The sequence below is a fragment of the Triticum urartu genome, chromosome 3A (assembly GCF_056163025.1).
Source record: "Triticum urartu cultivar PI428250 chromosome 3A, HENAU_Tu73, whole genome shotgun sequence".
NCBI classification, from domain to species: Eukaryota; Viridiplantae; Streptophyta; class Magnoliopsida; order Poales; family Poaceae; genus Triticum; species Triticum urartu.
In genome coordinates, this window is record NC_141875.1 from 548,040,438 (window position 1) to 548,112,526 (window position 72,089).

The window sequence follows — 72,089 nt, forward strand, 5'->3', positions numbered from 1 at the left end:
CCTCCAATCCAGACTAACTCCTTTATGGTGTTACAATGGAGAAGATGACGCGTCCCGTTACAGACGACAGGGTCCGGATACCCCAGCCGAACTGGCCTCTACTTTGGTCGATCTGTATATGGGCGAAAAAGAAGATTTTCATCGTTTAAACTGTCGGGAGGCCTATTCCATGTACACTCCTATTGAATGGGTAAGATCTCGAGGACCCACTTTAGTCATGGAAGAGGATGATCGAGGACATCCACTGTCCTGCTCCTTAGCCGAAGGATCAGAATCGCGATAAGGATCCTGGCTTTTGTGAGGATCTGGATATATATATATATATATGGAATTTGATGATGGGGTATTCTATCAGGCGAGCCTTGAAGGTTTGGAAGTGGCCATTATCGCCGACTACCCTCGCCTTTACCCATTCTGCATCGTGAGTACCTAGAGGCTTCCTGAGAAGAGATCCTCATTTGTATCCTTTCCTGCTGTACTAATCCGGATTCCATCAGGATCGGCGTTCCAAGGACCGTAACTCTTCGAGGGCGTCCCCCGCTCAAGGCTGTCGTTCAAAACCAAAAAGAGTCGAGAGTACTGCGGAGGCTTCACAGTCTTCCAAGAGGTATTTGTACTTAATGCATGCTTAGGCATGCGTCTGGATTGTTTAAGGGTCTCCCCTTCTTTATCTTCTTACATTTTAGGAGGAGTACACGGAAAACAGTGGGAAAGCGCCCAATTATCCAAATGCACACTAATCCGGTGTCGAACTCGCCAATTAGGACGGGACCAAATGCCGCGCCCGTTCCTCCTCCTCAAGAAGATTCGGATGACGTGTCGGTCACAAATTCCGAAGTGGAGAGTGTGATGAATCACCGTCACTTGAAGGAAGCCATATGTACGCCGGCCTTGTCCGAACAAGAATTCACCGCACTGAATTCGACGGATGCCTATATCCGGGCCACTCGAGATGGCCTTGATGGAATTGTTCAGTTGTTCTCAAAGAAAATACAGGTGAAATTTGACACAATTTAACATGTTCATATGCCCGTAGCCCCCAAGACTTGAAGCAGTTGGCCCAACTGATTGAAGGATTGTTATATCGTCAGGTACTCACGGAGAATAATAACACATTGTCCAAGGAGCTTCAAGGGTGTCGGACCAAGCTAACTGTTGTTACCGCCGAACTGGAGAGTTTGAAGAATTCTAGAAAGGCATCTGATGGTAAGCACAACAGTTTCTGAGAAATACGATTCTGCGCCAACAATGATTTTAAAATATGCATTGTTTTGTTTTCAGCGGCGGGATCGACAGAGTAGTTGGAGGAAAGGCTAAAGGCTGCTCAGGCGGATAAGGAGCATGCCAAAGGGCAAGAAGCCGTTGGTCAATGTATACTAACGCAGACCAGGGATGAGAAAAACAATCTGCAAGATGCCAACATCAAGCATGCCGAGGAGCTAAAGGACATACAAGCCTAACTTGCGGATACCCTGAAAGAGAACGGAAAGCGGAAAGGCGGCATATTCGGTATGCTTTGTAACCTTACTTCCATACAGTCCCCTAATGGGATGTTTAACAAGTTTATTTCTGTAGGTGTGCTGACTGGGCGGCCCGAAGGAGAGGTGTCTGGATTTCAAGGTGATCTGCTGTAAGAGCTGTCCAAAGTGCATGAGCGAGCCCGGAAGGCAATGAGGAATATTGCTAAAGCTTTATGGCCAGCCGATTCACCTCCAGGAAGTATGGAGGAACTCAAGAATTTATTCAAGGGATCTCGTCGCCGCTTTGGACTATGGAAGATATCGGCATGCCGATAAGACGCACGAGAGGCCTGGACCATGGTGAACACGGTACACCGGACTTGATCCGAATAATAGGGCCCGGGTCGGGCCTCGGGTACAAGATGGATATGAAATTCCTATTAGCTTAGTATATGAGCAAGTAAGGATAGCCGCCAAGTTTTCGCAACAGGATTGTAAGCTAGACAACTCACTAGATGGTCTAGAGGAAGAGGAAGAGGAAGTTTTCGACTCCAAGTAGTAATGTACTTTTATCGACAAACGTATCTCCAGCCGAATTGTAAAACGATTGTCATGGTAGACCTTCCACTTTAACCTCCGAAATCCAAAGTTTGGAGTGTTTCCGAATATTGTACCGGTGGTAAACACCGAAGTATGTTTGGAAACCAGGCAGTCCGGTCATAGTTGCTTGAACAGACAAGTTGTATTCAAGGAGTTATGTTATATTACATTTGATCGTAAGAACATCTTCCAGAGAGAATAGTTCCGTTAAGGGTTCCTCCCCCTGGGCCAGCATGCGTTGTTGTGCATGCTTGAGTTGTGATGCTAAAAATCACAATACGTGTTGTATTTTGGGGGCTTGTATCGCAACGGGGGCAGTTCATCTTTTGTCCGCCGACCTATTATTCCCTTAAGAACGCTAGCTTTCGGCTTCACCCGTCTAAGGTGCACGTCCGGATAACCCAGTTTTCACAATCCTAGAGGTGCTCCATTTATGCCCTAGCCGAACAAGCAGGAACGTAGGGCATAAGCACAGGAGCCAGGCAACCCATCTTGGCAAAAACTTAAGTCATAAAGGTGCATATAATGGCTAAGAAAAGACATATATGAGAATATGACACAAATATACGGTGAACTTGATGCTCGAAAAATAATAATAAGCTTATGTGACTAGAAGCCCCAAGGTATTGGGGGATGTACATTTAAGGATGTATACCTGTTAAGTGTGCAGTTTATCCGAGCATGGGCTATAAGTCATATAAAAACGAAAAGAAGAAAGAGAGAAAAGAGAAAAAGGTAACATACAATATTTTGGACTTAGGCGTAGAATCTTCGGAGTCTGGCAGCGTTCCATGGATTCGGCTCTAGGGGATTGCCCGATGCATTACGAAGGCGATAGGCTCCTCTAGTGAGAACTTCATCGGACCCTCCCATTTGGGCTTGAGGTTGTCCTTTTTCTTCTCTGGTAGGCGTAGTACGAGTTCACCGACATTATAGGTCTTGGCCCGCACTTCTCTACTTTGGTATCTTCAAGCTTGTTGTTGGTAGAATATTGAACAAGCTTTTGCGACATCACGCTCCTCCTCCATGCCATCTAAGTCATCTTGCCAATCAAGCTCGGCCTCTCTCTGTTCGTACATGCGTACTTGAGGTGAGTCGTGAATAATATCGCAGGGCAAGACGGCCTCTGCGCCGTACACCATAAAGAACAGTGTGTATCCGTTCGTGCGATTGGGCGTGGTCCGCAGCCCCCAGAGTATGGAGTCGAGCTCCTCAACCTAGTGTTTATCTAACTCCTTTAAGGATCACACTAGTATGGGTTTAATGCCACTCATTATCAAGCCATTAGCCCGTTTGACTTGACCGTTTGTTTGAGGGTGATAGAAGGAGGCATAATCGAGCTTGATGCCCAGATTAGCACAAACTACAAGAAAAAGACACATCCGTGACATTTTGGGCCGAACAAATTTTTTTCTATCATACTTATGACACTTCTATGACAATAATTGTGACAAAACCCGGTATCATCATAGATGTGGTGGGGTCCTTCTTCTATGACAAAAAATCATGATAGAAAATGGGTTTTTCGTCCTGGGTGGGTCGGAGACGCAGCTGCATGACATTCACTGGGCCATCCATGACGGAAAAAACCATGGTAGAAGCGAGGGCAAGGAAAATATCGGGGAGTTCCCGGTTACGGTAGGTGGTCGGGGGCCGAGCGATGCGCGTTTCTCTCATACGTACGCGCGTGTGTGCGAGGCGTTGGGCTCTAACTGAACCCAAGTGATTGCACTGCAGACTACGCGTTACTAAACCCGAGCGATCGATCGATCCCTTGTTGTTAACTGAACCGGAGTAATTCCTTCGCTACTATTGCTAACTGAAACCGATCGATGCTGCCTCTGGATGAACAGTGAACATTGTGTGTGTGGGGGGGGTTGGATGAACAGTTCTCGGTGGGGGGGTGGATGAACAAGACCCCGCGGTAGTAGAGGTCATTGCCGCTGGGTGAACAGTACCCCGATCGATCGATCCGGTGGACGGGTGGATGAACAGGACCCCGTGGAGGGCTGGATGAATAGGACGACCCCGTGGAGGGCTGGTTGAACAGTAGCTGGTGGAGGGCTGGATGAACAGTAGCCCGTGGAGGGGTGGTTGAAAAGGACCCCGTGGAGAGGGCTGGTTGAACAGTAGCCGGTGGAGGCTGGATGAACAGGAGCCCGTGGATGAACAGTCACAGGTGGAGGCTGGAGGAGGTCGACGCTGGATGAACAGTAGCCCATGGAGGCTGGAGGAGGTCGACGGTGGAGATCAACAATATCCCGTGGAGTCCCGTTTTGCGGTATACCACACCCCTCCAATGAACAGGACCCCCGTTTCAACCGTAGCGCTCCAAGAGAAGTCTGTTTCCTCCGTTTTGCGGTACGCCACACCCCTCCCGGTCAACAGGACCTTGTTTCGACCGTAGGAAGTCCAGCAGAAGTCCGTTTCCTCCGTTTTGCGGTACGCTAGACCCCTCCCGATGAACAGGATCTCGTTTCCACCGTGGCCGGTCGAACACAAGGTCGTTTCCTCCGTTCTGCGGTACGCCAGGCCTCGTTTCCATCGGTTGTTCCGTCCAAGCCGGTTGGCTCCCGATGAACACGATGACGCATTCCGTTCCGACCCAGCTGGTTGGCTCCCCATGAACACGAGACGACGTAGTTTCTTCGTTCCGACCCAGCCACAGCCATGTATATGAGCCCTGGCCGTACGTTTCTTCGTTCCGACCCAGCCACAGCCATGTATATGAGCCCTGGCCGTACGTATGTGCGAGTAGGCGTTCGAGACCCCGCCCATATGTACGTATGTGGCCGTATTTTCTTTCTTGCACCATGGCCGTTGTATGTACATGTACATGCTACATGCGCGCCTCTACTACGACACGTGCCCTTCCTTGCACGACCACGGTTCATCGCTGCAGCCTGCAGACAGACCGATCGTATGTACGTCCACGTTCGCGACTAGAATGACAACGCTACATACGCATCGACCAGGTGGGTCCCGACTATCAGGCACTTCCTTGCGTATGAAGCTGTAGCTAGTGGGTCCCAGAAGTCAGGGGGGAAACGTTTTTTTCGTGAAATGCGATGGCCCGTCAACTTAGTACACCCACAAGTCAGCCTCCCACTATGCTAGGTCCGAGCTAGTAGGGGGACTATTCATTTTTTTGTGCGCAATAAGGAGGCACTTCCTTGCATGCGAAGATATAGCTGGTGGGTCCGAGATGTCAGCGGGGGAACGTATTTTTTGCAAAATACAGAGGCCCTTCCGGTGGGTCCCAGATGTTAGGTGGAGGAATCATTATTTTGCTCGTAATAAGGAGGCATTTCCTTGTGTGCGGCCGTGGACCCAGCTATCAGCCTCTCCACGTACAGTCCACTTCCGATGGATGTCATTCGTTGACCATGTTGACTACGCCGTGTCGGCGTCCTAGGAATGGGGGTCCCCAGAGTTGCCTGTCTGTGGCCCGCGGCATGGCTGAGCCAGCAGGCCGTACGACCCATCTTCACCAACAAGGCACCCAAGACCCTCGCGAGGGGCCAAGCCTCGCGAGGGGGACGACACGAGACCTCCTCTCGAGTGGCCTAGTCAGGCAGGCTCACGAGGAGCGGAGATATCAAGGCGAGGCAAACCTCACGAGGCTCTCGTGACATGAGCCATGACGATTGATACCAGGCGGGCGCCAGCGCGCGCAGCGTCCTTGTTTCCTCTTTGGTGCAAAGGAGGCAAGCGCAGCCGCGGAGTACCGAGGCCTCAGGCAAAGGTTGCCATTTCGGTGCAACAAGACCAAGAACAGAAGGACAGCAAGACGGAGGTCATCGTGGAGCCCAAGACGGCGTCACCACTAGAGCCTTTCCCAGGAGGAGACCACATTTTGTCAGGATGGCTTGCACTAGTTGTCCCCCTTCAAATTTGCCCGCCATTGTTGGCTCCCTTCCCGCTCAATATTTGGGAAGAGGACCAGGGCCTCTATAAGTAGGGCTAGCCACCACCATAGGGGGAGGGAAAAAATAAATAGAGATGAAAAAGGGGATAGGAAATCAGATGGAAGAAGGAGGGGCGAGTAGACGGCATCCTAGATCCCTCTCTCACCCACACAAGCAAGCCGCACACAAGAACACCTCAACCTCAGGAGGCTGTTCTTCCCCTTGTATTGTTCATCATCAGCCCAAGAGGGAATCCACCAGCACCACACTGGAGTAGATTGTTACACCACAACGGTGGCCCGAAACAGTATAAATCTTATGTCTTTCTTTGTCACAAGTTCTTCGAGTTCGTCCGCGAGATCTTAGCGAGCTAGGGCATAGATCAGTAGGAGGGAAAGACTTCGTGCGCACCCCAGTGTTCGAACCTTAAGGGTTTGCCGGAACCCCACATCCAACATTTGGCGCGCCAGGTAGGGGTGCGCCGTAGCTTTCCTTCCGTCAGTTCGTCGCTCCGTCGCTCCATGGCCTCCATGGCGGACGCTCGCCGCGCTCGAGCTGAGCATCGGGCTGCCCTCACCGCCCGCGTTGCTCAGACGGCTCCCATCGGCGTGCCACCTCGTCGTTCTCCTTCTCCCGCCGCCAACGTTGCCCCCAGCCCGGTGGGGAACGAGCAGCAAGTGTCTTCACTACATCATTCGGTACGGTAGGACGGCCGCACCGCTACCCCGTCACTGACCCCGGCCGGTTCCTCGTCTCATGCACGTCGCGCTCCTATGGAGGCGTGGGCCGCACTCCGTGCCACAAACAAACTCCTGCACTACCGCCCGGTCGACGACCTTTACGAGGAGTGGCTCAACCGCGTCGCCGATCTCGTCCGCGCCGCAGGGGGCTCCCCGACACCATCCCACTCTCTGCCTCATCCTCAGCAGGCCACGGGCGACGAGGCCCGTGGTGCGCCTCCACCACCCCATCCCAAAGACGGCGCTTTGGCACCAAGGTGTGCAGTCCGGCGGTGTGATCCGCCATGCCCGATGCCCGCGCGCGAAGAGAGAAGCTGCCAAGAAATCCCACGGCCACGAGAAGCTGCACCCGCGCTTCCCGCGCCGCCTCGCCAAGACCGCGCGCCGCCTGTGGCGGTGCCGCGCGGACCGCATCAAGACCAAGCTCCACCTCCAAGGCGCGCCCCGGTAACCACGGTCGGCTGCCGCGCTTTCACCCCAGGGCTGCGGAGCGTTGCCTGGCCAGGCAACTTCAAGCCGGATCTGCCTCCTCGTTATGACGGCACCGCCAACCCCGCGGAGTTCCTGCAGCTCTACGAGCTGAGCATCGAAGCAGCCAACGGCGATGAGAAGGTCATGGCAAACTGGTTTCCCATGGCTCTCAAGGACGGGGCCCGCTCCTGGCTCCTGAACCTGCAGCACGGCTCGATCTCCTCCTGGGACGAGATGCGCGACCGCTTCATTGCCAACTTCCAGGGCACTCGCGACCATCCACCGGCCGCGGGCGACCTGTGCCGCATCAATCGAGAACCAGGGGATATCCTCCATAAGGACATCCAGTGCTTCAACAGCACCCGCCTCAAGATCCCCAAGATCACGGACGAGGCCATCATCTCCGTGTTCTCTGACGGCGTCCGTCACGTCAAGATGAAGGAAGAGCTCGCTATCCACGAGGAGCTCTGCGCATCTCAGGAGCTGTTCAACCTAGCGACCAAGTGCGCAAGGGCTGAGGAGGGGCGCCTCTCCCTCATTGAGCTGCCAACCATGGGCACAGAGGAGAAGAAAGCCAAGGCCAAGGACGTGAAGCGCAAGGAAGTAGTGGTGCTTGCAGCGGAGCCCGACCCCAAGCGGGGCAGAGATCTGCCCGAGTCATCCAAGGACAACCGACCATTCTGTGCCTTCCAAAACCTGAACACCCACAACACCAGCGACTGTCAAGAGCTCAGAGCCATACGAGAAGGACGCTACGGTCGACGCCCCGAGCGCAGCGACCGGGGCTACAACCGTGGAGGAGGACGCGGAGGTGGAAGCTGGGACGATCGTGGCCCGCACCAGAAATGGCGCGACACGCCTCGTGAGGACCGCTGGCAGGACCATCCTCGCGAGGGGCCCTGGAGGGACCAGCCTCGTGAGGATCACCCCCAAGGCAATGCCGGTCTTCCTCCACTGCTGCCACCAAAAAGGAATGATGACCATCATCAGGACGAGGGGGCTGGGGGCTTCCAGGAGCCGCGTGCAATCGCCTGCATCTTGGGCAGTGCCCAGGCCCCAGCCTCTCAGCGCATCTTCAAACGGTTCGCTCACGAGGTGAACGGGGAGTTCCCCAAGCTTGAGGCCGCGCGCCCGCTCAAGTGGTCCCAGTGCGCCATCACCTTCAGCTCGGCAGATCAGCTCAAGTGGGCGGCCACCGCCGGCATCCTCCCGATGCTGTGTTCTCCAGTCATCAACAACGTGCAGGTCACCAAGACCCTCATCGACGGTGATGCAGGGCTCAACTCCTATCCGTTGACACTTTCGACAACCTCCAAGTGCCATACGAGCAGCTCCATCCTACCAAACCTTTCTCAGGAGTGACCGACGGCTCCACCACACTGATAGGGCAGGTCCGCCTGCCTGTCACCTTCGGCACACGCGACAACTACCGCACTGAGCTCATCGACTTCAACGTCGCGCACATCCGCGTTCCGTACAACGCCATCCTTAGGTATCTGGCCCTGGCGAAGTTCATGGCGGTCACCCACCACGGCTACAACATCCTAAAGATGTCTGGAAGTGGTGGGGTCATCACTGTCCCGTGTGAAGAAAGGGATGTGGTGTGCTCCCTCGAGCGCGCCTTCCAAGCTGCAGCAATCGACAGCCCCGACAGCAGGAGTGAGGGTCCTCTGGAGGCCATCCCCAAGAAGAAGCAGATGCGTCGCGCAGGACCTCAGGAGGATGGTGTCGCGGCAGGAGCCTCGTCAGGATCAGCGCCCATCCCAGGGGCGCCTCCCTCCATCGCATAGGAAGGAGCGCCCGACGGCCTCCTCGGGCAGGGCTCGGGGGCTCTCTTCTGGAGGGCCTCGGACCTTGCCAACCTCACGAGGGAGGTGCTTGGCCACCACTTGGAGGCGTGCTACGCTGCATGTTTTCCTCTGGAGAACACAAGGCAAGGGGTGCCCACCACTCAGGAGTTCATCACCGAGACCACACAGGAGCTGCAAGACGCGAGAACCATGCGTGGCGATAGACGCTCACAGAGCGCGACTCACCATCCGGGCGAGGGTGCTGAGCTGCGTGTCTGCATCGACATCCCAGGGCTCAATAGGGCCGCATCTCAGGAGCGCTTCTGGCCTTCGCGTGTGGGCCGTTCCAAGGGCCTGCCGCACAGCTACGTTCGCATGCCCTTCGGCCTGCCGAGCGTGGCATCAGCCTACCAGCACAACATGCGGCGGGACTTGGCGGCTCAGGAGGCCAGGTACCGCGTCGTTCTGGAGGAAATGGAGACAGTCTTCAGGGAGCCTCCTGAGCCCCAGAGCCTTCCGAGGCTCAGGGCTCCGGTGGCTCACGAGGAATCGATTCTTCGACGCGCGCCTATAGCTGCACCAACTCTGCTTCGTCTACAGAACCAGGTGACATCTTTGAAGCTCGTTAAGCTGGGAGCGCCCCTTGGGCTGCATTATTCCCATGCCGTGTGGGTCCGTCCCTACGGCATGTATCCCATTTGCTTATGTCTTTAGCTTACCTTGCTGGGGGCGCCCCTCGGGCTGCATCATCCCCAAGCTGCTCAGGCCGGACCCAGTGGCGTGTATCTTCCTGCATTTACCCGAGCTTATTTGCCTTCCCTGCTTAACCAGCCTATGGTTATCACCTGATCGATTTCCGCCCGCCACGGGCACATTCACCCCGTGCAATCCACTTGCACGTTAAAAGGGGGGCTCCTGAGCATCGCGACTCAGGACCTCTTACTGGCTCTCCAGCCCTCACCCACTGGCCTTGACCACGACATTGCGACCTGGCATACCAGTGGCGGCTGAGCTCGCTCGAGGGCCGGGACCTGAGGACGTAGAGTGCTTGCACCTAACCGCCTTGCAGGAACACACAGTCACCAAGACTCAAGACCAGGCGCAACCCGCCTTGAGGTAGGGCCTCGTGAGTCCCGCGCTGGCTCACGAGTGCCCAGATACACCTCGCAGACCTTCCGTGCAAGCCACGTGTTAGGGCGGGTCTGTACACGCCCCGGGGGCTCCTCCCGGAGGGGGGCCCCATCCCACGCACAAGTGGAAGGACCATGCTCCGCGCTGGATGTCGACACTGCCGAGGAGCGGCTATGCCTGTGCACAAGCAGAAGCACTATGCTCTGCGCTGGTGATAAACAACTGAGGGCGGCTGACGGTGTCCTGGACTAGGGGGTACTCACCACGTCGTCTCCCGATCTATTAGATTTGGCCGAGGACCCCCGTGGCCGTATACTCATGGGCCAGTTCTGACGGCTACCGCATACAAGGAAGATTCCACAAGACTTGGCGATCAAGACAAGGACTTCTCCCCACCTGCGTATTCGGCTAGGACTCTTGTTATCCTAGGCCTCCGGTGCATTATATAAACCGAGGCCAGGCTAGTCGATACAACATACAACATATACGTACAATCATACCATAGGCTAGCTTCTAGGGTTTAGCCTCCTTGATCTCGTGGTAGATCTACTCTTGTACTACCCATATCATCAATATTAATCAAGCAGGAGTAGGGTTTTACCTCCATCGAGAGAGCCCGAACCTGGGTAAAAACATCGTGTCCCCTACCTCCTGTTACCATCGATCCTAGACGCACAGTTCGGGACCCCCTACCCGAGATCCGCCGGTTTTGACACCGACATTGGTGCTTTCATTGAGAGTTCCGATGTGTGATCGACAAAAGGATCGATGGCTCGCCTGCACATCAACTACGACTTCGGCATCTTCGTCACCAGCTCGACTGGTCACCTTGGTTCGATCAAGAATTGCGCCCCGTGTTCGGATCACCATGTCCGGACGAGGGCCTTCATCAAACATCAACTCCGATCTCTATCAAGATCACGGAGGAATCATCTATGGAGCTCGGGGGCTCAACGTCAACATTGCCCTCAAGCGGCCGGGCTGTTTTTTCGGACAGCGAACGCATATCCGCCGCCACCGCCTCCTCGAGCGTCACTTTAACGATCGCTTTGGTGGAATTGTGCGGAATCGATTCTACAACAACCCTGGAAAATTTCGTCGAGTTCCGATCAAGGAATCTCTGGCAATCTATGATATACCAGAGCCCTGTCAAATTTGGACGGGAATCTGGATGAGTTTAGGGCGTGGTGTCCAGCTTCTAGCTCGGACGTCTTTTGGAAGATCCAACCGTTCATCGGCTGCGGAATTCCTATATCTACCACCTCTCAAAATTTCAGCTCGATCCGACCGTCCAAACTCCGGGAACCTTCCGATTAGTGCATCACTTTTCGGATCTGTTTTCTGCGCGAAACCGAATCCGACCCGAGTTCATCTTTTTTATGAACGGGATTTCGGACATCCCTTTTGAAGGAAGTTTTGTATGGGGTATTGTGTTTTGTTCCCGAACACATCCCACTAGCTGTAAGATCTTTTGAACATGATCTTCAACATCATGCTGGTGTCAAACCAGTCCGGCAATATTACTTCACGGCTGCCGACCTGCGATAGACACGGCGTCACTTTGTTGAGCCGAGCTCAACTTCTTCGGATCATCATCTCGGCAAGCCGAACAAGAGCCCGGCATCGCGAAGGATAAATCATTACCAACATCGCCGCCCCACGGATTACACGGAGCGGGCATACCGGCATCGCCGCACGGTCGCTTCATCAAGCCGGCATCGACCACGTCACGACCTGCATCGACAGGGCCGCACTATTGCTTCTTCAAGCTGGTGTCCATCACGCCGACCTACTTCAACTCATCGGCTGACATCGAGGCTTCGACTTCTCGGCTGGACCGGGGGCTTCGCCATCTCTTCATCAACCTACTCCGGACACTTCGGCGTCACTAGCCGACCAGCTCCGTCACATTAGCTGGGCCGAGGGCTTTGCCTCGGCGAGTCAACCTTTACCAGCATTGCCATTCCGTCGTTTTATCGCCCATCAGGCAATGGGTGTGCGGAGCGAGTCCCAATTTTGGGAATCACCTTCCTTCGGATTGCTACAACAAATAAACCAGGTGCTATTAATCCCAGTATTTTTTGCTTGTTTGGGTTCATTTTTCCCAAGGAATTATTACTCTGCTTTGTCCATGATATGTACACAGGTCTATCAAATGGTGACCGCATTAATGACGGTCGCGTGGTGGTTCAATCAGTTTCCGTACATAGTCCGGCGAACGCCGCATCCGAAGCTCGGACCGACCTGCGAATTCAGGCTTTGCCACACCTTTACCGCATCACACCGACGCCCTGCATCGACTTGACTTCGGCGCCAGGCCATATTTCTTTTATTACTCACTTTGCATAAATTGTTTATTATGCAACGATTTTTTTAATTATCATTATTACTAATATCTCCGGTTTGCACTATTTTTTGTGCACAGGAAAATGATCCGGGGACTTCGGCGTCACTCTGCCGGTCTGCATTGATCGTGCTATGTCACCACTTCGGCGTGTCAAGCTCTCCGCTCCGCCACCTCGGGACCGGCTTGAGGGATGGAACCTTGCCCCGCATCAAGCTCGGACCGCGTCATCAATACCGAACACATTAACCAGCTAAGTCTCTTTCATGCTCAAAGCTTTAATTTCTAACTTGCGTTCGGTTCGACCAAGCATTATACTTTTTTGGAAAAAAGTTGGTTTTAAAAAAAATTTCCCTGTCCAAACTTTGTTTGTGGCACACAAATTCAAGGACCCAATTCACTTGGGGGCTTCCTTTATGAAGCTTTTTCCTCTTGCATATGATTATACTTGTACGGCTTCGTTCCTTGTTCGTGTATTATGCCAGAATATGCACCATATTGACTTAAGCGATTTGCAAGCTGGGTTGCCTCGCTCCTGTGTTTACCCCTACGTTCCTGATTGTTCGGCTAGGGAGTAAAGGGAGCACCTCTGCGATTGTCACGATCGGGTCACCCGAGCCGGACCTCAGACTGGGTGAAGCCGAAAGCTAGCGCTCTTATAGTTATTCAATGATGGTCGGCACACAACGGAACTCATGAGTACAAAAAATCTATTGCACAAGTCTCATAATAACAATGAGCACCGAAGAAAGGTATCGGTGGGGGTACTATTTTCTTCGAAGATGCTTCTTACTCTTCGCAGTAATATAGCATAAGTTCCCTGAGCGCGCTTTGTCTGTTACAGCCTTATGGCCTGATTGCCTGGTTATTGGAAACACCGTCGATATTCTCGACCGATGGAGTACATAACACTTTTCGGTCCTTAACCGAAGAGGGAGAAGCCGACGGTCGGTTAAGACGCGTTTAAAGTTCGGTTGAACATAGATATGATATAAGTACTTCGGTACATGCAATCATTCTTCTACCCAAGTCACTTGGGGGCTCTTAAGTTTATTTGAGCCGTTTTATAATAAGTGTTCTTCTTCTCAGTCGTTGCAAAGTTCTATTATTATTATTTATCACTCCTTTTTTCGACGCGAGTGTGCGGTCACTAGCCGGGGAGCCTAATTTCTCTCTCTCTCTCAAAGCCGCTAGAGTTTAGTTTGCTAAACTGGCCTAATGAGAAGTACTCCGCCCTTGGGATAGGAGGTTGAAGCCGTAGGCTGACCCGCTCGAAGTCTTGAGATAGGATGTGTCATGTTAAAGGACGACAGAAGCACTTCTTTTTTCTAAGACCAATTTTCGGATTGGCACTGAACACTTGATCTTGTTCGGACGTCATGTTTTTACTGACGTTTCTTGGTTTTCCAAGCTTTTTGGCACTTTTAAACTATTTGTGCTTTTCCAGCATTAGTCTCGCAGTGCAACGCCGGACACCTTTAGGGATTCGGCAAAAACATTCTCAGATATTGCTATATATGCATCGGTTTCGAATTGTGTCTTCAGTCAATAGTTGGGTTGCCCGGCTCCTGCACTTGCTTCCTACGTTCCATTTTGTTTGGCTAGGCGTGCAAAGGGAGAACCACTGCGATTGTGCTTCCAGCTCACATGGTTAAGCACCTTAGTGGAGAAAGCCGAAAACTGACTCTCACAATAAGCGTAAACTGGTCAGCGATCCGATGACTATGACGGGCCATTCATAACATTGGCCGAAGTGTTTACGGCTTGACCTCGACTGTCGTCGAACACTACCGGGGGCTATTAACTGGCCTCCCAAACTAAATCCTCGATATTTTGCTCTTACATTCGAGCTGAGGTTTAATGATCATGCTTAGCATGACAACCCAAAGAAAGGAACCGATAGCGGGACTATTTTCTTTGGAACACATTTCTTCTGTTAAACAGTAATATAACATATCTCTCTGCATACCTTTGTTTATAAAACCATGTGGCCAGATTGCCTTGTTTGTCGTAAATCTTTGCCCTCATAAAGGCTTTATAAAGTAGGACAAACACTCCTCGGCTACTGGCCAAGGAGGTGGAAGCCGATGGTCGGTCAACAAAGTTTTGTACAATGCGGATCCGAGCATTAATGACGTAAAGTACTTGGATACATAGAGTCATTACACATAATTTGTGATTTTACTATGGTTATTGATCCTTAATTCGGCCACCCATGCCCGCATTAAGGCTCGGGGCTACTGGGCTTCGGGCTTATTATTTACAAATATTGAAGGGGCACATCAATCCCCTGATCTGGTGTTGCCACCCGACCAGTGTCTCGGGGGCTACTGCATTGCTTGTCCAATGCGGAAAATTTTATGTGCAATATAGTTTCCGAGGAGAGTTTGATCCTCAGGTTGGTCGGCCGCACCCAACCTGAGTCTTGAGGACTGAGCACGCCGCTTTTGTGTCCCAAAGTATTCTGCCGAGCTAGGACTTGATCCTCAGGCCGATTTTGCAAATCAACCTGACTCTCAGCAGCTACTGGGATCAGCGGTCTTATGTCATCCTTCATGTGCATCTCGGGTTTTAGACCGATACACACCTTGAGGGCTACTGGCTATATATCTCGGCAGAGAATAAATTGCACCAATAAAAAATATTGACAAAAAATCAGCCCATAGTCGGGGTGGTGCACCACCTCGGAAGCAGTCCGGCATAAAGCTCGGGCGCTTCTGGCTGGCTACATAGAGGGCATTTCCGGCATTAAGCTTGGCTAAACTCCTTCAACTTTTTTGAACCAAGGTGATATGACACCTCGGATATAGTCCGGCATTGGAGCCTGGACACAGTCCGGCGTTGGATCTCGGATATATTTCGACGTTGGAGCTCGGATATATAGTCCGGCGTTGGAGCTCGGATACATAGTCTGGCGTTGGAGCTCGGATACATTCCGGCGCTAGAGCTGGGAAGTGGCCTGGCGTTGGTGCTCGGCTGCAAAAGATACCTCGAATGCAGTCCGGCGTTGGAGCTCGGACGCAAGAGGACCCTGCCTCCCGGGAACAACTTCAAACCCGAGGTGTGGCATAAAAATAAACAAGGCATTGATAAAGGCCGGAAACTTAAAGGGGCTCCTCGGATACCCGACGTGTAAACTCGTCGAATGCATTTCGGCGACCCTCAAGATCGAAGATAAAGAAGATTTGTTGAACCAGTTTTCAAGACCGGCAACCGAAGATGAAGAACAGTTCGGAAGAATCGAGGAGCGTCCCTAACTTGAAGACCGGTTCAGGGGGCTACTGACGGTGTCCTGGACTAGGGGGTACTCACCACGTCGTCTCCCGATCTATTAGATTGGGCCGAGGACCCCCGTGGCCATATACTCATGGGCCAGTTCTGACGGCTACCGCATACAAGGAAGATTCCACAAGACTTGGCGATCAAGACAAGGACTTCTCCCCACCTGCGTATTCGGCTAGGACTCTTGTTATCCTAGGCCTCCGGTGCATTATATAAACCAAGGCTAGGCTAGTCGATACAACATACAACATATACATACAATCATACCATAGGCTAGCTTCTAGGGTTTAGCCTCCTTGATCTCGTGGTAGATCTACTCTTGTACTACCCATATCATCAATATTAATCAAGCAGGAGTAGGGTTTTACCTCCATCGAGAGGGCCCGAACCTGGGTAAAAACATCGTGTCCCCTTCCTCCTGTTACCATCGATCCTAGACGCACAGTTCTGGACCCCCTACCCGAGATCCGCAGGTTTTGACACCGACAGCGGCCCCACGGTCGTACCAACCTCGGGGAACCCAGAGCTCAACGTCCAGCCCCACCGCAACACCTCCCCTCGGGAGAGCCATGCGAGGGAGCTGGGCACCGCCACACCCAAACGCACGCCACCCAATCAGGTCTCCCAGACTTGGGCATCGCCCGCCCCTCCCGAGGCCTCGGCGAGGGCAGGTATGGAAATTGTTTGCGCGTCAAGGGGGACTCCTGAGCATCGCGACTCAGGAGCCTAACTGGTCATGTAGCCCCTCACTCCTTGGTCCGTCCTGGTCTCCAGTCAGTCCAATGGCGGTTGAGGTATGCGCAGGGTCGGGCCCTGCCGACGTAGAACATCAGTCTATCCTCGCGAACGCTCCCTATAAGCTGTTTGCGCGTCAAGGGGGACTACTGAGCACCGCGACTCAGGAGCCTAACTGGTCACGTAGCCCCTCACTCCTTGGTCCGTCCTAGTTTCCGGTCGGCCCAATGGCGGTTGAGGTATGCGCAGGGCCGGGCTCTGCCGACGCGGAACGCAAAGAAAATAGGAAGAAAATCGCAAAATCTTGAAGCAAATATTACAAACATATTGTCCTCACACTTCAAATGAAAAGTCTAAACGCCTCCCCGAGGCCTAATGCATGTTGCAGGAATGAAACAGGAGAATAGCTGCAGGTCACCCTTGGACGCCGCCATCACCTGCGGAAGGCGCTACCTCGTGAGCAACGTTGTCTTCGCCTTCACCACCAGCTGCAAGATCGGCGACATCGCCAGACAGAGGAGCGGAGAAAAAGCCGCGGAACTTCTCCAACAAGGCCTCCACCTGACCTTGCACAGCTGTGGTGGCGGCTTCGTATTGCTCTTTAGCCACAGGCTCCAGCAGCTTGTCAAGGCGAGCAGTTGCCGAGGCAGCATGGGGAAGCGGAGACGCCCACGTCCAATGAACCGCCACGCGTCAACCGAGGCCGCAGGATTTTGGGGCCCGCGGCGCTCCATGCTTGGCCCTTGGCTCTGCCGTGAAGCCAAGACCGAGCGCATCTTGGGCCCGGGGGCTACTATCGGCGTCCTGGGAACGGGGGTCCCCAGACTTTCCTGCATGCGGCTCGTGGCGTGGCTGAGCCAGCAGGCCGTACGGCCCATCTTCACCAACAAGGCACCCAAGACCCTCGCGAGGGGCCAAGCCTTGCGAGGGGGATGACATGAGACCTCCTCTCGAGTGGCCTAGTCAGGCAGGCTCACGAGGAGCGGACATATCAAGGCGAGGCGAACCTCACGAGGCTCTCATGATGTGAGCCATGACGATCGATACCGGGCGGGCGCCAGCGCGCGCAGCGTCCTTGTTTCCTCTTTGCTGCAAAGGAGGCAAGCGCAGTTGCGGAGTACCGAGGCCTCAGGCAAAGGTTGCCATTTCGGTGCAACAAGACCAAGACCAGAAGGAAGACAAGACAGAGGTCATCGTGGAGCCCAAGACGGCGTCACCACCAGAGCCTTTCCCAGACGGAGACCACCTTTTGTTAGGATGGCTTGTACTAGTTGTCCCCCTTCAAATTTGCCCGCCATTGTTGGCTCCCTTCCCGCTCAATATTTGGGAAGAGGACCAGGTCCTCTATAAGTAGGGCTATCCACCACCATAGGGGGGAGGGGAAAAGAAAGAGAGAGGAAAAAGGGGATCGGAAATCAGACGGAAGAAGGAGGGGTGAGGAGACGGCATCCTAGATCCCTCTCTCACCCACACAAGCAAGCCGCGCACAAGAACACCTCAACCTCAGGAGGCTATTCTTCCCCTTGTATTGTTCATCATCGGCCCAAGAGTAAATCCACCACCACCACACTGGAGTAGGGTGTTACACCACAACGGTGGCCTGAACCAGTATAAATCTTGTGTCTTTCTATGTCGCGAGTTCATTGAGTTCGTCCGCGAGATCTTAGCGAGCTAGGGCTTAGATCGGTAGGAGGGAAAGACTTCGCGTGCACCCCAGTGTTCGAACCTTAAGGGTTTGCCGGAACCCCACATCTGACACGCCGTGCCGAGAGCACCTGGGCGGTGCACGACGGCGAGGCCCACGAAGGGAACGACACGGAGTTTTGGAAGACACGGCAGTGGCTGCCCACGCGGTGGGGAGTACAAGGGTTGACTGGTTCGGCTGTCGTCGCCGGAGAATAACAACATGTGTGGGTGAGTAGATGGATGGCTAGGCCAGCGATGGGAGTACCGTGGGGCAGTGAGGCCTGTGCGGCAGCACAGTTGGCTGCGGGAGGAGGGAGCAGGTAGTCCCGCCGGCGTTTGTTTGAGTGGCTGGAGCAGGAAGAGTAGAGATTGAAGAAGCACAACGACCGTTGGATGGACATCCAACAGTCACTGCTTGTGCGTCATCCTTTTTTTAGGAAAGCCTCAAATCTATGGGAAACAGCATACAGCCCATCTGCCATTATTTCTAACAATTTACAGCCCATTTCCTAATTCTTAAGGTTTTCTTTGGAGCCCATTTTTTTGTTAGCATTACAACCCATATTGTGGCCACGGTTAAAAAATTATATGAAATTTTGCATATTTCGGTGTGGTTCGAACTGTTTTTAATCCCGAAATTCCGAATCACATTCAAATTGATTTTAGAAATAAATGTATATCAATACAAAATCCATCAAATTGTCCACGCATAAAAATCAATGCAATTTAAAATTCAAAATGAAAAATAAATAAATTTGAAACTAATTGTTGGTTTGATGTGTTTTTACAATGTACATCTCATTTCTCATTACTGGTAGGCCATTTTCTCGGCAAGCCGAATGAAGCTCTCCTCGTCTTGAAAGTATGCATCCCAACAGGCCTGACAAAGCAACCTACTTGACAAATCACAAAAAAACTGGGCTTGCCATTTTCAGAAAGAACAAAAAAACTACCGGGCTGGTCTGTGGTAAACATAAAAGAAAGGGCTATCTAGACAGGCCAGAGTGCCCCACATAGCCCAGTTGACACCCTGCTTCCGTCTCAAAAACAAATTAGATAAATGCCACTCCAATTATGGCGATTCATAAAAATGCCACTGCAATTTTTGCAAACTTTGAAAAACGCCACTGCAATTTGCAAACTTTGAAAAGCGCCACTCCAGACTTCGAAAAATGCCACTGGAAATGGCATGAAATGGCATTTTTCGAAGTTTGGAAATTGCAGTGGCATTTCTCGGAATCACCAGATTTGGAGTGGCATTTATCAAATTAATCCAAAACAAAAATAACTGGGCGAGCTGCTGGGTCCCTGGTATCAGCCCCTCGTTGTGCAATTCTCTCGTTTATTGACTACGTTGACAATGGCATGGGACCCAGATGTGAGAAATCCATTAGGAGGAGCCATTTTTTATTGGCTTGAAATAAGGAGGCACTTGCTTGCGTACTGCCATGACCTTGGTGGGTCCCCACTGTCATCCTCTCCACGTACAATCATCTCCTGATTGTGTACGCATCAACCTGGTAGGCCCACAAGTCAGCCTCTAAACCCATGGTGGACAAATACAACCCATTTAAAAAAATAACAGCCCATTCCATACGTTCAAACAGAAAGTTCAACATTCAGAGCAAAGTAACAGGTCTGATCTAGATATAGAGTACTGAACTTCCACGCTGACAACCATCATAGCCAAGTTAACTCTCTACTCCCACTAACACTCTAGTAGTGTACACGTACTAACTTACTCTTAGCTAACTAGACGATGTAGGCCGCCATCTGTGGTACACGCTAAACGCCGGCACCGGCGTCCTCCGCCTTGCCTCGGACTTGCCAGAGGTGCGATAGGGCATGTTGCTCACGCGTGTTGGCCCTTTCCATGCCGGCGTGGTCCACCGAAGCTTCGGCTTCTAATAGGGAAACCCACTTGACGAGCTTGTAGTAAAATTCGGCGTCGCGAATGCGTGCGTGCCCGACAGCCTCCAGGGATATTTGCCGGGCGCCGGCCTCCACGTAGTCGGCCCAGTTGCGGGCGCTCTGCTCGCGACTCAGAGCGTCGGTGCGCTGCTGCTCCATGCCCTGCTGGCGGCGCAGATTGGCAATACGCTGCTCCCCCACCAAGCGGTCGCGCTCCAACAACTCCTCATACTCCGCATTGCCATCTAAAGACCGATAGAATGCCTCCTCCCTCCGTCTGCCTTCCGGTGAAAAACCGAACACTAGTTTTGGCGGTGACCGCCTCCGGCGTCGCCTATCACGGACGGGCGGGGGCATGGCAGACATGGCAAGAGCGAGGATAAGTGGAAGGCGACATCGGGCCGATGGGGGCTTATAAGGATAGGGCGAGTTGGGTGATGGTGCCACCGGAGAAGCCTGGGAAACAGTAATTATAGGCGGAAGGTAGGCAAACTAGCATGTCACGGGAAACGCGACGGTCATCACGGTCATCGGAATTCAATGCATAAGCAGGCATGGCTTAGTGAGATAGCTTGCCATGGAAAACTAGAAAAACTGAAATTATGACTGTGTCATTCCGTCCTGTCAGTGGTGCGTCCCGTCCGTGTTGGGTCGCACGCCGGCATGACGGTCAAACGGGTGCACTCAAATCATCCAGATGAGGTACTCCCTCCTTGTCAATAATGATACCATGGATTTAAATGGCCCGCAACAATTAAAGCGCATCTTTTTCGCATCAGTTAGCTGACTTAATTACGGCCGGCTGCATGCAACCTCTCAGAATCGCTCACGGCCAGTACGCGGAGCAGCATGCAACGAGGCGCAGCCGAGGGCACGCATGCAGCCACTTAAATCACTGGAATTAATTAGGCTTAAACTTCTGCATGTAGTTAATTATTGTCATGCCTTGGTCTTGCTGTTTTGGCTCACGGGACTAATAAACTCGGACAGAGGGAGTACCTTGGTTGGTGAGATTTTTGAATTAAGCCCTGCAAACTGGAAAGGAGGTACTAGTACGTGCGTGATCCGCTACTTATTCATGTAGGATCGAGTAGGTTGCTTCTTGAATTGAGCCTTGCAAACCGGAAAGGAGGTAGTACGAGCGTGATCCGCTATTTATCTGTGTAGGATCGAGTAGTTCGGATAGTGTACGTGTAGGATCGAGTAGGTCGGATGGTGTACGTTTATGATCGCATTAACTGATGAACGTTAGCTGGGAGATAGGGCATTTGCGAACATTTTTGCTGGCAGTTTCTTCAGATTCGCATGGAATTTTCTTCAGAGCAGCTTGTCAATTTCTTCAGGATAGGCATTTTTATTCAAAAAATTGCCACTTCGGATCTTGCGTCGCAACTAAAACTGCCAGGAGCGCATTAGTAGGCTAGCTAGTGATCGATCAGTAACTTGTAAACACTGAGCGAACAGAAATAAGGAATTGTTAGTAACTTGTAAACACTGAGAACACAGAAATAAGGATCATCTTGTGCACCGTAGTAAGAGCCGATCTGTTCGAAATTTTCACACGAGACTCCCATGCCTAGAATTGTAATATGTTCACATTAGTATCCCAAATTCAAAACCAACCAGTACGATTCCCATACATAAGATCAACATGTTAATGCATCTCAATGATTCACAGATCATATACAAATATGTAGCTCCAAAGGCAAAGATCTAGGAAAAAAACATTTGTTCTTCCTACTAATATGGATGCTTCTCTTGGCCAACATTTAGTACAGACTAAAAGAAAAATTTGTTTGTGAAGTCTACAATTCCTCTTGCAAACGTAAGTGGTTTCACCAACAGCTGGAACCATGAGAATGAACCACACATGATGGAGGAACATCCACTTCAATATGATTTGGTCTTCTCTCGATCACACGGCGAGACTATTTTCGGAATACAAACTTTAACTTAGGCAAAATGATGCCCATCGTATAATCAGACCAAAGCAATGGAGCACCTAATGTTGGCCAATAAATAGTACAGTACTACTTTTCTGCAATCCATGAAGTGACTATCCAGTCTTTCTGTGTCTATTTTCAAATGACACTGCATGCAGTGACTATACTATTCTCTTGTGCAGTTCAACCAAAATTGCGGTCACTTTGTTTGTTTGCCAAATAGCAACGGGCAGACATCTCTGTCTGCACACATATCAAGCAGCTAGTAAACATATACCCCACCTTGTATTTTCAGTTTAAACACATCTCTTCCTCTTAGCATCTGTCATGTTTTGCACTGGAAAATTTGATATAGTCATGTTTTGCCCTAGACAATTTCATGTTGAATTGATTTGCTAGTTCAGAGCAGAAATATAGCACCTATTCTTCATCAGACCAAGGATATCCATGTTCACAGACTAAGGCATAGCCTAGTGGTGGGAAGGGGCTGATGCCTTCCCACCCACCTAGGTTCGAGGCATGGTACTTGCAATTTGGGTTTGTTGCACCAATTATACTGTAGGGGGTTCCCTAAAGTCTTTCTGTCAAAAAAAAGAGATGAAATCGATACAACCGAAATTGAGCATCCAATTATTGAATCCTGTCCTGCACTTCCAATGTAGGTCCACCCTGCCAATAAATTCACATGCAAAACAGCTCATAGTGCCATCCATTGGATATAAAGGTTTGGAAGAAAACATGCTCCTAATGTTGAGCCATTTGTACTTTTTGTGCAGTTCCACTAAAATCGAGCATCCCTATTTGCCTAGATATTGAAAGTGTGATTACGATAAAAGTGGCACTAGTTGAAGCATAGACTCACAAATATAAGCATTCCAATTTCTTCAAGACTGTTTCTAACCACCTGTTTGAAGGAATAAATAAGGCAACAATGGCTGGTGTCAGGAAGGCATATATAGTTCTTTATGAAAGAATGGTCAATTCCTGACCTTTCCTCTTCTTTTAAGCATATTTTGTGCAGTTCAACTAAAATAAAATGCCATCACCACCTTGACAATTAGTGAAACTGTACAAAAGGAAATGACTTAACATTACATCATGATGTCAGTTCTGTAGTCGACAGGCATTAGAGACAAACATACAGACCTCCTCAGATAACATAATGAACATTAATTTTAACAAAGGTGTGACTAGCTTTACCGGGATAATTTGAGTGAACTCTACACCCTCTGTTCCTTAATATAAGACGTTTTCGCAGTTTAATTTAAAGTACCCAAACGTCTTGTATTTAGAAAAACAGGTAGTAGTTTTCTTGAGCACATATCTGGGAAAGCTTGCCACACTTTATTTATGTCCATACGCTAATGCAACACCATTCAAATAGTACAAATATACACTAATCCAGTGGCTAGTGCAACAGTAGAGTAGTTATTTCATTACAGGGTACAGTACAATGGTTTTACTGAATAGATTTCAATAAACTCTAGCACTGGAAGATTTCTATAAGAATTAACAATACAAAATGTAAAGGTAACAAGTTTCATCTTTGGTATACTAGTTGTGCATGAGCATTAAACCAAATACAAAAGTCTGAAGGTAACTAGCATTATTAACTAATTACAGTATAAAAAATTGCAAACCATGTACGTTCAAGGTAAATATCATTTCGAACTCGAGGGGATCTAAAAATTGCTATCCCAATCATGATAATCGGTCAAACATAAAAACTTGATTGAATGAATCAAGAGAACAACCGGAGGAGGAGGTGCCCACTCTTAACCTTTCCTCTTGACACTGTACAAAAAAATTGACTTATCTCATGAAAGTGAGGTATGTAATCTATAAGCATTAATAGTGCAAAAATCAGAAGGTAGTAACAACATTCATTATTGGTATATTGGCTGTGCAACAGCATTAGAATGCCTTAGCTGAAAAATCTATAATACATCCACAATCAACAACTAACCCTAAAATAATCCAGTGACATTAAATGGTATTGCTTAAATTTATCGGTGGTATTAGACTGAGTGCGGCATTAGTTAAATGTGGCATCACTTTAGCAGTAGCATTGCTTGACTTGACTATTGGTGTTATACTAACAGCAAAAAGGTGGCAATAAGAGCATCGGAGTCCCATTCAGACAGTGGGCACACCAGTATGATGTACCTCCATGGACGCATAGAGTGGTGAGGGAGGTATGGTTGCCCAGAGCAACAAATATCCAGGCAGCATATGTGGATTACATCCCATTTTTGTTCTCTTTAGCCACCTTTTTCCTATGTGAGAACAACAAACCGATTGACCTGGTCATTCTCTATTGCGTTGTCATGCCTTTCTACCCTTCTTAAACCAAGAGACACGGGACTCGTTCCTTAGCTACTGATTTTTCCCATTTCAACCTAGATGCGGGTTCGATGCCTACTCTCTTGGACAGTACAGTCTCCCTTCCTTTCCTTATTCAACCCAGGCATGGATTAGTCTGCATGAAGTAGGGTTTCCTTTAATAGTGCAAATTAAGGTTTTCGTCTGTGTGACCAGCAGAGCAGAGGATAGCAAATTGGGAAGATGGTGGAGTGGAAAAAGATCCACATGCAGCGACGTGGCAGATGGGGCAATAGAACAAGGGTATGGTTCGAAAAGAGGTAGCATACCTGAGGGTCGGCGGGAAGTGGCTTCGCTCGTGGTCGTCGTCCTCCGCACACACTACGGCAGCGAACTTGGGGACGGAGGCCATCCCGCGCGGGCGCTAGGTCTGAGAGGACGGCCTTGTCGTTAGTGCGTGACCTCGCTTGCCAACGAGGAGTGTGTCAACGCTGCACGTCCTTTTCTTCCCCGGCGGATCTGTGACCACCGATCAGGTGTGAAAGAGAGGCCGTCTTTTTTAGATCTAGAGAGAGGCTGATAGTGTGAGAAGCAAGTGGGCAGCCCTTAGCAGGAAAGCGCTGAAGCTCCAGCCTATATATCTTTTTTATACTACTAGTACTAGAGGTGGAGTAGTGGTAGAATAGTTTAAATTTTCTCTGCATATAGTACCAGTTAGTCGTGCTTCAAAACTGAATGGCACGCCATTAAAAAAATTAAGTCGCGAAATAATGCGACACTTCGGGCCAACGCGGCCGGATCGCATTTTGCACGAGAAATGACACACCATGTTTCGTTGACATGTGGTCCTGTTCCAACATGTCAGTGAGATGATGGTGAGTCCTTTTGTACAATTTTTGAACCGACGTCTATGTTGGCCGGGGCGCCTCTTCGTGTACCGTGGCAACTATCCATCGCCTCTTCGCCTTCCCCTCTCGATTTGGAACTGATGTTGCACACTTTTCCTCCCTCCTCCATTTGCCTTCACCCTTTCCGTCTGCCATTGTTCGATGGTCTTCTCCATGGAGGGAACAAGCCAGAAATGACCCCGTTATTCTTGCCCCGATTTGAAAGATGACGTGGTGGAGGAACTCATTGATCAGTGCGACGTCATCACCTCGGCTAGCATGGCAGGTTCGTTCAAGACCATTCTCAACTCAACTAATAACATCATTACAAGGAACCCAAGGGTCCAGGAGCGGTTTGAACTCCCTTATCTTCTTCGCTATAAGCCCGTTCGCATGGGCGCGGACGACGGAGGCCACACCTTGTGCAAGTTGATGTCGCTTGATAACGATACGTGTGATGTCAAGATGCCATCGCTTAATGGTAAGGCCTGGGCTGGCGCAAATGGAGATTGGGTTGTTTATATTGGGTACAATTGCGAGTGGGAACTTGTGAATGTGTACACTCGTCAGCGGATTCCACTTCCAAAAATCTCAGAGTGCCCTGAGGTTGAGCACACAGATGATCTACGTACGTTCAAATACGATCATGATGGCTATCGTCTACGGAAGATAGCAATTTGTCGAGTTCCCAACCACTCTTGGAATCACGAGAACTATGAAGTTGTTGATATCTTCGACAAGCTTGTTGCCGTCATTACTGATTCCATGGTTTGTCCATGGATATTGATAAAAAATCAGTTTCCGTACACGGATGAGTACTATGATGCAATTGAATATGAGGATCGTGTGTTTGCTGCCAACACTCCTGCCACTGTTTTTGCATGGGATCCTCATAGTTTCGGTACGTTTGTCTTCCACCGTAATTAAAATTGTTTCATCCACATGGATGCGGGTTAGCAAGTTTCCCTTTACTAATTAAGCTATTTGTGTTTCCAAGGTCCTGTGAACATTCCACCACCTATACTTGAAATATTTTATAACCAAGGGGGAGATGACGATGGTGATGATCACGAGTGAGGGAGTCCTGGATTAGGGGGTATCCGGACAGCCGGACTATATCCTTTGGCCGGACTGTTGGACTATGAAGATACAAGATTGAAGACTTCGTCCCGTGTCCGGATGGGACTCTCCTTAGTGTGGAAGGCAAGCTTAGCAATACGGATATGTAGATCTCTTTCCTTGTAACTGACTCTGTGTAACCCTAGGCCCCTCTGGTGTCTATATAAACCGGAGGGTTTTAGTCCGTAGGACAACATACAATCATACCATAGGATAGCTTCTAGGGTTTAACCTCTCTGATCTCGTGGTAGATCTACTCTTGTACTACTCATATTATCAAGAACAATCAAGCAGGACGTAGGGTTTTACCTCTATCAAGAGGGCCCGAACCTGGGTAAAACATCGTGTCCCCTGCCTCCTGTTACCATCTGCCTTAGATGCACAGTTCGGGACCCCCTACCCGAGATCCGCCGGTTTTGACACCGACATTGGTGCTTTCATTGAGAGTTCCTCTGTGTCGTCGCTGTTAGGCTTGATGGCTCCCTCGATCATCGATAGCGATGCAGTCCAGGATGAGACTTTTCTCCCCGGACAGATCTTTGTATTTGGAGGCTTCACACTATAGGCCAACTCGCTTGGCCATCTGGAGCAGATCGAGAGTTACGCCCCTGGCCACCAGGTCAGGTTTGGAATCTTAAACTACATGGCCGACATCCGCGGAGACTTGATCTTCGACGGATTCGAGCCCCTGCCGAGTGTGCCGCACAGTCACGATGAGCATGATTTAGCTCTACCATCGTATAGTGTTCAGGACACCGCACCGGCAACCGCTCTGACCCTCAATTCGGAGCCAATTGTGCCATCCATGGACGGGTGGATAGACCCCGCCACAAAGGCCGCATTCTCAGCAGCGATCGAGCCGAATATTGACCTTACCCTTCACGAGAGCCGTGACGCCAAATTGCTGGATTCTTTCCTGGCCACGGACTCCGAACCGCCTGCGCCCGTGCCTATCGAATCCGACTGGGCACCGATCATGGAGTTTACCTCCGCGGATATCTTTCAGCACTTGCCCTTCGGCGACATACTGAACTCATTAAGGTCTCTCTCCCTGTCAGGAGAGTCCTGGCCGAACTATGTTCGGCAGGATTGGGATGCGGATGATGAAGAAATTCGCCGCCCACCCACCACCCACTTAGTAGCCATTGTCGACAATTTGACCGACATGCTCGACTTCGACTCCGAAGACATTGACGGTATGGACGACGATGCGGGAGACGAAGAGGAACCACTACCCACAGGGCACTAGACAGCCACCTCATCATATGATATATACAGGGTGGACACAACCAAAGAAGGCAATGGCGACGAGACAGCGGAGGATGACCCCTCCAAGAAGCAACCCAAGCGCCGACGTCAGCGGCGCCGCTCTAAGTCTCGCCAAAGCAAAAGCAGTGACACCGGCACATGAGATAATAACACTCCGAACAGTGCCGAAGACGACAACAATCCCCTCCAGCAAGATTTAGAGCAGGAGGATGGAGAAGCCAGCCCTCCCGAGAGAGCGGCAGATGAAGAGGCGGAGGATGACAATTACATGCCTCCCTCCGAAGACGAGGCAAGCCTCGAGGACGACGAATTTGTCGAACCGGAGGATCCCGCCAAGCAAGAGCGCTTCAAGCGCCGGCTTATAGCCACGGCAAATAGCCTTAAGAAAAAGCAGCAGCAGCTTCAAGCTGATCAAGATTTGCTAGCTCATAGATGGACTGAAGTCCTTGCGGCTGAGGAATATGACCTCGAACGCCCCTCCAAGAGTTACCCAAAGCGCAGGTTGCTACCCCGAATGGAGGAGGAAGCATTAAAACCAACATCTCCAGCATATGACGCGGCCGATCGGCCACCTCGTGGTCGTGACAGAGAGGCATTTCAACCAAAAACTCAGCCCGCACCCTGACGCCGCGCAAATACAAATGACAAGGCACGGGGAAACACGCTAGACTTGCGAGACGTATTGGAGGACAAAGCCAAACATGCAAGATCGATCTATGGATCACGAGGGCGCGCCACTACGCGAGACAATAGCCGTCACGCCGGATACAGTAAAAGTAAATTCGGCCGGGCCGAACACAGTGGACGAGACTCATTTGAGCTGCGTCACGACATAGCCCACTACAGAGGCGCCGCACACCCCATATGCTTCACAGACGAAGTAATGGATCACCAAATCCCAAAGGGTTTTAAACCCGTAAATATCGAATCATACGACGGCACAACAGATCCTGCGGTATGGGTCGAGGACTTCCTCCTGCATATCCACATGGCCCGCGGTGACAATCTACACGCCATCAAATACCTCCCACTCAAGCTCAAAGGACCAGCTCGGCATTGGCTCAACAGCCTTCTAGCAGAATCCATTGGCTGTTGGGAAGATCTGGAAGCCGCATTCCTCGACAACTTCCAGGGCACTTATGTGCGACCACCAGATGCCGACGACTTGAGCCACATAATTCAGCAGCCAGAGGAATCGGCCAGGCAATTCTGGACACGGTTCCTAACAAAGAAAAATCAAATCGTCGACTGTCCGGATGCAGAGGCCCTAGTAGCTTTCAAGTACAACATCCGTGACGAGTGGCTCGCCCAGCACCTTGGCCAGGAAAAGCCGAAATCTATGGCAGCCCTCACGACACTCATGACCCGCTTTTGCGCGGGAGAAGACAGCTGGCTGGCTCGCAGCAATAACATATCAAAGAACCATGGTACTTCAGATACCAAGGATAGCAATGGCAGGCCACGTCGCAACAAACATAAGCGTCGCGTCAATAGCGACAATACGGAGGATACGGCAGTCAATGCCAGATTTAGAGGCTCTAAACCCGGTCAGTGAAAAAAGCCGTTCAAAAGAAGCACTCTGGGCCTGTCCAGTTTGGACCGTATACTCGATCGCTCGTGCCAAATACATGGCAGCCCCGACACGCCAGCCAACCACACCAACAGGGAATGTTGGGTGTTCAAGCAGGCCGGCAAGTTAAAAACCGAAAACAAAGACAAGGGGCTACATAGCGATGACGAGGAAGAGCCCCGGCAGCCGAACACTAGAGGACAGAAGAGGTTCCCCCCACAAGTGCGGACAGTGAACATGATATACGCAATCCACATCCCCAAGAGGGAGCGGAAGCATGCGTTAAGGGATGTATACGCGTTGGAGTCAGTCGCCCAAAGTTCAACCCATGGTCCTCCTGTCCGATCACCTTCGATCGCATGGACCACCCCACTAGTATCCATCATGGAGGATTCGCCGCACTGGTCCTAGACCCAATCATCGATGGATTTCACCTCACTCGAGTCCTTAAGGATGGCGGCAGCAGCCTAAACCTGCTTTATCAGGACACAGTGCGCAAAATGGATATAGACCCCTCAAGGATCAAACCCACAAAAACGACCTTTAAAGGCGTCATACCAGGTGTAGAGGCCCATTGTACAGGCTCAGTAGCACTGGAAGTGGTCGTCGGATCCCCGGATAACTTCTGAAGCGAGGAGTTAATCTTCGATATAGTCCCGTTCCACAATGGCTATCATGCACTGCTCGGGCGAACCGCGATTGCGAGATTCAACATGGTACCGCACTATGCATATCTCAAGCTCAAGATGTCAGGACCTCGGGGGGTCATCAGAGTCAATGGAAACACAGAGCGCTCTCTCTGCACGGAGGAGCACACTGTGGCCCTCGCAGCAGAAGCACAAAGCAGCCTCTTAAGGCAATCCACCAGTTCGGCGATTAAGGACCCGGACACCTTCAAGCGCGCCCGGAGTAATCGGGAACAAGACCGCCTGGCACGTTCCGAGCTTGCATAGGAATGCGGCCCCCACCCCAGTACCAGCCAAACAGTGAAATATGTGCCACACGTACATAATTACGCATTGAAAATACCATGGGCACAGGTGGAGAGGGGGGCACGACTACGGCACGCCCCAAGACGCGGCTCAACCGCACTAGGGGCTTCCCGCTTTGTTATTTTTCTCTCTTTCAGGACTTTAATCTCTGGAAACCCCGTCCAGCAGTACGATTGCCGGACACAGATGCAACAACCAAGGAGGCAGAAAGCTATGTCGCACCATGGAACTCCCAGGTGGTCTCTAACAACGAGTGAAATACATGCTTTAAATACCATTCCTCAGCTTGCCCTTGGAAGGGACATGTCAAATAGTCCTACTTTTTTGCTTATCGCACTAACTGTATCATTCTGCTTCGACGCACCTTTTTTGAATAAACAATGCATAGAACTAGTCTATTACAACATTCTCTATTCTTTTATATATATATATATATATGTTCATTCATGACATTCAGCACCCGTACACTCTGGTATGGCCAATACGCCAGGGGCTTAAGCATACCCCATAATATGGCGTGAGAAGTCCGAACACTTTTGACAGTGTGGCACCCCGAACTCATAGCATTATATGCATCGGCTCCGAATCATGTCTTGGGTCAATAGTTGGGTTTGCCCGACTCCCATGTTTTGGTACCTTACGTTCCGCTATATCGGCTAAGGTAGCACTGGGAGAACTACAGTGATTTGTGCCCCGGTTCAGCTGGGCTAAGCACCTCAGTAGGGAAAGCTAAAACTGATTGTCATGATAAGGTGAGAGCTGGTCGCTGTCCGAGACGTCTCGAGTCCTTAAAGACTTATGCCGCTTAGGGTGACGAGTCGGCTTTGCCCGTCTTAGGCGTGTATAGCGCCCTGAATTCGGCCTTCCGAATACTAGGGGCTTCGCCAAAATTTAAAATTGTAGAATTCTATGCCTAAGTGAGAGTGATAAAGCATTATAGTCTGATTGCCTTGTTCGTTGTGTTGAGCACCTCCCTCGAAGGACCCAACAATGGGAAAAAGAGTGCTCAGATTTATCCCGAACACCCCATAACTCGTGGCATGGGGGCAAAAGCCGACGACTGGCCATCTCTCAGATTTGATAAACAGCCGCACAGAAGGTAATATTTTAAATTCAAACAAGCGTTGCATAGCGCACATGAACAAGTTTTCATAATACAGGATCACATGAGCAAGTTTATTCAAAAATTACATCCTTCGCACACTCGTCCGCCACAAGACGGGCACCCTTCAGGACACCATCATAATACATCTCAGGGTGGCAATGCTCCTTGCCCTGCGGCGGCCCCTCTTTTACCAGCTTCTCGGTGTCCATCTTGGCCCAGTGCACCTTCGCACGGGCAAAAGCCCGGCGGGCACCTTCGATGCAGACGGACCGCTTGATGACTTCCAGCCGGGGGCAGGCATCCACAAGCCGCCTCACCAGGCCGAAGTAGCTGTTGGGAAGGGAGTCGCCAGGCCACATCCGGACTATAAAGCCCTTCATGGCCTGTTCGGCCGCCTTGTGCAGCTCGACCAGTTGCTTCAGCTGGTCGCTCATAGGCATCGGGTGTTCGGTCCTAGTATACAGAGACCAGAACAACTTCTCCATCGAGCTTCCCTCCTCGGCTTGGTACTTCGCGGCATCCGACACGCTGCGGGGCAAATCTACGAATGCTCCTAGAGAGCTTCGGACTCGGGTAAGTAACAAGTAATTTACTTTCACATGCTTGCTTTGCATAATGAATGCCTTACCCGCCGCTATCTTCCTCATCGCTTCAATTTCCTGGAGGGCCTTTTGGGCCTCAGCCTTGGCATGCTTTGTGCTCTCAAGGGCCGCGGCAAGCTCGGACTCTCGCGTCCTCGAGTCAAGCTCCAAAGCCTCGTGCTTCGTCACGAGAGCCTGGAGCTCTTGCTGCACCTCGCCCACACGTTCCTCTTGTTTCTCATGCTCGGTGCGCTCCTTGGCCGCTTTGTTTTCGGCCTCGGATAGCGCCTGCTTCAGGGTTGCCACTTCGTTCGTGGCCCCTGGCACATCCATGATGATCCTATCATTTTGCAACCATATCTTTTTTATATATATAGACAAGGTATTACTTACCTTTGTTCTCCTCGAGCTGCCTCTTGGCAAGGCCGAGCTCTTTCTCGGACCGCTCGAAGTTCTGCTTCACAGCGGCGACCTCCGCAGTCAGTGCGGCAGAGGCCAGCAGCGAAGCCTGCATACGCATACAGAAATACTTATTTAGACTCATGCGGTTATTATTTGATCCTCTATTCGGCTTTTCTTTGTGAACACCAAACAGAGCATCAGGGGCTACTATCTATGCGGTAATATTTTCCTATATTTTAAATACTCACCTCAAAGCCTGTTCGAAGGCTGGCACAGGCTTCAGTCAGTCCGCTCCTGGCGGACTGAACCTTCTCGATCACCGCACTCATAATAGTGCGGTGCTCTTCGTCGAAGGAAGCGTCGCGAAGCGCTCCCAGCCAGTTGTCCGGTGCCTCTGGATGAGCAGAGGTCACCGGTACAGATGGCTTGCCCCTCTTGGAAGGGGGCTGCCTGCCCGAGTCCGGAACCACTAAAGATTCCGGCGCGGTGTTCGGCTGAGCGTCAAACTTGGAGTCCCTGGGAGCCTTGCTCCCTTTGCTCCTGGAGTCCGGAAGGTCGCCTTGAGGCACCTCCGGGACTGTGTCCTCCCGGCTCGGTGCCCCTTGAGACAATACCTCAGCATTGCCTGTAGGGCGAGAAGAGGAGGCGGATGGAAGTGGATCGCTATCCATATCCGACGAGTCCAAGGAACCGTCCGACGAGGATACGTCGAGACGGGCTCGGGGCGGACTGCAGGATCATATTGACGTTAGGAGGAGCAGTGTGATAAAAGTTTGCTATGAGTTACTCTGGTATCTGAATACTTATGACTTCGCCAGGGGCTTGGCCCTGAGCAACCACTCATCTTCGCCATCGGCGGCGGTGGTGGAACAGTCCGGAAGGAGAGTCCTTCCCTTCTTGGACCCTTCCGCCTCCCCGGTTGGGGCGGCCTTCCTTTTCTTGTCTCCCCCGGCTAGAGGGGGAGAGTCTTCATCTTCCTCCTCCTCGGTTTCATGGGAGGAGTGTGTCTTGGAGTTATCGGACGATGAGTCCTATACCACCTGGCGCCGGGAACTCTTTCGGGTTCCCTTGGCCTTCTTCTTGATCTTCCCCGGCACCTCATAAGGTGTCGGAGTCTGCATCTTCATCAGGAGAGCGTTCACAGGGTCTTCGGGCAGAGGGGCCGGATAGTTAACCTGCTCCGATGTCTCCATCCAGTCCTGTCAAAGGCATGGGAGCACAGACCCCACACATGGATAAGCTATGGGAAATAAATACCCTACCAGATGTACAGAACTTACCGGATTCGCAGGGCGCTTCGCGCTTAGCCCGCGGTCCTCGGTAAGAGAAGGAGGGACCTCGGCGCCCTTGAACAGCACCTTCTAGACGTCCTTATGCGTTGTGTCGAAGAGCTCGTGTAGCGTCTGGTGCTGGGCCGGGTCGAACTCCCATAAGTTGAAAGACCGTTGTTGACACGGGAGGATCCGGCAAAAGAGCATGACTTGGACTATGTTGACAAGCTTAAGTTTCTTGCTTGTAATGTTCCGGATACATTTCTGGAGTCTGTCCAGCTCCATCGATGAACCCCAGGACAGGCCCTTCTCCTTCCAGGAAGTGAGCCGCATGGGGATTCCGGATCGAAACTCGGGGGCCGCCACCCAGTTGGTGTCGCGCGGCTCGGTGATGTAGAACCACCCCGATTGCCACCCCTTTATGGTCTCCATGAAGGAGCCCTCGAGCCACGTAACATTGGGCATTTTGCCCACCATGGCTCCGCCGCATTCCGCTTGTTGGCCGCCTACTACCTTCGGCTTGATATTAAAGGTCTTTAGCCACAGGCCGAAGTGGGGCCAGATGCGGAGGAAAGCCTCGCACACGACGATAAACGCTGAGATGTTGGGGATGAAATTCGGGGCCAGATCATGAAAGTCCAGCCCATCATAGAACATAAGGTCGCGGACGAATGGATGGAGGGGAAACCCCAGTCCGCGAACGAAGTGGGGGAGGAAAACCACCCTTTCGTGAGGTTCTGGTGTAGGGACGATCTGCCCCACGGCGGGCAGCCGGTGCGTGATATCTGCGGCTAAGTATCCGGCCCCGTGCAACTTTTTGATGTCTCTCTCCGTGATGGAGGAGACCATCCACTTTCCTCCCGCCCCGGACATGTTGGAGAGGGTTGAGGAGAAGGATGTGGACTTGGGCGCTGGAGCTCGAGTGTGCAAGAATGGATGAGCAAGGAGGAAGAAGGCATGGGCAGAAAAAGGTGAAACCTTATCCCTTTATAAGGGTGGACGAAACTATGCGCCCCCACCAGCCTGGTAATACTCGCTTATCCCCCAAAGCACCGTAATGGGTGGCGCGGTTGGGTTACCCACGTCCGTATTGATGGGAATCCCGTAATAAGGGGACACGATCTCTGCTTCGACAAGACGTGCCAAGGAAACCGCCTTGCGAAACACGCTGAGATAGGTTATGAAAAACGATTCGAATAAAGACTTGGTTGTGGTGTGATGCCATGATATGGGGTACGTCAGCAGATCAGATTTGTGAAAACATTATTCTCTCTACGGTGGTATGTGGAACTTGTTTTGCAGATCCGGACACGATCCTCGTGTTCAAAATCTTCTATGAAGTATTCGGAGGAGGAACCCGCCTTGTAATGCCGAAGACAATCTACACACCGGACTCATCGTCATTGAAGCCTGGTTCAGGGGCTACTGAGGGAGTCCTGGATTAGGGGGTATCCGGACAGCCGGACTATATCCTTTGTCCGGATTGTTGGACTATGAAGATACAAGATTGAAGACTTCGTCCCGTGTCCGGATGGGACTCAAGCTTGGCAATACGGATATGTAGATCTCCTTCCTTGTAACCCACTCTGTGCAACCCTAGAGGGTTTTAGTCCGTAGGACAACATACAATCATACCATAGGCTAGCTTCTAGGGTTTAGCCTCTCTGATCTCGTGGTAGATCTACTCTTGTACTACTCATATTATCAAGAACAATCAAGCAGGACGTAGGGTTTTACCTCTATCAAGAGGGCCCGAACCTGGGTAAAACATCGTGTCCCCTGCCTCCTGTTACAATCCGCCTTAGACGCACAGTTCGGGACCCCCTACCCGAGATCCGCCGGTTTTGACACCTACAACGAGCATGAGGACGAGCAGAACTTATATACTCAGTGGCGCCTGGCAACTAATTCCAATGGATCACCTCTTCTTGTCTGTATACAGTGCACTAACATTGTTACTACTGAGGGAGCACATGTTGGCTCCCATGGTCGCCCTCTCCGGACCTATTCCAACACCCGTTGCAGGGTATTCGGGATGGATACTAGTGTGCTAGCGCCAACACCTTCTCCCTGGTACAGTATTGATAGTCTTGGAGAAAATTCGCTCTTCCTTGGACCAAACTATCCAATGATGGTGAAAGGCGATCCAGCTGTTGTTGACACAATGTTACTACCATTTATGAGAAGTAATTGTATCTATACCTTGGACATTGCGGTGGTTCCCTACCCTGGTCCTGATATATGCCGCTTCAGCCTGGATGATCAGTCATGTGTTGCTCTCAATATTGACAATAGCTGGCCCTTCCCAGAGCACCTATGGTTCGAAGCAAGAGTTTCCAACGTTGAGGATTGGTTGAGTTGAAGTTCATTTCATTTCATTGCTTGTTATTTGTTGTGTGATGAAAACTTCATTATTTGCTAGAATGTTTTGTTGGAAATAATCTATAATCCAACATGTATCGTCGTTGTCGTTGTGTGTTGATGACTAGTTGTATGTAATGAATGGTACATTTGCAAATGCATGTCATAGACTCAATTTATGAATTATTTTCGAGTCACTTCTTGGAGTGTGAGTACCGTAGTAGAATAGCCAGCATCCAGTTAGTATATGAAGTTGCCACATCACATAGAGCCAACCTAACATTGGGGTATTCTAGCCCTCCACCAGCGCGCCGCTTCAAATGGCGGACGAAGTGAGAGGTCATGTCACCTTGTGTCCAGATCTGAGATGCAATGTGTACCAGATGAATGACTCCAAGTTCGACCATCGTGATGCTAGGTGCGAGCCGAGGAACACTGTTGGAGAGACCCCCCTCATAATTTTCCTGCATTGGTCGTTTGATTCATAGGATAGAATGCTATAGGATTTTTTTTCCTATGTAATCATGTTTTAATTGGCAATCTAGCATCCACTCCAACTTTTGTTTCACTTCCTTTGTTCCTACAAAGAGAGTACTTTCTCTAAACGATGTGCCGCTGCAAGAGCCGCCTATATTAATTAACCATGCTCTAAAAAGGTGGACCAACTTTGGCTATAGTAGTACTCTACTAGGTTAGTAGGTGACCTTGCGCTTGGCTCTTCTCCTCTTCTGGAATTCGAACAATAATGATGGTAGTACAGTAGTACTTCTAGCAATCTGACACCAAATGAACTGCTGCACGTCCACCACTTGTAAGCAAAAGTTTCACCTCGTGCTGTGAGCCACCGCACACGCGTTGGCGAGGGAGAAGGCGTAGTAACAAAGATTCTCATCGTTCTATGAGTAGACGGGGCACATCAAAGTTATTTATTAGTACTCTCTTCAAAAAGGGCCGACCATGTTCATTGCTACCATCACGTGCTCTGTCATTGAGTACGTGCACTATTCACATGCCATCGAGGAGAAAAAATATTGCATAGTACTAGGTGCCATCGAAGTGCACGACTCACTTACGCACTGCATATCTCCATTTTCTTGCATGACACGCCACCTTGATGCTAGATGTCCCACGTGTCATGGAGGCATATAGTATGATTTTTAAAATGGAGGCATATAGATGTCCCGCATGTCGGCAAAAGAATGAACAAAGCTCATTTCTTAAACGAAAGAGTGGAAGAACATAGATTCCCAACGACCGAGAAGGAGCAAAAAACCTCACGTGGAGCGTCTGCACTCATAATATTTCATATTATTCAGCGATATAAAATCAACCAAATCTCTCCACGTTCCTATACCATTCTATAGTATGAGAATAACTTAGAAAATAAGCCATTGATTCACTCTATCCAATGGTCATAGTTGGAAAATCCAAACAAAACCAAGCATTGGATCAACTCTTTTAGAACTTAGATTGTTGCCGCCTGCCCACCTAGCCCATCTATATATCTGCTCACGTGTGATGACCACAGGAGCTATCCACTCAGATTGTATGTTAATAAAATAAAGGTCGATAACTAATGCGGCCTCTCGGGCCAACATGGCCAGATCGCATTTTGCACGAGAAATTACACACCATGTTTCGTTTACATGTGGTCCCGCTGCAACATGTCAGTGAGACGACGGCGAGTCCTTCTGTACAATTTCCGAACGGACGTGTAGGCCGGGGCACCTCTTTGTGTACCATGGCAAACTGGCAACCGTCCACCGACTCTTCGCCTTTCCTTCTCGATTTGGAACTACTGTCGCACGCTCTTCCTCCCTCCTCCATTTGCCTTCACCCTTACTTCTGCCATTGTTTGATCGTCTTCTCCATGGAGGGAACAGGCCGGAAATGAGCTTGTTATTCTTGCCCCGATCTGAAAGATGATGTGGTGGAGGAAGTCATTGATCGGTGCGACATCATCACATCGGCTAGCATGGCAGGTTCGTTCAAGACCATTCTCGACTCAACTAATAACATCATTACAAGGAACCCAAGGGTCCAAGAGCGGTTTGATCTCCCCTATCTTCTTCGTCGTGACCCTGCTGACTGGCGCGGGGACGAGGGAAGCCTCGCCTTGTGCAAGTTGATGCCGCTTGATAATGATATGTATGATGTTAAGATGCCATCGCTTAAGGGCAAGGCTTGGGCAGGCACAAATGAAGATTGGGTTGTTTATATTGGGCACAACTGCGAGTGGGAACTTGTGAATGTGTACACTCGTCACCGGGTTCCACTTCCAAAAATCTGAGACTGCCCAGAGGTTGAGCACACCAGCATTCTACGCATGTTCAAATATGATCATGGTGACTGTCTTCTACGGAAGATAGCAATTTGTCGAGTTCCCAACCACTCTTGGCATTATAGGAACTATGGAGTTGTTGCTATCTTCGACAAGCTTGTTGCCATCCTTCGTGGTTCGACTGGATGGATATTGCTCAAAAATCAGTTTCGATAAACAGATGTGTACTGTGATGCAATTCAATACGAGGGTCTTGTGTTTGCTGCCACCACTCGTGGCATTGTTTTTACATGGGATCCTCGTAGTTTCGGTACGTTTGTCTTCCACCATAATTATAATTGTTTCATCCACATGCATGCGGGTTAGCAATTTTCCCTTTACTAATTAACCTTCTTCTTGTGTTTCCAAGGTCTTGTGAACATTCCACCACCTATACTTGAAAAAATTTATAACCAAGGGGGAGATGACGATGGTGATGGTCACGAACATGAGGACGAGGAGGGCCCGTATACTCACTGGCGCCTGGCAACTTATTCCGATGGATCACCCCTTCTTGTCTGTATACAGCCCACTACTGATGTTACTACTAAGGAAGCAGGTGTTGTCTCCCATGGTCGCACTCTCCGTACCTATTCCAACACCCGTTGCATGGTATTCGGGATGGATACTGGTGTGCTAGAGCCAACACCTTCTCCCTGGTACAGTATTGATAGTCTTGGAGAAAGCTCGCTCTTCCTTGGACAAAACTATCCAATGATGGTGCAAGGCGATCCAACTGCTGTTGACACAACATTACTACCATTTATGAGAAGTAGTTGTATCTATACCTCGGACATTGTGGTGGTTCCCTACCCTGGTCATGATATAGTAGGCCGCTTCAGCCTGGATGATCAGTCCTGCGTTGGTCTTGAGATTGACAGTAGCTGGCCCTTCCCAGAGAATCACTTGTGGTTCAAAGCAAGCGTTTCCAATGCCGAGGATTGGTTGAGTTGAAGTTCATTTCATTGCTTGATATTTGTTGTGTGACGAAAACTTTAGTATTTATAATGTATCCTCGTTGTCGTTGTGGGTTGATGACCTGTTGTATGTAACAAAATGATATGCATGTGATAAACTTACTAAATTTATGAATGGATTCGAGTCGCTTCTCTGAGTGGGTGCTGCGATGAGGCAAAAAAATATTTTCTGAATACATAATTGTGCGTGCATTGCAATAGGTTATCGGATGAGGACAATCAACAATAGTACACTATCTGTACTAGCTTCACATGTTGCACTATCTCTATGTCTACGTACGTAATACAACAAGTTTTAAACTTGAGACTAGCCACCCACCCTCACAAAGAACACTTTTTAACCTAGCACAAACTCCAGGAAATTTGGCCACAGTGTGAGGTGGGCCATATGTTAATGTGTTCGCTGTACGTAACCATCACCTAGAATGCTCGATACTACTACTATATAGTAGGGTGGCATGGACCAGAACAAGCATTCACGTCTAGGAGTACGGCACAGGCTACCAACACGACTTCCATCTGACACCATATTTCTTGGAGTCCGTGCTACAACTATCTCTTCAACCTCGTCGTTTCTCTAACTCAGCAATCTCGCGGAGGGCGAGGTGGGGGTTTGCCGATAGTCTGATTCCTCAACTGCGGTCCCACTTGTAAGGCCAACTCCAACGCATGACCCTAAACGGACCTCCATTTTGCCCGGATTCTGTCCATTTGGGTAGGGCAATGGGGTCGTGTCCAGGCCATTTCTAGGATGCGGTGGCCGTGCGCCCAACGCGCGGATGCATCCCGGCCGCGTACATTTTTCTTTGCAAACACATATCTTTTTTCATCATTGATTTTTTGTACATGGAAATACATCACTAAAATTTGACTAGAAAAGCAAGACCAAAGAAAACAAGAACCATAAGAATACATTTTAGAAGATATCCAACTTCCATAACTGCTCCTGTAAGTTGGATTAGTGCCTTCTCGATGCATTCATTGTTGATCTGTGGAGGCTCGATCTTGCGTGCTTCTTTATTCTTCGAGTGTAAAGAAGTAGACGTTGCTTCCTCGCATCTAGTCTCATGTCTAGCCTCTATTCTATCAACAAGTACACTAGTCTCATCTCTAGCCTCTATGCTAGCTAAAAGTGCTACAACATCTACTAAATTGCGCTCTATCAATATATCGATGTACTCTTCTTCCCAATACCAAAACTTGCATCCATTCTACACAATTAAATTTTAAGTTAGCACAACAAGTCTAATCTGAGATGCACATACCCCATCGGTTGAGCACTTGATGAACACTCATCCGGGATGTTCCGGCGTTGTAGAAACGTGGTGCATGACCTACTTTGGGTAGTTGTCGCACATAATGAGTGGCTACGGTGGGCCAACGAGCTTTTGGGCCAGCACCGAGCCCGGCCGACCACCATTCATGTATCTGCCGGTGGACCGCCGACGGTGTAGATCCGAGCGGCTAGAGGAGGAGTCAGTACCTGCATGCGGCCTTGCAGCCTTGCCTGGGCCTTCCAGCCCGGTGCCCGGCCAGTCCATGGTGCGACGTGGCCTCCCAAAACTGGGCGAGCTCAAGCCCGACAGGATCCGCTCCAAATCCGGCCGTCGGGTGCGCAAAACACATAGCCATGGTTGGGTAGCTCTGGGGCATCGAGGGAAAGGGGTCTGAGCGAGCGCGCGTCCGAGCTGCACATGCTGGAGTTGGCCTAGCGGTGTGGCGGACGAACCGTGTGGGGGTGTCAAGTGGCTTCGCTCGTGTGGGGGACGGATGCCATCCCGCGCGGGCGCTAGGTCTGACAGGACGGCCTTGTCGTCAATGTGTGATCTCTGTGGCAACCGTCCACTCCCCACTAGCCTCTTCATTGACATGTGGTCTCGTTCCCACATGTCAGTGAGACGATGGCTAGTCCTTTTGTACAATTTCTGAATGGATGTCTATATAGGTCGGGGCACCTCTTCGTGTACCGTGGCAACCGTCCGCCGACTCTTCGGCTTTCCCTCTCGATTTGGAACTGATGTCGCACGCTCCTCCTCCCTCCTCCATTTGCCTTCACCCTTCCTTCTGCCATTGTTCGATCGTCTTCTCCATGGAGGGAACAAACCGGAAACGACCCCATTATTCTTGCCCCAATCTGAATGATGACGTGGTGGAGGAACTCATTGATCAGTGCAATGTCATCACCTCGGCTAGCATGGTAGGTTCGTTCAATACCATTCTCGACTCAACTAATAACATCATTACAACGAACCCAAGGGTCCAGGAGTGGTTTGATCTCTCCTATCTTCTTCACCGTGACCCTGCTCACTGGTGCGCAGATGACGGAGGCCTCGCCTTGTGCAAGTTGGTGCTGCTTGATAATGATATGTGTGATGTTAAGATGCCATCGCTTGAGGGTAAGGCTTGGGCAGGCGCAAATGGAGATTGGGTTTTTTATATTGGGTCCAACTGCGAGTGGGAACTTGTGAATGTGTACACTCATCACCGGGTTCCACTTCCAAAAATCTCAGACTGCCCAGAGGTTGAGCACACCGGTTATGACCGTACTTTCAACTACGGTCATGGTGAGTGTCGTCTACAGAACATAGCAATTTCTCAAGTTCCCGACCGCTCTTGGGATTTAATGGAATATGTAGTTGTTGCTATCTTCGACAAGATTCTTGCCTTCCTTCATAGTTCGGCTAGTTGGATATTGCTCAAAAATCAATTTCTATACAAGGATGAGTACTGTGATGCAATTCAGTACGAGGGTCTTGTGTTTGCTGCCACCACTCGTGGCACTGTTTTTGCATGGAATCCTTATGCTTTTGGTACGTTTGTCTTCCACCATAATTATAATCGTTTCATCCACATGCATGCGGGTTAGCTAGTTTCCCTTTACTAATTAACCTTGTTGTGTTTCCGAGGTCCTATGAACATTCGACCACCTATACTTGAAAATTTTTATAACCAAGGGGGAGATGACGATGGTGATGGTCACAAACATGAGGACGAGGAGGGCCCATATACTCAGTGGCGCCTGGCAACTTATTCCGATGGATCACCTCTTCTTGTTTGTATACAGGGCACCGCTGATGTGACTAAGGAAGCAGGTGTTGTCTCCCATGGTTGCACTCTCCGGACCTATTCCAACATCCGTTGCAGGGTATTCCGGATGGATACTACTGTGCTAGCGCCAACACCTTCTCCCTGGTTTAGTATTGATACTCTTGGAGGAAACTCGCTCTTCCTTGGACATAACTATCCAATCATGGTGAAAGGCGATCCAGCTGTTGTTGATACAACATTACTACCATTTATGAGAAGCAATTGTATCTATACCTCAGACATTGCTATGCTTCCCTACCATGGCTATCTCAATATGGGTCATGAAATAGGCCGCTTCAGCCTAGATGATCCGTCCTGCGTTGGTCTTCAGATTAACAGTAGCTGGCCCTTCCGAGACAAAATCTTCTGGTTCAAAGCAAGCGTTTCCAACGCCAAGGAGTGATTGAGCTGAAGTTTATTTCATTGCTTGTTATTTGTTGTGTGATGAAAACTTTAGTATTTACTAGAATGTTTTGTTGGAACTAGTCTATAATCCAACATGCATCCTCGTTGTCATTGTGTGTTGTTGACTTGTTGTATGTAATGAAAGGTACATTTGAATATGCATGTCATAAACTCAATTTATAAATGGTTTTTGACTCACTTCTTGGAGTGTTAGTGTCGTAGTAGTATACCCAGCATCCATGGTAGTACGAAGTTGCCACATCACATAGATCCAACCAATAGTTAGATGTCGCACGGAGGCCGAGAAATATGGTGATAGCGTGACTGTGTGAGGTGGGCTTGTACGTAGTATGATGTACGTACAGGGCTTGCCGTGTTTCCTACTCCTCCGGTCTGCCTCCTTTTGCCGACACGTGGGACATCCAGCATCTAGGTCGTGTCATGCAAGAAAATGGAGTGCTAGTTGAAGCCACGTGCTGTGCATCTTAGGTTAAACTGTAGATAGAATCTTACTACTCTTGAGTAACTCCAAAAGCGGCCACCGGAGATCTTTATTGGATTTGTTTTTCATCACCACCACGTCAACGTGAAAGATGTGCAGGTTCAGTGGGTCCTCTTACGTTTTCACTGACATGTGGGACCGCATGTGAGAAAACAGATGATAGGCTCAGCGCGTCTGCTGGCTAGCTGAGAAGAGAGATAGAGGAGGGCTTAGTACGAACTCCAGGAAATTTGTTGTACGTAACCAGCACCTCGATATAGGCTCGATATAGTGGGGTGGCATGGGCCATAACTAGCATTCACGTCTAGCAGTACGGCACACGCCACCCACACGAGTCCCATCCGACACCAATTTTCTTGGAGTCCATGCTACAACCATCTCTTCTCCCTCCTGTTTTCTTGCCATCGCGCTCTGGGCGGGGTGGGGGTTTGCCGATAGTCGGTTTACTCAACTGCGGTCCCACTTGTAAGTGAAAATGCAACACAACATGCTTTCCCCCTTGAGCGGCGTGCCGGACCAACCGTGTGGGCAGCGGGGTGCGACGCGAACACGGCAAGCTTTTCCTTTTGAACTTGTAACTTGTAAAATTTGGTTGTGCTCCATGGCACGACCGATAGATAGAAATAATGATTTTCCCTAGAGTAATGAGAAGTTAGGTTCTGGTGCGGTTCATGCATGGAGTACATACAAAAATTATGAAGTTGATGCGAAAGATAAGATAATTACTAGTAGTACCATATACTACTACATGGATTTGAAGGAAAGATAAAGATACATACGGATCCATCAACGACATCCTCACGCCCTAGTGCGCCGGGTCACCAACCGACGTGTGAGGAGCAGCGGCATTGGCGGCGAGCTCAACGTGCTTCTGAACAATGCCGTCCAAGGTTGCCATGCGAGTCAAGAAGGCCAGCGACCTATCGTCCTCCTCTGGCACATAGTAGCCCTTGTGGACGATTTGCGCATGGACGTGGGTGATTATGTCGATGGTGTCTTGATGCGCCAAGCGCTGCACGGTGAGCGCGACCTCGAGGTGGAGATTCTCTGGCGTGACGGCGGGTAGTCGCGGGGCCACCAGTGCGTCGAAGAGGTTGTCACCATAGAGGCCGTTGAGGGTGGCGGGCATCGCAGAGCCTGGGCGCGTGGGCTGGAGGCGTACGTCAAGGTCATCCGCGAGCTTCTTGACGACAGTGAACTTGTCGAGGATGCCGACGAGGACCTTGTCGAACAAGGAGATGAAGCTGTCGTCCAAGCGGCCTCCCACCCTGGCGGCCTCAGCACGACCTGGAGACGTTCCTTGGTGCCGGGCTGCAGGTCGGGTTTGTGGACCATCTGGGTCTAGCTTCTAGTCAACTGATCTTGCGATTGGAGTGATCACCCTTGCCCTAGGTTAGGGTGCGTAGGATTTCGTAGATTGGACTTGCGGGGAGCCTTTATATGAGAAGTGCAGACTGTGTTCAATTCACGTGCGTGTTGGCCATCTACTCCTCGGCCCTCTACTGCACCTGCCTTTGGTTGTATGACAGGCGGGCAGGCCACCTGTTGACCCATGTGTCATACAACCAAAGACAGGTGCAGTAAGTCAACGAAGCTGCGTCCCCCTCCGTGCCGGTGTAGTATAGTCATCTCACCGGACCTCTAGTTGGGGCCAAACGAGAGAACTTTGATGTTTACTAGTTTATTGGTCCCCTTTGCATTTTGCGCCAAGTTTTGACCTTTGATTTAACTAATAAAATGTTAATGCATGTAACCAAAAATGTTGTGTAATCCCAAAACACTTAGGCACGGTACATTAACTCCCTCCTCATTTCTTATTTCGTGACATATCAACCAATGAGAGATGTGGTCCGTGCATGCCTTCAATGACTTGAGACTACCAAACATGACATGCAGTGGTTAGTTCATTGCATGTAATCCTATTAATTAGCAAAAAGACATTAAGTTCTCTCGCCGATAGGAATAAAACAATACATCATGTATTTATTTACAGAGGGAGTAGTACATTTTTTGTGACATGCATTACTAGATATTGCTAGTCAAATACTAAATCTAGATGGACGTGGTAGTACTACTAAATCCAGACGGTGGTACTAGTACTAGTAGCAGTACTACCAATGTACTAGTAGCACTCTACTACCCGTTGGTCAAATTATTACGTGTTGCGCCTCACAGTGAAGTAACAAGACCCTGCGCCGGAGATGACACCTGAGTATAGGCGCCGTGTTCGGCATACCATAATCAGCCTCACAGTCTGCAGTCACTATCATCATGGCTGTAGAACTAGCCTGCTTACAACTAGCCGTGTTCAACATAATTTCCCGTGCATAGATGCCTATGCATTGCACAGAACACCAAGACTGAGGGTAGACGGCGCCGGCAGCGGCCATCGCGCCAGATTTTTCCATGGCCTTCTAGATGTGGTGGGGAGGCGATAAGGCTGGTTGTGAGAGACAAGGATTTGTTTGTAAATAGGGAACAAGTGCGGACATCTTTTTGCAAAATTGGAGAAGTTTGGTTTGTATGCATCAGACCTAGATCCGACGGCTATTGGTGAAAGATGGCAGGCACAACATCATCACCAACTCAGGACCTCTTTGATTCACGGGATTTTGAAAACGCGGGAATAGGACACGGCAATATTACAAGTTTCAAACTGATATTACAAATGTTAGGAGTAATGCTGCACCTACGAAGAGGGAATTACTAGGAAGTTTACGTAAGAACTTTTGTTACATTAGGTGGATGCAACATCATCGTACAAACTAAAATCCACCGCCCTGACAAGTCACTAATGGGCAAATAAATTTTTGAGTCTCTGGCCACTTGATGTTTCAAAAACCGATTCAGCTTCTGCGGAGACTTTGTCATTTAGGCTTAGACGCTTGTGGTGACCAGCACGCCATTCATTGTTGCGCCAGAGAACGCCAAACCTCATTACCTTGAGCACACTGGCCTCCAGAACAAAGAACATGGCCAATTTAACCTCAGATGTGCTACCTCGGTAGTCGATCGAATCAATTTCTGTAAGATGGAGATCAAGGCATTCGATGAGATTGTTATAGTGCAGCACATTTTTCACTTTTGGGTCTCTTTTATCTACAAAAGAAGAGAACATATTAGAGCAGCCGGCTATATAAGATTGCCGTGTCATCAAGAGGTAACAATATCATTCGCTCATACGATAGGGTTGGCTGGCTAGTGATAATTTTTCACTCTCTCTCTCTTTCTCTTTCCTCTCATTTACCTAGGAGCACATGAAGAACTTGGGCATTTGTTGCCTTCCACTATGTGGTCGATGCCATATTTCTCAAAAGTATGCCCCATAATACGCATCGATGTCAAATCAAAAGATTTTCGCACCGCTCTCGCGATGTAAGAGAGTTAGCACCGCTGTGCACACAGACCCACATGTATAAACAAATCAATCAAACCAACTACACCAGCCTATCACTCTCCCAAACAAGTGTTTTTTATTGCCTCAGTCCTCTCTCTCTCCCACGCAAGTGTTTTTTCATTGCGTGAGTTAATTTGGCACCGGAGCAAAGTCGGTGATCCAGATTGAGGCACCAAGTGAGCAATGGAGGGGCATCGATGCCAAATGCATCACAAGTGAATTTGGCACGTGTTTTGGCCTACATAGTAGAGGGACGTTATAGCCCACTTTTGTACTACCTCGTATTTAGTGTAAAATTTCGACCATAGATTTACCTAAGAAAATGCCAATGCATGTCACCAAAAATTATTCCATTTGAAATTATCTTCAAATACGAATCCAACAATATAATTTTTAGTGACATGCATTAACATTTTGTTAGTTAAATCTAAGGTCAAATTTTGATACTACAAAATAGGAAGAATAAACCAGGATGGAGGTAGTAGTTGCTCTTGGGGTAACCATAGAGTTACTAGTCTAAGTTACTTTCCACTATGACTAGCCTAGGCTACTATAGTAGTACAACAAAAAAATGATGCAGGTGATCACGTGAGAAAAAATACAAAAAACATTTCTTTCGGTGCAGTGCGTAGATGCAATTTTGAAAACTACACTTGTCATCGTAATTTGGGAAAATTACTAAAAAAATTGAGCTACGTTGTGATTAGTGTTTACTAATAGGAAAGAAATTTCACCTCGATGGGTAGCTTCTCCGTGCACGTAAAGCATGTAAGGAATCCAACAACTTGATCCAGATTGGGGCCGATAGATTTTATTTCCAAGATCTTCAATGTGCGCATAGACTGGGTCAAGCTTGTGGGAATCATTTTCTGGAAGACGGTCGTAAATACATCAAGAAGAAATTTAAAAATGTGAATTTCAAGAAGACGGGGAAGAAGATGAGTGTTGTACCTGAACGATTACGGATCCAATAGAGTTAGGAGAATTTGGCAGACAAGTACACCAACACTGTCAATTTTGGTGCATCAATGACCCTGATTTTTGTTGGACCTTCTAGATCAGATACAAGCAATCTCTCAAGGAAAGGCGCATTCTCAATGACCATAACGTGGAACAGCTAGAGTGATCTCTTCCCAATTGATGTCTTGTTGCAGGGCTAGCAAGACACAAAAATCCATCGGAGATTTGTCGAGGCGATGTGGAGGCTAATGAACCCGTGGATCTACTCAAGACGAGGGTACTCGAGCGTAGTACAGCTGCGGAGCAGGTGCTCCATATCCTGCTTCGAGATGCCAACGTCGAAGAGGTCGAGCTTCTTGAGTTGAGGGAGAAGAAGGGCGGGTGCGACATTAATCTAGGGAAGATAGCAGGAGCTGAAGCTGGCGCGGCGCAGCGTTGGCGTGAGGCGGAGCACGGACGGCGGCAGAGAGCGACATTGTCCAGCTTCAAAGCTGAGCTCCTCGAGCTGATCTAGGGCGGGGGATAAGAACCACTCGTCGAACTTGGCTTAGACCTTGTAGTTGGTACTGAACATGCGGATGTCAAGGCGTCTAGATGGCCCAGGGTGCGATGAAAGGATCTTGGAGACTGCGGCCATGCGTTTCCAATCCCCGTCGCAGAGGGAACTGTCAACGTTGAGGTAGAGGGGGACGCGGCGCCAGAGGGGGCGCCACCACAGGTAGAGCAGGGCGGTCCGCACGGCAGATTTGGTGGGGAGGAGGCCGATGATGACGAGCAGCATGTTGTCGGGGAGGCAGCTGATGAAGTCCAGGCTCGCCGGATGCGGTTTTGGCTCGAGCCTCCTCCGCTTGTTGGCTGCCTCACCGTCCATCTCAACCGGCGGCGACGCTGGTGTACACGTGTGCTGGTATGTGTTGTGTGCTGGCCTATTGGGTGCGCAAGTGCGCCCTTCTGTGCATGCTGCTGCGTAGTGGTGAATTGTGCGCGAGTGCGTCCTTCACGCGGAAGAAGTGTGTCCTCAATGCACCCTCAATTTACTAGCGTGCAGGGTGCTACCCCGAGTGGTTTCAACTTTGTTTACTTCACCGCGTGTCAGATGGGCCTCTAGTTTACTTATTTTCACCCACTGCCACATGGGCCAGCACATGAAGATAGAGAACACGAGCTCACATGGGAGCATGTGGACTGGTTGACCGGTGAACTAAACAATATACGGAGCTATACGCTGACACAGTGAGCGTATAATCTGTCGGTATAGAGAGTTCGAGTGAGAGGGAAGGCCCATGAGAGATAGCAGAGAGAGATAAAGAGCTACACCCTCCGTTCGATAATGTAGTGCCAACATTTTTTTTAAGTCAAACTTTTGAAACTTTGACCAAGTTTATAAAGAAATTACTTATATCTATAATACCATAGACAAATGATGGTATGAAGTATGTACATGTTGTGATGAATCTAATGATCATTCCAGATGTAAATGTTTTTCTCCACATATACCTAGTCAAACTTTTCTAAGGTTTGACTTTTCAAAACATACATATGCTTATGGACGTGAGAGTCCCTAACTAGAGAGAGAGTGAGAGAGAGAGTGTGTGTGTGTGAAATAGAAAGAGTGAGTGAAAAAAGTGTGTGTGTGTGTGTGTGTGAAAGAGACATGGACAACACATGATAAAAGTAGAGAAAAGGCGTGTGTGTGTGTGTCTTATGCAAACATATCACACATGCATCTTCGACAACGGAAGCAAGGTGAGGAGATAGTGTGTGGTTGTTTGCAACCGAGAGAGAAAGACTCCTAGCACGTGGCCAACAGGGGTCTGACAAGCAAGGGAGAGAGGTCGAGAGAGACGTACGGAGAAAATGCAGACATGGGGAGGAGAGAGTGTATGTTTGTGATAGAGAGATCCCCTGGAGATCGCGATGGGACGACATGGGTGGGAGATCGAGTGACAAGGTGTGTGCGCGATAGAAGATACCCTGAGAGATATCAAGATAGACGTATGGATAGAAGGAGACAATACGTGTGTTCCTGATGGCTAGTGAGAGATAATCATACTTAGGGGGAGTGCATGCGCCTATGATGGAATGAGGGATTATGGTACTTAGGGGGTTTGTGTCACATAGAGAGAAAACAAGGGCGGAGAATGTTGGATGGGTGTATATGTAGCGCGAGCGAGACATGTGTATGTGTGAACCAGGGAGATATAAAGTTTGAGAGAGATAGAGGAGCCCCAATAAGGCTGAGTGGTGTGTCAGATAGCTGAGAGGGGGAAAGAGATATTACATCCGCTCGATAATGCAGTACATGTAAAAAAAATTAGAAGTCGAACTTTGGAAACATTGATCAAGTTTATGAAAATTTTATTTATATCTACAATACCAAATATATATCATATGAAACTACATCTCATGATGAATCTAATGGTATATGTTTGCCGTTCTAGATGTGAATGTTTTTCTCCACGTACATGGTCAAACTTTGTGATGTTTGACTTTTCAATAAATCTATATGCTATGGAACGAAGAGAGTTCCTATGTCGAGAGAGATCAAGTGCGTGTGAAGGAGAATGAGTGAGTGTGCAAAAATAGTATGTGTGTGAAAGAGAAAGGGACAACAAACGATAAATTAGAGAGAGTGTGTGTTTTTTCATTTCTTATGCAAACATATCAAGCATGCATCTCCGAGATAGAAAAGCAAGGTGAGGAGATACACGAAGATAGCTAGTGCGTGATTGTTTGCAACAGAGAGAGAAACCCCTATAGCACATGTCCAATAGAGGTCTGGCCAACAAGGAACAAAGGTCAAGAGGGACACATGGAGAACATGGACGCATGGGGAGGGAGAGAGGTGTGTTTGTGATAGAGAGATCCCCTCGAGATCGTGAGGGGACTTATATGAGTGGGAGATCAAGGGAGGTGTGTGCGAGATAGAAAGATGCCCTGAGAGAAATCAAGATAGACCATGCACATGTGTGTGATGGAGACTAAGATTAGCTAGTCATATACATATAGGGGGGACTGCATGTGCCTACATTTGAGTGAGAGACCATCATACTTGGCTAGGAATGATATTGTGTGTGTGCGTGTGAGATGGAGAGAGAACGAGGGAGAGAGATAAAGTTTTAGATGGGTCTATCAAGTGTGAGTGAGATATTCATGTGTATGTGTGACCCAGGTAGATGGAGAGTTTGAGAGAGAGAGGGAAGAGCTCCGAGACGACAGAGTGGTGCGTGAGAGAGTTACGGGCAACGAGCCAAGGAATTTGTGTGCGTACGATGAGTGCACCCAAGATATTTAGCTTGGACTAGAGAATCATACATAGTGTGCGAGAGAGACCTATAGATGGAGTATATATGAATGCAAACTAGAAAGACCCCCCCCACACACACACACACACAGACAGAGAGAGAGAGGGAGAGGGACCAACAAGGTTTGTGTGTTGGATGCGTATGACAGAATTGAAGATTGTCGATGAGAGAGAGAGAGCAGGAGTCCGGGAGAGGGGGAGGTCGCGTTTTATGCATCAAAGACTGATATAAACCATGTTTCGATATAAACTTGCATTCAAATATTTAAATTGGAGAACATGTTGTCTGCAATCCACACATGAACGGAGATATGCATATATCAAACAAGTTCATTAATTTGACTCTCAACATGTTCATGGAGTACTATAATACTGTACAACATGCTACTCGATTGAGGTGTTTAATTTTGGATTTAGTTCTCTATTTTGACCCGGTGAACGAGCTATTTCATTGAATCGAGATATTTCATTTTGGGTTTGATTCCCGTTTTTGAGTGGGTCAACTATTTGTCATATAGTAAATCTCTAGCAACAAGCATGTAAAAACACATTATTCCGAGCATCATCTCTCCATCTAAAAAAGAAGTGGCAAGCTAATATTTCAAAATTTGATTCGAATCGACTTGGTAAGGTAGACGTGGATGCTCGTTCTCCCAAAATTTGAACGAACCGTTAAACACAATCTGATCAGTGGAATTCGCCCGAGCAACTAAATGGGAGACGCGAAATTACCGGCCTATGTGGGACACGCATCAATTGGCCCGTTGTAGATCGAGGGTAGGTTCGTAACTTCATCCAAGAACGCCTTCTCCTCGGCCGAAATGACATGTGCCGAATAATTCATAAACCATGGTCGGCAGAACACCCTCTCCTCGCCCGAAATAGCTCGCGCCCACTATTTCAAAACACGCTCTCCTCGCCCGAAATTGCTCGTGCCCACTATATTTCAAAACACGCACTCCTCGCCCGAAATTGCTCGCGCCCACTATATTTCAAAACACGCCCTCCTCGCCCGAAATTGCTCGCGCCCACTATATTTCAAAACATGCCCTCCTCGCCTGAAATTGCTCGCGCCCACTATATTTCAAAACACGCCCTCCTCGCCCGAAATCGCTCGCGCCCACTATTTGGGAGAAGCAAAGTTACTCTACTATCCCCGACCCTCAGTACACAGACCCAAGCTGAAAAGCCTAAAGGCAGGGGTAGAACTGTACCCCCCCACACACACACACATTTCTGACAAATGCGTCCGTAAGACATGGTTCCCCCTCCCAATTCCCCATTCATACCTCGTGGGCGCTAAATCACCTTCTCCCGGGAAGCTCCCTTCTCCCGAGTCGCGAAACCTCAGCCCCTCCTCCATGGCGCCCCCACCGCACCAAATTTACAGTCGCCCTCCTCTCTAATCCCGGAGACGTTGTCCATTTGTCGTCATGCACTGGGCCGTGTGCCTCTTACTCCGTGCTGCCGGAGCTGCCTCGACGACGGCCGTGTGAACCGTACCTGAGCCGATTCACCCCGCCATTGTTCACGGCGCCGGAGTGGCTCCAACTTTGGACCCGTCCAGAGCCCCGGCGCTGCTTCCCCGTAGCCATCGATCATCGCGACATCTCTACTTCCCTGCCGCCGGTAGCCACCGCAACCGCGTCGGCCTCACCGACTAGGCAGCTGGAGCTGCCTACTTCACCGGGCCGCCAGATAGGTCGCACCCTCACCTAAAATCACTTTATTTAGGCGTCAGTTGTCTGAATTTTTATTCTGGGCCAATCGATTCCCAATGGGAAGCAGCACCCTCGAGCCGATGGAGCTCCTAGGTGGCCAGTTGGCTGGCGTCTAACGTAAGGGTGCGGGGGGGGGGGGGGCAAGTTGGCCGCGAAAAGCAGCGCTTAGATGGCTATCTTAGAGTTGCGTGGGTTGAAGGTACTGCCGCCGCCGGATCTGGATGACAGCGAATCTTTGTGGATTGGCCCGGGGGCGGCGCAACCATGACAGTGTGGTGGGGTGGGGAGCGGGGTTTTGGTTGGGGCCACGGACGGCAGAGGTAGGCTGCTCTGCCGGTGGTCACTGGCTCTTCGGGGAAGATTCCAAAAAGTGTCAGCCGGGAGGCACAAGACGGCCATCAAGCCATCCGACGTAGATCGGACAATACCAAAATAAAATAAAATCGTGTGACCCAATTTAGTCTTCAGTCAACAGACATGTGACCACTCTCGTATCTTGTTGTTGATCTCTTAGGGTATTTCTTCAGATCAGAGAGATGTGTTGTTCTTAACATTATGTGTTTTCTGCATCTTCAGCCACAGCGTCTTCCGACTCACACAGCTGCTCCAACAAGGGAATCATGGACCAGAAGGGAGCTATAGTCCCCACTCAACAGTTCCCTGCATCGAATGCGCATGCCCGACATGGACAACCACAACAACTGCAGGGCCATATACAAGTCAGCACATGATGCTCACTCCTATGGATGGCAGCCAGATAGGTTGTACCCTCATCTTACTTGTGTGTAACATTTATGGCTTTGTTATTCATCTAAGCATTCAAAATAGATTATCACATTTCACTGTATATTCATGTTGATCTCTTACGGGTCTGGTTCAGGAGTTAACGTTGTTCCATAGTTTAGCTAAGAGACTTGTTCTTTAGGTAACATTGTTCCATAGTTATCATCCATCAGCCAATGCTATCCCACAGGCTGGTGATTATAGTATTATACCACACCTAGTATAACCTATGTTGTTCCTTAATACTTTTGTGTGCCATCTAGTTAATCCCGAGTACAAACGATACATATTCTGTAGCTTTCATCTGTGTTCTCCCTTTAGTTTTTGAGACCTGTTGCTGCTAGTTAACCCCAGTCCTACTATTTATGTCGTCTCCTGCAGGCACTCATTACATAAATCTAACTACTAGTTGTCTTCCATGCATGTCAGATATTATTACACACACTGATTTATACACAAGAACCTCACCGAGTAATGTAACGGCCAACAAATTTGACGTCAATGATACCCAATATGATGGAACATGAAAAGGCAGTTCTTCACAAGACTTGCAGAAAGATGATGAATCCTATTCACCCCATAAGGTCCTTGCTCTAACTTGGCCCCTGATATCGGTACAGCATGCATATAATGTCCTGGAGTGCATCTACTCTGTTGCAATGCCTTGTGCTTCGCCTGCTGATCATGCATGTAAATATGGCATGCTTTCCTGTTTTTCAGTACCTATTCCATTAATGATAACATGTTTTCAAATTCAAGTATTGTCATTCTACTCTATCGCAATGCCATCTGCTTAGTTTGGACATCATGCTTCTCAATATCTTATGCATTGTTATTCATCAGTATGTACTTCATCTGTCTACCATACCATGTTCTTTTTTTACATTGAAGTGTTGTTCTAGTGGTCTCTTACAATGCCATCTTAATTTCCCAATCATACACGCATATGTTGCATTAGTGTTTTTCTATAATGTATTCCGCTAGCATACAGTTTTACATTCAAGTAGTGTTTTTTTACACTGTTGTCCTGTCGTATCCCTAGCTCTTACATCATACTCCCTCCGTCGGGATTACATGTCGCAGAAATGGATAAAAATGGATGTATCTAGAACTGAAATACGCCTAGTCCCATCCATTTATTTCCGGATGGAGGGAATACATGTCAATATCTCATGCCTTTCTATTCTTTAGTACCTATTCCATCTTTGCTATAGCATGTTTTATAATTGAAGCACCATTCTTTTATATAAGGCATGCAAGGGGAAGATGGATATGTTAGAATCTGAAGGGTTACAAACCAGGTCTTTGCAAAAGATCCAAACGCCAGGAGATAATAAACCAACTCCAGTTTTCATAGATACTGCTCCAGCACAGAGAAACTCAACTCCCACTGATAATAAGCAAATTCCAGTGGCCAAAGAACTAGTCCGCTCCAGTCCAGCAAAAATATGTCAACTCCATTCTAAGAAGCGTGTGCGTATCCTCGCATCATGAAATTTAATAGTATTCTGATCATATTTTCTACATGTTTCTTACCCATCTCTCTTTTAGAAAATAAGGTTAAACGATAGAAGATTCCCTCCATTGGGATCGTATTCAAGAAAAGTATCTTGCGGGAATTCTCTGTGCTCCAATGCTGATGTAAGTATTGTATATCACTATATTTTTACATCAGCACGTATTTTGTTAATTGGTGTGAATCCAACCTTTATCTGATCTAAATTCAGTTGTAGAAAAATGTTAAAGGCGACAATGTTGATTTTTGTAAGGAAAACTGCCTGGTAGTTTTGCATACTGAGCTGCATCAGTGTACTATCTCATATCATGCACATTACTGAATTGTAGTGTTGCTCTGGTTGCCCATTCATTCATTGTGTCAATGTTGCTTTCGTATTACCTTACCTGGCTCATGATAGATGTGCCATATTGTGTGAATTTGGTGTAGGCTGGTGTGGTCTAGTTGCCCAAACGTTCATTGTGTCAATGTTGCTTTCCTATTATCTGACCTGGCCAATGATAGCAATGCTAGTGTGTTAATTTGGTGTAGGCTGGTGAAGATAAGAAGACAAACTCTGAAAACAGCAAGACAACCCCATTGTTTCTTTCCAATAAATCTAGGCCAGGTAATATGGCAATAACTCATGATTAATTTGTTCGGTTCCCCTCCTAATTTATGTTATGATGCAGTGGTCAAGACACTCTCCACTATCAATAATACAAGCCTGCCAAAATCGTCATATGAATCTGTTCTGTTTCCTCTGTCTCGAATGCAACGGAAAAAATGTATGTTTGTGAACCAATTAATGGTTGAAGCAATGATGGAAATGGTGGAGGAATCAGAGTTGCACATTCGTGTGCAACAACAACTGATCAATGTTTTCAGAGACAATGTAGCAAAGCAGCAAGAACTTGCCCACATGCTTATGGGCGTCATCCGCGCTGAGGTTGCAGATTGTGACGTTGTAGATCGTTAGGTTCTGTTCATTTATTTGCACTGGCATCAATCTTTGATTGCCCAGTGGATGTAATTTCCTGTAATGTATGCTGGATGTGCAACGTTTTTCCCTGTATGTCGTACCTTTGCTTGATCAGTTTTGGTCCTGTGCATAATTGCTCGTCATAATGGGTTCAATTTATCTAATTGGGCCTAAAGACATGTATGAACTTTAGTGGGGCCATTAAGTTAATGGGCCGTTACCAGGCTGAAAGTTAATGGTCGGCCCTCTTACCTCCCGGGTCGTTAACAGGCCGACGTCAAACCGGGAAACAGGTGGGCCCATTTGATTTCACGGGCCGTTAACAGGCCGTTACAAAGGTCGGGCTACATATGGCCCAACTATACTGTGGGCCTTTAGCAGGCCGAAAGATACAACGGGCTCGTACTGGACCATGAAGATCATGGGCCGCTAAGAGGCCGAAAGAGAAACCGGGCTGGTATTGGACCATGAAGAGCATGGGTCATTAAAAGGCCAAAACTCAGGCCCGACTATAAATGGCCCAAATCATTTATGGGCCGTCAACAGGCTGAAAAACACACTGGGATGGGAATTGGCCCAACACTTAAATGGGTCGCTAAAAGGCCAAAGCTAAGGTCCGACTACAAATGGCCCAACTCATTTATGGGCCATCAATAGGCTGAAAGTCACACCGGGGCGGAAATTGGAGCAACACTTAAATGGGTCGTTAACAGGCCGAAATCACATCGGGACGATATTGAGCCCAAATATATAGCGGGCTGTTAACGGGCTCGAACTGACGATGGGCTGCAATGGTGTCAAATCTTTAACGGGTCGTTGATGGGCATAATTGGCACATCTCGTATGGGCCGTGGGCTTAAATGGACCTGACACAAGTAGGCCTTATATGGGCCGGCCTGCTAATTTTTACGGGGCCGGCCTTTTTCACCGGAATGGGCCACTATTAGGTCGTGCCACGTGTCGACCTATCATAGGCGCCTCCTGTCCAATTAATGGATGACATCTGTCCCAACGGTCAGCCAACACGTGTTTCCTCCGGCCAATGAGAATTTTACACGTGGAAAATCCTTATTGGTCCGGGCTGTTAGTGGGTTATCGAATCCAAAACCGGACCCGATAGCTTAACGGCGTTCCATTACGGTGGATGCCACGTGTCGGTCACCCTTGACGAAAGCACTTCCATGACACGCGATTTATCATCATGGAAGTGGGCACTTCCGTGATGATAATTTTGGTAATGTCACGGAACACTTCTACGACAGCACATGTATGACTATCTTGATTCTGTCATAAAATCGCCATGGACGTACATGCATGACAAAAAACATGACCTACTGTGACAAAAACGTATCATCATGGAAGTGTATTTTTTGTAGTGACACCAAGTTTTTACCTCATCGGCTGTGAAGTTAGAGCCGTTATCGGTAATGATGCTATGTGGGACACCATAACAGTGTACGACATCGGATATGAAATCTATCACGGGTCCGACTTTGGCCGTTTTTACTGGTTTGGCCTCTATCAACTTAGTGAATTTATCCACCATGACCAGCAGGTATTTTTCCTTATGGCTTCCCCCTTTAAGGGGCCGACCATGTCCAGCCCCCAGACCATAAAAGGCAAGGTAATGGGGATTATTTATAGGGCGGTAGGCGGCATATGGCTTTGTTGGTGAAAAGCTAGCATCCTACACAATGTTACATGAGGTCTTCTACATCTGCTCGGGCCGTAGGCCAGAAAAAACCGGTGCGGAAGGCCTTACTCACAAGGGCCCGAGCTGTGGCGTGACGACCGCCAAGACCAGCATGGATTTCGGCCAAAAGTTACCGCCCCTCTTCTTCGGAGATACATCTTTGAAGGAATCTGGTAGTACTTTTCTTTTGAGCTCACGTTCATGAACCTTGTAGGCTTTCGAGTGTCGAATGATACATCGAGCCTCATTCTGTTCCTCAGGGAGCTCTCGCCTATTAAGGTAGGCCGGGAAGGGTTCGGTCCATGGGGCGATTACTGCCATGATTACATGGGCCGATGGTGTAATTTCGGTGGTCGAGCCCCCGATGATATCAGAATTGTGTTCGGAATCTGGGGGTATGATCGGCTCTAGACTAGTGTTGCTGCTCTCATCCTGCCATACCACGGATGGCTTGAATAGCCTCTCCATGAAGGTATTAGGTGGGATGGGGTCGCGCTTAGCACCCATGCAAGCAAGGATGTCCGCTGCTTGATTACTCTCTCGGCCCACGTGATGAAACTCAAGCCCTTCAAACCGAGCTGATATTTCAAGTACGGCGTTGCGGTAAGCCGCCATCTTCGGATCTTTGGGATCAAATTCTCCATTTATTTGGGATATTGCGAGGTTTGAATCCTCGCGCACCTCGAGGTGTTGTATGCCCATGGAGACGGCCATCCGAAGACCATGCAACAGGGCCTCATATTCGGCTGCGTTATTTGAGTCTGTATACAGTATTTGGAGCACATAATGAACCATGTCTCCTGTAGGGGATGTCAGGACGACACTAGCCCCAAGTCTGGCTAGCATTTTAGAGCCGTCGAAGTGCATCACCCAGTTGGAATATGTGCCGTACTCTTAGGGAGTTCGGCCTCTATCCATTCGGCGATGAAGTCAGCCGCTTATATGTTATTTCAAACGGTTAGAGCTCAATGGCCCATTTGGCAATCCGGCCGGTGGCATCCTAGGTTTTTACGATATCATTAAGTGGTACTTCGGAAGCCACCGTGATCAAACATTCTTGAAAGTAGTGCCGCAGCTCCCGGGATGCCATGAAGACCGCATACGCTATCTTTTGATAATGTGGGTATCGGGTTTTGCATGGTGTGAGGACTGTCGATACATAGTATACGGGTTTTTGAAGTGGGAATTTATGTCCCTCTTCCTCTCGTTCGACTACGAGCATCGCACTCACTACCTGGTGCGTTGCCGATATGTATAGCAACATGGGTTCGCCGACGTTTGGCGCGGCCAGGATTGGGTTGCTTGCTAACAAAGCTTTTATTTCTTCCAGTTCGGTTGTTGCAGCATTCGTCCATGCAAAATGGTCGGTGCGTCGGAGCAGGTGATACAATGGAAGTGCCTTTTCTCCTAATCTGGAGATAAATTGGCTCAAAGCTGCCACGCACCCGACGAGATTTTGGACCTACTTGAGGTCTGTTGGTGTAGCTAACTGTGACAGGGCTCGAATTTTGGCTGCGTTTGCTTCGCTTCCCCTATTGGAAAAAAATGAACCCAAGCAGTTTTCCGGTGGGAACACCGAAAACGCACTTTTTCGGATTGAGTCGTATGTCATATCTTCGAAGGTTGTCGAATGTAAGGCGTAAGTCGTCCACCAATGATTCGACATGCTTAGTTTTGATGACTACATCATCTACATATGCCTCAACTGTCTTGCAGATTTGCTTTTCCAGGCATTTTTGAATCATGTGTTGATATGTAGCGTCGGCGTTTTTGAGCCCGAAAGGCATGGTGTTGAAGCAAAAGGGCATGTATGGGGTGATGAATGCCGTTGCTGCTTGGTCGGATTCCTTCATTTTGATTTGATGGTATCCGGAGTATGTGTTGAGGAAGCACAGTGAGTCGTGCCCTGCGGTTGCATCAATAATCTGGTCGGTGCGAGGTAGTGGGAAGGGATCCTTAGAGCAGGCTTTATTAAGGTCCTTGAAGTCGACACACAAGCGCCAGGATTTGTCCTTCTTTGGCACCATGACCAGGTTCGCTAGCCAGTCCAGATGTTTGATCTCTCTGATAAACCCGGCCTCGAGTATTGGCTAGCTCCTCACCCATAGCCTATCGTTTGGGTTCGGAAAATCATCGTAGTGTTTTCTTGACTGGTTTGTATCCCCTCATTATATTGAGACTATGTTCGGCCAGCGCGCGTGGGATTCCTGGCTTATCTGAGGGATGCCAGGTGAAGATGTCCCAATTCTCGCGGAAGAACGCGCGCAATGTGGCGTCGACCGTCGGATTCAGGTGTGCCCCAATGGACGTTGTCTTCTTGGGGTCCGTCAAGTGAACTTGAAATTTGACTTTCTCATATGCTGGCTTGAATGGATTTAGGCCTTTTATCAAGAATTACGTCGTCTCTATCCACTGTGGAACGAAGAGCCGTGAGCTCCTCGGCCACCAGGGCTTCGGACAGTGCCTCCAGGGCCAAGGATGCGGTTTTGTTTTTGGCGCGGAGTTCTATGTCCGGATCACTGGCGATAGTGATAACACCGTTGGGCCCGGGCATTTTGAGCTTCATGTACCCGTAATGAGGTATGGCTTGAAAGCGTGTGAATGCGTCTCGCCCTAACAGGGCATGATATCCACTGTTGAAAGGGGCCACCTGGAAGATTATCTCTTCGGACCTATAGTTCTCTAGCGTGTCGAATACCACGTCGAGTTTAATTTTCCCCGAGCATCTTGCTTCCCGACTGGGGATAATTTCTCGAAAGGTTGTATTACTTTGCTCAATGTGGCTCCTCTCCATTTGCATTTTATTGAGCGTGTCTTCGTAGATGAGGTTCAGTCCACTGCCGCCGTCCATGAGCACTTTAGTGAGGTGAAAGCCGTCTACAATTGGGTTTAGAACCAAAGCGGCTGGTGCTCGGACAGATCGGGCCCTTGGCTCGACACTGGCATTAAAGGTTATCACCATATCATTCCAAGGATTTATTGCAGCTACGAGATTGACTTCGGCGAGGTCATGGAGCGCCCTTTTACGCCGGTTGTTTGAAGAAAAGGTCTCAAAGACCGTAAAGACATTGAGGTCATTATCCTCGGTAGAATGCCTTGTCGTAGTAGTGTTGGTGAGAATAGCCTCCCCGCTTTTAGCCACCTGCCGGAGTATCCAACATGCCCGGAGGCTATGAGTTGGTTCAGATTTTGGCATCGTGTGTATCTGACAGGGCTTGTCGAGCCATTCATCAAGGACGGTTCTGTGTCCCGGTAAGGATTTAATTTTTCTTTCCGTGAAGTAATGATCAGGTGCCCCATAAGGGTGCATCCATTTTGTTTGGCCGGTGGGTGGCTTAAAGGCCGGTGGTTCCTACCGAGTTGTCTGGGCTTTCCAGGCGCTTTTCATTGCGCAATACTTCTGTATTATGTGTGCCAAATCTGCAAAGTGTAGTATGTGACACCGATTGAGGGCATTAAGGATACCCTCGTCCGTACAGTTGCGGCAAAAGACTAACACCGTGTTGTCGCAGCAGCAATCTTTAATCTTGTTTTTAGCAAGTAGGAATCTAGCCCAAAAGTGATGGACTGTTTCCTGAGGTTGTTGTCGTATATACTCCCTCCGGTCCTTTTTACTCTGCATATAAGAATTGTCTGTAGTCAAACTTCATAAACTTTACCATATTTATATGAGAAACTACTAACCTCTACAGTGCTAAAGTTATACGGTATGAAAATTAAAGTTATGACGCACCTAATGATATCGATTTCATGTTGTAAATGTTGGTATTTTTTTCTATAAGGTTGGTAAAACTTTACAAGGTTTGACTTCAGACAAATCTTATATGCGAACTAAAAAGGACCGGAGGGAGTACATTAAATCGCATGTGTCCAGGGGACCAGAATTGCTTGGAGAGTATTGATTGTGGTGGGTGGGTGGGTTTAAATCCGAACCCTAACCCATTGTGGAATCCGGATTTTGAAAATTTTCTGAGGTCATTGGCCCAGGATCCGGAGTGTCCTGGGGCTTTTTAGACTCGACACCTGATTCTATGTTCGGAGGACAGATGATTGATGACCCACAAGTATAGGGGATCTATCATAGTCCTTTCAATAAGTAAGAGTGTCGAACCTAACGAGTAGGAGAAGGAAATGATAAGCGGTTTTCAGCAAGGTATTCTCTACAAGTACTGAAATAAGTGGTAGCAGATAGTTTTGTGATAGGATAAATTGTAACGAGCAACAAGTAAAAAAAGTAAATAAAGTGCAGCAAGGTGGCCCAATCCTTTTTGTAGCAAAGGACAAGCCGGAACAAACTCTTATATAAGGAAAAGCGCTCCCGAGGACACATGGGAATATCGTCAAGCTAGTTTTCATCACGTTCATATGATTCGCGTTCGATACTTTGATAATTTGATATGTGGGTGGACCGGTGCTTGCGTGCTGTTATTACTTGAACAAGCATCTCACTTATGATTAACCTCTATTGCAAGCATCCGCAAGTACAACAAAAGTATTAAGGTAAACCTAACCATAGCATGAAACATGTGGATCCAAATCAGCCCCTTACGAAGCAACGCATAAACTAGGGTTTAAGCTTCTGTCACTCTAGCAACCCATCATCTACTTATTACTTCCCAATGCCTTCCTCTAGGCCCAAATAATGGTGAAGTGTTATGTAGTCGACGTTCACATAACACCACTAGAGGCTAGACAACATACATCTTATCAAAATATCAAACGAATACCAAATTCACATGACTACTCATAGCAAGACTTCTCCCTTGTCCACAGGAACGAGCGTAATTACTCACAAAGCATATTCATGTTCATAATCAGAGGGGTAATAATATGCATATAGGATATGAACATATGATCTTCCACCAATTAAACCAACTAGCATCAACTACAAGGAGTAATCAACACTACTAGCAACCTACTAGCACCAATCCCGGACTTTGAGACAAGAATTGGATACAAGAGATGAACTAGGGTTTGGAGATGAGATGCTGCTGGTGAAGATGTTGATGGAGATTGCCCTCTCCCGATGAGAGGAGCGTTGGTGATGACGATGGTGATGATTTCCCCCTCCGAGAGGGAAGTATCCCAGGCAGAACAGCTCTGCCGGAGCTCTAGATTGGATCCGCCAAGGTTCCGCCTCGTGGCGGCGGAGTCTCGTCCCGAAAGGTTCCTTCCCATTTTTTTCTCATCGAAATACCTCATATAGGAGAAGATGGGCGTCAGGGAGCCACCAGGGGGCCCACAAGGTAGGGGGCGCGCCCTAGGGGGGCGCCCCCCACCCTCGTGAGAAGGGTGTGGGCCCCCTGGCCTTCATCTTTGGTGAGGATTTTTCTTTATTTATTTTAAGACGTTTCGTGGAGTTTCAGGACTTTTGGAGTTGCGCAGAATAGGTCTCTAATATTTGCTCCTTTTCCAGCCCAGAATTCCAGCTGCCGGCATTCTCCCTCCTTATGTAAACCTTGTAAAATAAGAGCGAATAGCCATAAGTATTGTGACATAAAGTGGAATAACAGTCCATAATGCAATAAATATCGATATAAAAGCATGATGCAAAATGGACGTATCAACTCCCCCAAGCTTAGACTCGCTTGTCCTCAAGTGAAAAGCCGATAACAATAAATATGTCCTCATGTTTAGAGTTAGAGGCATCGATAAAAATAAAATACGGACATGAAGGCATCATGATTATTCTCTTAACAGCAACTTATATAACTTTTGTCATATGATTACTTATTTTCAAGTGATGATCTGTTCACAATGCAAAAGTATAAATCATAAACCTTATTGGGCTCCGACAAACTATAATCTCAGTCATTGAAGCAATTGCAATTTATCATAACGTCAGAAAGAGTCTATGTTAGAGCTGAAAAGCAAGTCCACATACTCAACTATCATCTAGTCCTTCATAATTGCTAACACTCACGCAATACTTGTGGTTACGGAGTTTTAATCGGACACAGAGAAAGATAGGGGCTTATAGTTTTTCCCCACAATCTTTTACCTCAAGGGTAATGTCAAAAATAATGGTTCATGCTCCCCTACATCCAATTAGATATATATATCATGTTCTTTCCAACTTGCTGAGCTTGCCAAAGGATAAAATGAAAAAGAAAAGGTGAAGATCACCATGACTCTTGCATAAGGTAGAAGATAATAATAAAAGATAGGCCCTTCGCAGAGGGAAGCAGAGGTTGCCATGCGCTTTTTTGGTTGGATGCATAAAATCTCAATGCGAAAGAACGTCACTTTATATTGCCCCTTGTGATATGAACCTTTATTATGCAGTCCGTCGCTTTTATTACTTCCACATCACAAGATCGTATAAAGCTTATTTCTCCCACACCAATTGATCATACATATTTAGAGCAATTTTTATTGCTTTGCACCGATGACAACTTACTTGAAGGATCTTACTCAATCCATAGGTAGATATGGTGGACTCTCATGGCAAAACTGGTTTAAGGGTATTTGGAAGCACAAGTAGTATTTCTACTTGGTGCTGAGAATTTGGCTAGCATGAGGGGGAAAGGCAAGCTCAACAAGTTAGAGGAACCATGACAACATACTTTATCTCAGATATAAGAAAGACATAACTCATTACGTTGTCTTCCTTGTCCAACATCAACTCTTTAGCATGTCATATTTTAATGAGTGCTCCCAATCATAAAAGATGTCAATGATAATATATCTATATGTGAAAACCTCTCTTTACTTATTACTTCCTATTAATTGCAACAATGACCAAAGCTATGTCTGCCAACTCCCAACAACTTTTAATCATCATACTCTTTCTATGTGAAGTCATAACTCTCAATAAGATCAATATGAACTTTTTGTTCCTTTTTATTCTTTTCTTCTTTCTTTTATTCACCCAAGATCATGGCAAAATAATCAAGCCCTTGACTCAACACTAATCTTTATTATATATAACTCACGGACTCAATTACATAGAGAGATCAAAAAGCAAAACTCAAAACTAGGTCATGCCATAAACTTTATTCTACTAGATCAAGATACTACTAATAGGATCGAACCAAGAAAAATGATAAAGATAGGAGTTGTGATGGTGATATGATACCGGGGCACCTCCCCCAAGCTTGGCAGTTGCCAAGGGGAGTGCCCATACCCATGTGATTATGTCTCCTTCTTTGTTGTCGGTGTAAGATTCTTGGCGATGATTCCCCTCAGGATGCGGTTCTCCTCCTCGAGCTTATTGACTTGCTGTTTGAGGTCCATTATTTCCTTACGCAGCTTTCCTGTGACAGCTAGAGCTCCTTGCACCCAAGGGTGTTGCATAACTGCGGGAGAACAAGTGACACTCCTCTTCATATTTTCATAATAAAGAAATCTAACATTAGAAGGGACAACCGAGTTTGGAATAGCTGAGCTCTGTAGTTCCCCCATCATGAACCCAGCTCGGAGGCGAGAGGTGACTTCTTGATCCTCCATGGCATCTACTCTCATCAAATCAGCCTCCATCTCTTCCTCCGTTGCTGGCCCAAAGTGGTCAGCATCGCTGTTTTCCCTTGGTTCCGGTGCCGGATTAGATACCCGGCTCTCCCCGATTGACTCTTGAGAAGACATCTTGCACTAATCTGCAGCAGCCACATCTCAAAAGCAAAAACAGAAGAAATTTGCGTGATACGGGAGTCAAAACCTTCGGGAGAAAATATAATGAATTTTTACCGACCAAAATACGTATCGTGCAAGAAAACGGAGTCCGGAAGCCACACGAGGTGCTCACGAGGTAGGGGGCGCGCCCAGCGGGGTAGGGCATGTCCACCACCCTCGTGGGGCCCTCGTGTCCTTCCCGGACTTCTACTTATTTTTCTATTTTTCTAAATATTCCAGAATGGAGAAATATTGCCTTAAAAATTGTTTTGGAGTCGGTTTACTTACCGTACCACATACCTAGTCCTTTTCGGAGTCTGAAACCTTCCGGAAAGTGTCCCTTATGTATTCCTCTGGGGTTACGGTTTCAATAATATTGGTTTCAACATTTATGGGATTACCTGAGATATAATGTTTAATTCTTTGACCGTTTACCACCTTCGGATTTGTGCCCTCAAAGTTGTTGATTTTTATGGCACCAGAACGATAGACCTCCTCGATAACATAGGGGCCTTCCCATTTATAGAGAAGTTTTCCTGCAAAAAATCTTAAACGAGAGTTGTATAGCAATACATAATCACCTACATTAAACTCACACTTTTGTATCCTTTTGTCATGCCATCTTTTAACTTTTTATTTAAACAACTTGGCATTTTCATAAGCCTGGGTTCTCCATTCATCAAGTGAGCTAATATCAAATAACCTCTTCACACCGGCAAGTTTGAAATCATAGTTAAGCTGTTTAATAGCCCAATATGCCTTATGTTCTAGTTCGAGAGGTAAGTGACATGCTTTTCCATAAACCATTTTATACGGAGACATACCCATAGGATTTTTATATGCAGTTCTATAAGCCCATAATGCATCATCAAGTTTCTTAGACCAATTCTTTCTAGACCTATTAACAGTCTTTTGCAAAATTAATTTGAGCTCTCTATTGCTCAACTCTACTTGACCACTAGACTGTGGGTGATAAGTAGATGCAATTCTATGATTAACATCATATTTAGCAAGCATTTTACGGAAGGCACCATGAACAAAGTGTGAACCACCATCAGTCATTAAATATCTAGGGACTCCAAACCTCGGAAAAATAACTTCTTTAAGCATTTTAATAGAAGTGTTATGATCAGCACTACTAGTTGGAATAGCTTCTACCCACTTAGTAACGTAATCAACAGCAACTAGAATATGTGTGTATCCATTAGAGGCAGGAAAAGGTCCCATATAATCAAAGCCCCAAACATCAAATGGTTCAATAACAAGTGAATAATTCATAGGAATTTCTTGAGGTCTACTAATATTACCAATTCTTTGACATTCATCACAAGACAAGACAAACTTACAGGCATCCTTGAAGAGAGTAGGCCAATAAAAACTAGATTGCAGTACCTTATGTGCAGTTCTATCTCCAGCGTGGTGTCCTCCATAAGACTCGGAATGACACTTGCGTAGAATCTGTTCTTGTTGATGCTCAGGTACACAACATCTAATAACACCATCTACTCCTTCTTTACAAAGATGTGGGTCATCCCAAAAGTAATGTCTCAAATCATAGAATAACTTTTTCTTTTGCTGGTATGTGAAGCTAGGTGGTATGAACTTGGCAACAATATAATTAGCATAATCAGCATACCATGGAGTACTACGAGAAGTACTTATAACATTTAATTGTTCATCAGGAAAGTTATCATTAATAGGCAGTGGGTCATCAAGAATATTTTCTAACCTAGACAAGTTGTCTGCAACAGGGGTTCTCAGCTCCCTTTCTATCAACAATATGCAAATCAAATTCTTGTAGCAAGAGAACCCATCTAATAAGTCTAGGTTTAGCATCTTTCTTTTCCATAAGGTATTTAATAGCAGCATGATCAGTTTGAATAGTTACTTTAGAATCAACAATATAAGATCTGAACTTATCACAAGCAAATACAACTGCTAAAAGCTCTTTTTCAGTAGTAGCATAATTTCTTTGAGCATTGTCTAGAGTCTTACTAGCATAATGAATAACATTTAATTTCTTATCAACTCTTTGCCCTAGAATAGCACCTACAGCATAATCACTAGCATCACACATAATTTCAAAGGGTAAATTCCAATCAGGTGGCTGAAAAACAGGTGCAGAGACTAATGCTTTCTTAAGTATTTCAAATGCTTCTACACAATCATCATCAAAGACAAATGGTATATCTTTTTGCAATAAATTAGTCAGAGGCCGAGAAATTTTTGAGAAGTCCTTAATGAACCTCCTATAAAATCCAGCGTGACCTAGGAAACTTCTTATACCTTTGATGTCCTTGGGACATGGCATCTTTTCAATAGCATCAACCTTGGCTTTATCAACTTCAATACCTCTTTCAGAAACTTTGTGCCCCAAGACAATACCTTCATTAACCATAAAGTGGCACTTTTCCCAATTCAAGACAAGATTAGTTTCTTCACATCTCTGCAAAACTCGATCAAGATTGCTCAAGCAATCATCAAAGGAGGAACCATAGACGGAAAAGTCGTCCATGAAAACCTCACAAATCTTTTCACAAAAGTCAGAGAATATAGCCATCATGCATCTTTGGAAGGTAGCAGGTGCATTACATAAACCAAAAGGCATGCGTCTATAAGCAAAAGTACCAAAAGGGAATGTAAAAGTAGTCTTTGATTGATCTCTAGCCGACGCGGGTATTTGAGAGAAACCAGAATAACCATCTAGAAAGCAATAGTGTGTATGTTTGCATAATCATTCTAGCATTTGATCAATAAAAGGTAAGGGGTAATGATCTTTCTTAGTAGCTTTATTTAATTTGCGGAAATCAATTACCATCCTATAACCTGTGATAATTCTTTGTGGAATCAATTCATCTTTATCATTAGGAACAACAGTAATACCTCCCTTCTTAGGGACACAATGGACAGGACTTACCCACTCACTATCAGCAACGGGATAGATTATACCTGCCTCCAGAAGCTTAAGTATTTCTTTTCTTACCACTTCTTTCATTTTAGGATTCAGACGTCGCTGAGGATCACGAACTGGTTTGGCATCTGCTTCCAAATTTATTTTATGTTGACATAGAGTGGGACTAATGCCCTTAAGATCATCAAGAGTATATCCAATAGCAGCACGATGCTTCTTCAGAGTTTTTAATAATCTTTCTTCTTCATGCTCTGAAAGATTAGCACTAATAATAATAGGATATATCTTCTTTTCATCAAGATAAGCATATTTAAGATTATCAGGCAATGGTTTAAGCTCAAACACGGGATCACCCTTGGGTGGAGGAGGTTCCCCTAGAATTTCAACAGGCAAATTGTGTTGCAGAATAGGTTCATGTTTAAAGAATACTTTATCTATTTCCCTTCTTTCATTCATGAACATATCATTTTCATGGTCTAGTAAATAGTGTTCTAAAGGATCACTAGGAGGTACGGCAATAGAAGCAAGACCAATAATTTTATCCTTACTAGGTAATTCTTCCTCACAATGTTGTTTACTAAATTTAGAGAAATTAAACTCATGAACCATATCATCCAAGCCAATAGTAACAACATTCTTTTCGCAGTCTATCTTAGCATTAATAGTGTTCAAGAAGGGTCTACCAAATATAATGGGACAAAAGCTATCTTGCGGAGAAGTAAGAACAAGAAAATCAGCAGGATATTTAGTTTTCCCACACAAGACTTCAACATATCTAACAATTCCAATTTGTGAAATAGTCTCTCTATTAGCAAGTTTAATTGTGACATCAATATCTTCTAACTCAACAGGTGCAATATCATGCATAATTTCTTTGTATAAGTCATGAGGTATAACACTAGCACTGGCACCCATATCACATAAGCCATGATAACAGTGATCTCCTATTTTAACAGAAATAACAGGCACGCCTATCACAGGTCTATGTTTATCTTTATCACAAGGTTTAGCAATTCTAGCAGTTTCACCTTTGAACTGAATAACATGCCCATCAATATTACCAGACAAGAGATCTTTAACAATAGCAATTTTAGGTTCTACTTTAGCTTGCTCAGGAGGTGTATAAGTTCTAATATTTCTTTTACGAACAACAGTTGAAGCTTTAGCATGATCCTTTACTCTAACATGGAAAGGTGGTTTCTCAACATAAGAAGTAGGAATAATGGGATTATTATAAGTAACAGTCTTTTCTTCAACTTGAATAGGTGCAGCTACTTTTACTTCTATGGGATAAGGCCCCTCCAATCCCTTTCAAACCTCTCCAAACCCTGTCTAACCGAACAAGGCCTTAGGGAGATCAACATAAGTAGCAAAGGATTCATAGAAAGAAGCTATTATCTCAGAATCAAGTCCATATTTAGTGCTAAACTTACGGAAAATGTCGGTATCCATAAAAGATTTAACACAATCAAACTTAGGTGTCATACCTGACTCTTTACCTTCGTCAAGGTACCAATCTTCAGAGTTGCATTTAACTCTATCCAATAAATTCCATCTGAATTCAATAGTCTTCATCATAAAAGAGCCAGCACAAGAAGTATCGAGCATGGTGCGATTGTTTTCAGAAAGCCGAGCATAAAAACTTTGCATAATTATTTCTCTTGGAAGCTCATGATTGGGGCATGAATATAACATTGATTTAAGCCTCCCCCAAGCTTGAGCGATGCTTTATCCTTCATGAGGCCAGAAATTATATATATAATTGCGATCACGATGAACAAGATGCATAGGGTAATACTTTTGATGAAATTCCAACTTCAATCTTTTATAGTCCCATGATCTCATATCATCACATAGCCTATACCATATCAATGCGTCTCCCTTAAAAGATAAAGGGAAGACCTTCTTCTTAGCAACATCATCGGGTATACCTGCAAGCTTAAATAATCCACAAACATCATCCACATATATTTAGTGCTCATCAGGATGCTTTGTTCCATCTCCTGTAAAAGGGTTAGCTAGCAGTTTTTCCATCATAGCCGAAGGAAATTCAAAAGGAGTTTCATTTTCAATAGGTTCAGTAGGTTGGGGAGCAACTCTTTGCTCTACTGTATGGGGTGAAGATACCCCGAACAAGCCCCTCAGAGAATTACCTTCCATAGTAACAAGTGACAGTAAATTTCAGCACAGTATATAAATTTTTCCTTACCAAATTTCACCTACCAAAGGCGCTACACTCCCCGGCAACGGTGCCAGAAAAGAGTCTTGATGACCCACAAGTATAGGGGATCTATCGTAGTCCTTTCGACAAGTAAGAGTGTCGAACCCAACGAGGAGTAGAAGGAAATGATAAGCGGTTTTCAGCAAGGTATTCTCTACAAGTACTGAAATAAGAGGTAACAGATAGTTTTGTGATAGGATAAATTGTAACGAGCAACAAGTAAATAAAGTGCAGCAAGGTGGCCCAATCCTTTTTGTAGCGAAGGACAAGCCGGAACAAACTCTTATATAAGGAAAAGTGCTCCCGAGGACACATGGGAATATCCTCAAGCTAGTTTTCATCACGTTCATATGATTCGCGTTCGATACTTTGATAATTTGATATGTGGGAGGACCGGTGCTTGGGTGCTGTTCCTACTTGAACAAGCATCTCACTTATGATTAACCTCTATGGCAAGCATCCGCAAGTACAACAAAAGTATTAAGGTAAACCTAACCATAGCATGAAACATGTGGATCCAAATCAGCCACTTACGAAGCAACGCATAAACTAGGGTTTAAGCTTCTGTCACTCTAGCAACCCATCATCTACTTATTACTTCCCAATGCCTTCCTCTAGGCCCAAATAATGGTGAAGTGTTATGTAGTCGACGTTCACATAACACCACTAGTGGCTAGACAACATGCATCTTATCAAAATATCAAACGAATACCAAATTCACATGACTACTCATAGAAAGACTTCTCCCTTGTCCTCAGGAACGAACGTAATTACTCACAAAGCATATTCATGTTCATAATCAGAGGGGTAATAATATGCATATAGGATCTGAACATATGATCTTCCACCAATTAAACCAACTAGCATCAACTACAAGGAGTAATCGACACTACTAGCAACCTACTAGCACCAATCCCGAACTTTGAGACAAGAATTGGATACAAGAGATGAACTAGGGTTTGGAGATGAGATGGTGCTGGTGAAGATGTTGATGGAGATTGCCCTCTCCCGATGAGAGGAGCGTTGGTGATGACGATGGTGATGATTTCCCCCTCCGAGAGGGAAGTATCCCAGACAGAACAGCTCTGCCGGAGCTCTAGATTGGATCCGCCAAGGTTCCGCCTCGTGGCGTCGGAGTCTCGTCCCGAAAGGTTCCTTCCCATTTTTTCTCATCGAAAGACCTCATATAGGAGAAGATGGGCGTCGGAGAGCCACCAGGGGGCCCACGAGGTAGGGGGCGCGCCCTAGGGGGGGCGCCCCCCACCCTCATGAGAAGGGTGTGGGCCCCCTGGCCTTCATCTTTGGCGAGGATTTTTCTTTATTTATTTTAAGACGTTCCATGGATTTTCAGGACTTCTGGAGTTGCGCAGAATAGGTCTCTAATATTTGCTCCTTTTCCAGCCCAGAATTCCAGCTGCCGGCATTCTCCCTCCTTATGTAAACCTTGTAAAATAAGAGAGAATAGCCATAAGTATTGTGACATAAAGTGGAATAACAGTCCATAATGCAATAAATATCGATATAAAAGCATGATGCAAAATGGACGTATCAATGATCTCTTGTCGAGCATGAGTGTCCGGCTCGTAGGGCTCGGAGATCCGAACATAGTTTGTTTTCAGCATAGGAGGAGCGGTATCCTCAACTTGTTCTTCCACGACGGTCATGATAACCCACAAGTATAGGGGATCGCAACAGTTTTCGAGGGTAAAGTATTCAACCCAAATTTATTGATTCGACACAAGGGGAGCCAAAGAATATTCTCAAGTATTAGCAGCTGAGTTGTCAATTCAACCACACCTAGAAACTTAGTATCTGCAGTAATGTATTTAGTAGCAAAGTT